The 71,262-nt window shown below is 48.7% G+C and overlaps 2 protein-coding genes across 2 annotated transcripts; both read right to left on the bottom strand.

The window, feature by feature from the left end:
• Nucleotides 1-16,475: 16,475 nt before the first annotated feature.
• Nucleotides 16,476-47,110, bottom strand: COPB1 (COPI coat complex subunit beta 1). The gene is made up of 22 exons (XM_001507606.6): nucleotides 47,009-47,110; nucleotides 43,911-44,052; nucleotides 41,887-42,116; nucleotides 41,084-41,253; nucleotides 37,305-37,419; nucleotides 36,936-37,028; nucleotides 35,262-35,399; nucleotides 33,758-33,877; nucleotides 33,102-33,209; nucleotides 32,853-32,999; nucleotides 31,258-31,403; nucleotides 28,903-28,999; nucleotides 27,474-27,634; nucleotides 26,250-26,370; nucleotides 25,902-26,129; nucleotides 25,556-25,735; nucleotides 23,284-23,428; nucleotides 20,962-21,081; nucleotides 20,141-20,286; nucleotides 18,889-18,978; nucleotides 17,324-17,479; nucleotides 16,476-16,883 (listed from the first exon to the last, which is right to left on the bottom strand). Exons 2-22 carry the CDS (start codon nucleotides 43,999-44,001, stop codon nucleotides 16,824-16,826), a joined length of 2,862 nt encoding a protein of 953 aa, XP_001507656.1. The 5' UTR covers nucleotides 44,002-44,052; nucleotides 47,009-47,110; the 3' UTR covers nucleotides 16,476-16,823.
• Nucleotides 47,111-53,841: 6,731 nt separating this feature from the next.
• On the bottom strand, nucleotides 53,842-66,845 carry PSMA1 (proteasome 20S subunit alpha 1). Its single transcript, XM_029061437.2, has 10 exons — nucleotides 66,668-66,845; nucleotides 63,047-63,091; nucleotides 61,294-61,395; nucleotides 60,647-60,750; nucleotides 59,616-59,704; nucleotides 58,280-58,350; nucleotides 57,831-57,960; nucleotides 56,616-56,695; nucleotides 55,606-55,716; nucleotides 53,842-54,217 (listed from the first exon to the last, which is right to left on the bottom strand). The coding sequence occupies exons 1-10, from the start codon at nucleotides 66,668-66,670 to the stop codon at nucleotides 54,161-54,163; spliced, it is 792 nt and encodes a 263-aa protein (XP_028917270.1). The 5' UTR covers nucleotides 66,671-66,845; the 3' UTR covers nucleotides 53,842-54,160.
• Between the last annotated feature and the right edge of the window lie 4,417 nt (nucleotides 66,846-71,262).

Genomic DNA, 71,262 nt, shown 5'->3' with positions numbered 1-71,262 from the left:
CACATTCCCTCACCACAATGAATTTACAGTCTAGAGGAGGAGAACTTGGAACAGAGCACTGTACTAAGTGTTTGGGAGATACACTACAATAGAGTTGAAGTCACAATCACTGCCTTCAAGGAGTTTACAGCCGAGCAGGGGAGACCGGCATTAAAATCAATTCTAAGATGAATAATAATGTTGGTACTTGTTAAGCGCTTACTATGTGCAATGCACTGTTCTAAGCGCTGGGGGGGATACAAAGTGATCAGATCGTCCCACGTGGGGCTCACAGTCTTCATCCCCATTTTACAGATGAGGTAACTGAGGCTCAGAGAAGTTGTGACTTGTCCAAAGTCACAGAGCTGACAAACGGCAGAGCCGGGATTAGAACCCATGACCTCTAACTCCCAAGCCCGGGCTCTTTCCTCTAAGTCATGCTGCTTCACAACCTAGTATAAGGATCTGGACCTAAGTGTGGTCTGGATGGAGACAGGGTTGTGACTAAGTGCTTGGGAGAGGTGAGAAGGAGGGGAAACAGGGTTAGAGGATGAGAATTTAAAGTAGGTGGCCAGCAAATGCCACTGCTGCTAATGACCCTCAAAAAAATGAGGGGCCAGACGGAGGCTAGGAAGCTCAGAATAAGAATAATAATCATGGTATTTGTCAATGCTTACTATGTACCAGGCACTGTACTAAGCACTGGGGTAGATACAATTGGGTTGGACACAGTCCCCGTCCCATGTGGGGTTCACAGTCTCAATCCCCAATTTCCAGATGAGGCAGTGGAGACCCAGAGAAGTGAAGTGACTTACCCAAGGTCATACAGCAGACAAGTGGCAGACCCATGATCTTCTGACTCCCAAGCCTGTGTTCTAGCCACACAGAAGGAGCTGGGGTTCTTCTTCTGGGCTGCAGTTGTGGTGGGGGAGGAGGAAGCCTGCTGTCATCTGCCCAGTTGCAGACCATCGAGGGAGAGGGACCTGGTGGTGGTCGGTGCAGAAGGCTCACATACGTGGTTATGGGCTTATAGATTTCAGTTTTATGCGGAAAGTATGGATAGGCAGAGGGTGGGGGCCTCCTGAACATCACACCATGGTGCCAAAATGTTTATTAGATGGCAGAGGGGAGGACACTGAGGGGCAAGGATGGGCATTCATTCATTCATTCATTCATTCATTCATTCAATAATGAATTGAATACTGATTGAAAAATGAATTCCATCATATTTATTGAGGGCATACTGTGTGCAGAGCACTGACTAAGCGCTTGGGAAAGTAAGGGCAGTGAGGAAGGGGGCACCACTGTGCTGCCCTGGGGGACCTCTGAAGGGAATGAACGAGCTTCTTTGTTTAACGGTTCAGAATGTGAATCTCTGGCTTGAAGCTGCTCTTGTTGGTCTTTCCTGCATAGATTGTGAACTCCTTGAAGGCAGGAACTTTCTCCCATTTATCCCCATCCCCACTCTCATTCATTCATTTATCCCTGCAAATTACAATAATACTAATTACAGTATTTGTTAAGTGCTTACTATGTCCTAAGAGCTGGGGTAGATACCAGGGATTCAGGCTGGACTCACGTGGGGCTTACAGTCTTAATCTCCATTTTACAGATGGGGTAACTGAGGCAGAGAAGTTAAGTGGCTTGCCCAAGGTCACACAACTGACAAGTGGTAGAGTCGGAATTAGAACCCACATCCTCTAATTCCACTAGGTCGTGCTGCTTCTCATATCTCATCTTCAGAGAGTATATACTGCTTCCATCTCCTGCCTCTAACTGGCTGTTCACAACCTTCCCCTCCTTGGGAACTCTCTCAATCAATCAATCGATCAATCGTATTTATTGAGCACTTACTGTGTGCAGAGCACTGTACTAAGTTCTTGGGAGCGTACACTATAACAGAGTCTGTAGCCACACTTCCTGCCCACAACAAACTTACAGTCTAGAGGAGGAGACAGACATTAATATAAATAAATAGATTATGGATATGGACCTAAGTGCTGTGGGGCTGCGGGAGGGGTGAAAAAAGGGTTGCAAATCCAAGCACCATGGCAAAATAGAAAGGAACGGAGAAAGAGAAATGAGGGCTTAGTAGGGGGAAGTCCTCTTGGAGGAGATGTACTTTTAATAAGGTTGGAAAGTGGGGAGAGTGATCATCTGTAGATTATGGAAAAGGAGGGGGCAGTCCAGGCCAGAGGCAGGACGTGGGCGAGGGGTCAGCGGTGAGATGGACGAGATCGAGGTACGGTGAGTACGTTAGCATTAGAGAAGCGAAATGTGTGGGCTGGGTTGTAGTACGAAAGCAGTGAGGTAAGGTAGGAGCGGGAAAGGTGATGTAGTGCTTCAAAACTGATGGTAAAGAGTTTCCGTTTAACGCGGAGGTGGATGGGCAACCACTGGAAGTTCTTGTGGAGTGGGGAAACACGGACTCGAACGTGTCTGTAGGAAAATGACCCGGGCAGCAGAGTGAAGTATAGACTGGAGACTGGGGAGAGAGGAGGCAGGGAAGTCAGTAAAGAGGCTGATGCGACAAACAAGATGGGATAGGATAAGTGACTGGATTAACCTGGAGGCAATTTGGATGGAGAAGAAAGGGCGGATTTTAGCGATGTCGTGAAGGTTGAACTGATGGGATTTGGTGACAGATTGACTTATGTGGGGTGAAAGCGAGAGATGAGCTGAAGATAATGTCAAGGCTACGGGCTTATGGGACAGGAAGGTGGTGGTGCTGTCTACAGTGACGGAGAGTCACGGGGAGGGCAGGGTTTAGGTGGGAAGATATGTATGGAGTTCTGTTTTAGACATGTCAAGTTTGAGGTGTCCAAATAGAGGTGTCCTGAAGACAGGAGGAAGTGTGAGGCCGCAGAGAAGGCGAGAGCTCAGGGCTGGAGATATTTATTTGGGAATCATCTGCACAGAGATGGCAGTGGAAGCCATGGGAGCAAATGAGTTCTCCAAGGGAATGGGTTTACATGGAGAATAGGAGGGGACCCAGAACTGACCCTTGAGGGACTCCCATTTTTAGGGGGTGGGAGGCAGAGGAGGAGCCTTCAAAGGAGACTGAGAATGAGCGACCAGAAAGATAGGAGGAGAACCAGGAGAGATCAATATCAGGGAAGCCAAGGTTGGATAATGTTTCTGGGAGAAGGTGTGGTCAGACTTTTCTTTTATGGTATTTGTTAAATTCTGACTATGTGTCAAACACTGTTCTAAGCACTGGGATAGGAACAAGTTAGATAGGACACAGTCCCTGTCCTGCATTGGAGGGAGGGGATTGAGGGGAGATGGGGAGGCCAGAGAAGTAAGTGTAAGAGATGAAGGTGAGGTTGACAACGGCAGTGACTGCTTAATCCAGTGGTTCTCCGAGTAAATTGCTGAATTGAAAGCAGGTCCTTGAGAGTGAAGAGGGGAATGTCTAGGAGTAAACAGAGGGCTTGGGTGATGGAAAGGCAGGCAGCTGTCGATATGTAAAAATCCTGGTGGTTGTCACCAGGGTGTCAGACGGTCACACCTGTTCTCCGGTCTCCACTGGGGAGCCAGGCCGAGCTGGGGGGGGGGGGGGGGAGGGAAGATATGGCCGGAATGGCCACTTCTCCACACCAGCAATTCCCAGAGAAAACGAATGTCCTGGTTGAGGGACCCGTAGGCGGTGGTTCCGATGGTCGAAGACCTGGGCCGGCTGAGGTGGCTGGGCAGGGAGTGACCTCAGCGCCTCGGGGCAGTTCTCCGGCCCGGGGGTGGGGGGGGGGGTGTTGGATGGTCTGGGCTGGCTGAGACAGCTCAGCAGAGAGAGATCTCTGTGTCTTCGGGCATCTCTCTATCCCACGCGATGTTTCATGTCCTGGGTCAGCTGAGCCACTTGGGCAGAGAGAGATCTCAGTGTCCTCAGGCAGTACCTGCCCCGGCTAATGTCCCTTCCCAGTCATTCGATCAATCAGTCATTGCTATTTATCGAACACTTACCGTGAGAGTACATTGTACTGACCACTTGAGGGAGGGCGATACAATAGAATTGGTAGACATAGTCCCTGCCCACAAGGAGTTTACAGTCTAGAAGGAGAGTCAGATCTTACGCTTCAAATCCTATGGACCACATTCTCTAGACCGTAAGACCGTCTCTCGACCGAAGCCCGTCGTGGGCAGGGAACTCGTCTGTCAATGCTGCTGTGCTGGATTCTCCCAAGTGCTTAGTACACGCAGGAAATGCTCAATAAATACCATCGATTGACGGAAAAAACTGTCTCATATGGGGCTCATAATTCTTATCCCCATTTTACAGACGAGGAAACGGACACAGAGAAGGCAAGCGACTTGCCCGAGGTCACGGCAGGCAGGATTAGAACCCAGGTCCTCTGGTTCCCAGGCCCGTGCTTTTTCCACTAGGCCACGCTGCTTCTCTTAGACTGTGCGTCCCACTTAGGATCTGATTTTCTTCTATCTACTCTCTTAGAGAAGCGGTGTGGCCTAGTGGATAGAGCATGGCCTGCGGGGTCAGAGGGACTTGGGTTCTATTTCCGGCTCCCCTACTCATCTGCTGTGTGACTCTGGGCAAGTTACTTCACTTCTCCGTGCCTCGGTTCCCTCATCTGTAAAATGGGGATTGAGACTGTGAGCCCCATGTGGGACAGGGACTGTGTCCAATCTGATTTGTTTGTCTCCACCCCAGCGCTTAGTATAGTGCCTGGCACATAGTAAGCCCTTAACAAATGCCACTGTTTTTACTATTATCATTACCCCAGTGCTTAGGACAGTGACTGATATGTAATAAGTGCTCAATAAATACCATCATTATCTTTGGGTTGGCATTAGAGAAGCAGTGTGGCTCAGGGGAAAGAGCATGGGTTTGGGAGTCGGAGGTCATGGGTTCGAATCCCAGCTCTGCCACTTGTCAGCTGTGTGACTGTGGGCAAGTCACTTAACTTCTCTGTGCCTCAGTTCCCTCATCTGTAAAATGGGGATGAAGACCGTGAACGTCACATAGAACAACCTGATTACCCTATATCTGCCCCAGTGCTTAGAACAGTGCTTTGCACATAGTAAGCGATGAACAAATATCAACATTATCATTATTATTATTATCATCCTCTCCTCGGCCTTAAACACTGCTTTTGGAAGAACGGGAACAGGAAGCAGGGCCCGTGTTCCAAAAAGCAAGATGAAAGTATCAGAAAATGAGCTTGATCAATCACTGGTATTTATTGAGCGCTTACCGTGTGCAGAGGATTGTACTAAGTGCTTGGGAGAGTACTCCACAACAAAGTTGGTAGACACTTTCTCTGCCCACAAGGAGCCAACTGACCTGAAGTGCTCTGGATCAGTATTAAGCACGTTTACATAAGGATCTCATCCCCTCAGCGTGCTGAGTTCTATATTCCGTAATGGTTAAAATGACTTAAATTCCATCTACATTCCTCGCTCATTAAATAATCAAGGATATCCTCCCTTGGCCAGATGGAGATTATTCAGAGGCAGCAAAGGGCAAGTTCGAACAATGTAACCCCTTGAGGAAAAGGTCAAACTCTTAAAACAGATGGTTAATATGATGCATGAGCCTAAATATTGTACTTTAGTTCAGCCCTGTCAAAACACACGGGACCTCGCTCCCCTTCCCCTTTCTCCCTCCTCGCGGCCCGCACCATCTGACCCAAATTATATCCACTCTTACTTACCCTCTCCATAGCCAATTAACCTACCAGTTCTACTAATGATTTGATTCTGGGCTCCTTGTTGTTTTTTTAAAACTCTAATTCAGCACACTGGCCGGTCTAACCACGCTTTTGCAAGACAGAGTAAGTTGGTGGGTAAGGCAACGAGCACCGCGGCCTAGTGGAAAGAGCGCGGACCTGGGAGTCAAAGGCCCTGGGTTCTAATCCTGGCTCTGCCCCTTACCTGCTGCGTGACCTTAGGCAAGCCACTTTATTTCTCTGTGTCTCGTTCAATAGTATTTATTGAGCGCTTACTATGTGCAGAGCACTGTACTAAGTGCTTGGAATGTATAATTCGGCAACAGAGTATTTGTTAAGCGCTTACTTTGTGCCAGGCACTGTACTAAGCACTGGGGTGGATCCAAAACAAATGAGGTTGTCCCACAAGGGGCTCACGATCTCAATCCCCATTTTACAGATGAGGTAACTGAGGTCCAGAGACGTTAAGCGAATCGTCCAAGGTCACACAGCTGACAAGTGGCAGAGTCGGGATTAGAACCCATGACCTTCTGACTTCCAGGCCTATGCTCTAACCACTACGTCAGGCAGCTTCTCAATTATAATAATAATAGCGGCATTTGTTAAGCGCTTCCTGTGTGTCAAGCACCGTTCTAAGTGCTGGGGTAGACAGAAGGTAATCAGCTGGTCCCGCAGGGGCTCACAATCTTAATTCCCATTGTACAGATGAGGTAACTGAGGCCTGAGAATGTTTGGTGTCTGTTAAGCGCCTACTATGTGCCGAGCACTGTTCTAAGCGCTGGGGTAGATACAGGGTAATCAGGTTGTCCCACATGAGACTCACAGTTAATCCCCACTTTCCAGATGAGGGAACTGAGGCACAGAGAAGTTAAGTGACTTGCCCACAGTCACCCAGCTGACAAGTGGCAGAGCCGGCATTCGAACCCATGACCTCTGGCTCCCAAGCCCGGCCTCTTTCCACTGAGCCATGCCTGAGAAGTGAAGCGACTTGCCCCAGACCACACAGCAGACAAGTGGCCGAGTGGGGATTAGAACCCATGACCTTCTCACTCCCGAGCCTGTGCCGCAGCCACTACGCCACGCTGTAAATGGAGACTCGGGTTTTTGAGTTCCATGTGGGACGGGGATTGTGTCCGACCTGGTTATCTTGCATCTACCCCAGCGCTTAGTACAGTGCCTGGCCCAGAGTAAGTAACACTTCAGGGGATTATGAGGGATGTTTTCCTTTTCTGACAGTGCCTTTAAATGCAAGAGCAAAGCAACCATAAATCCAGTGTCAAACTCCCTGCCAGAGAGCTCCCTCTAGCGTAATGCCTTTAACATTCATTCGAGCGCTAACTATGTGCAGAGCACTGTACTAAGCGCTTCGAATGGACAATTCGGCATCAGATAGAGACGATCCTTGCCCAACGACGGGCTCACGGTCTAAAAGGGGGAGACGGACAGCAGAACAAAACAAGTGGCTCAGTGGAAAAGAGCCTGGGCTTCGGAGTCAGAGGTCATGGGTTCGACTCCCAGCTCTGCCACTTGTCAGCTGTGTGACTGTGGGCGAGTCACTTCACTTCTCTGTGCCTCAGTTACCTCATCTGTAAAAGGGGAATTAACTGTGAGCCTCACGTGGGACGACCTGATCACCCTGTATCTCCCCCAGCGCTTAGAACAGTGCTCTGCACATAGTAAGCGCTTAACAAATACCAACATTATTATTATTATTAAGTAGACAGGCATCAAAACCATCAAAATAGATAGAATCATAGATATAGACACATCATTAATAGAGTAATAAATAATGTACGCAAATAATAATGTTGGTATTTGTTAAGGGCTTACTATGTGCAGAGCACTGTTCTAAGCGCCGGGGTGGACACAGGGGAATCAGGTTGTCCCACGTGGGGCTCACAGTCTTAATCTCCAGGTTTACAGATGAGGTAACTGAGGCACAGAGAAGTTAAGTGACTTGCCCAAGGTCACAAAGCAGACAAGCCTGGCTCAGTGGAAAGAGCCCGGACTTGGGAGTCAGAGGTCGTGGGTTCGAATTCCAGCTCTGCCACTTGTCAGCTGTGTGACCTTGGGCAAGTCACAACTTCTCTGGGCCTCAGTGACCTCATCTGTAAAATGGGGATGAAGACTGTGAGCCTCACGTGGGACAACCTGATGACCCTGTATCTACCCCAGCGATTAGAACAGTGCTCTGCACATAGTAAGCGCTTAACAAATACCAACATCATTATTATTATTACAAGGGGCAGAGCGAGGATTAGAAACCAAGACTTCTGACTCCTAAACCCGGGCTCTTTCCACTGAGCCACCGGGCCCCAAGCGTGACACCTCAGGTTGCCTGAGTGGGTTGCCTGCCATCACCTCTCACTCCCTCCAGTGAATTCTGGCCCCGTCACCCGACTCAGGTCCTGGAACAGTTGACAGAGGTGGCACGCTTTTAATATCATCCTTATTATTGTTACTATTCATAGCGATACTTAAGTTCCGTATTGGACAAGTCTCTTCGCTTCCCTGACCTCGGTTACCTCATCTGCAAATTGGGGATTGAGACTATGAGCCCCAGGTGGGACAGGGAACGTGTCCAACCCCATTTGCTTGTATCCACCCAGCGTGGATGTACAGCGCCTGGCACGTAGTAAGCGCTTAGCAAATATCATAATTAACAGCCAAGCCCTGTTCGAAGCGCTGGGGCAAATGCAAATTAAACAGGTCAGAAGATTTTGGCACCACTTTGTACATCGGTCTGGGAGCCAGGACTTGGGTTTGACCAGAGGTTAGAAATCCAGAAATAAAGGATGGGAGAAGGAAGGGGGAGAGCTGGGGGGGACACATAACAATAATAATAATAACGTTGGTATTTGTTAAGCGCTTACTATGTGCAGAGCACTGTTCTAAGCGCTGGGGGAGATACAGGGTCATCAGGTTGTCCCACGTGAGGCTCACAGTCTTCATCCCCATTTTACAGATGAGGTCACTGAGGCACAGAGAAGTCAAGTGACGTGCCCAAAGTCACACAGCTGACAGGTGGTGGAGCCGGGATTCGAACCCATGACCTCCGACTCCTAATAATAATAATAATGATAATGTCGGTATTTGTTAAGCGCTTACTATGTGCCGAGCATTGTTCTAAGCGTTGGGGTAGACACAGGGGAATCAGGTTGTCCCACGTGGGGCTCACAGTCATTCAATAGTATTTATTGAGCGCTTACTATGTGCAGAGCACTGTACTAAGCGCTTGGGATGAACAAGCCGGCAACAGATAGAGACGGTCCCTGCCGTTTGACGGGCTTACGGTCTAATCGGGGGAGACGGACAGACCAGAACGATGGCAATAAACAGAGTCGAGGGGAAGAACGTCTCGTAAAAACAATGGCGACTAAATAGAATCGAGGCGATGTACAATTCATTAACAAAAGGAATAGGGTAACGAAAATATATACAGTCGAGCGGATGAGTACAGTGCTGTGGGGATGGGAAGGGAGAGGTGGAGGAGCAGAGGGAAAAGGGGAAAATGAGGCTTTAGCTGCGGAGAGGTAAAGGGGGGATGGCAGAGGGAGTAGAGGGAGAAGAGGACCTCAGTCTGGGAAGGCCTCTTGGAGGAGGTGAGTTTTAAGTAGGGTTTTGAAGAGGGAAAGAGAATCAGTTTGGCGGAGGTGAGGAGGGAGGGCGTTCCGGGACCGCGGGAGGACGTGACCCGGGGGTCGGCGGCGGGATAGGCGAGACCGAGGGACGGCGAGGAGGTGGGCGGCGGAGGAGCGGAGCGTGCGGGGTGAGCGGTAGAAAGAGAGAAGGGAGGAGAGGTAGGAAGGGGCGAGGTGATGGAGAGCCTCGAAGCCTAGAGTGAGGAGTTTTTGTTTGGAGCGGAGGTCGATAGGCAACCACTGGAGTTGTTTAAGAAAGGGAGTGACATGCCCAGATTGTTTCTGCAGGAAGATGAGCCGGGCAGGGGAGTGAAGAATAGACCGGAGCGGGGCGAGAGAGGAGGAAGGGAGGTCAGAGAGAAGGCCGACACAGTAGTCTAGCCGGGATATAATGAGAGCCCGTAACAGTAAGGTAGCCGTCTGGGTGGAGAGGAAAGGGCGGATCTCGGCGATATCGTAGAGGTGAAACCGGCAGGTCTCGGTAACGGATAGGATGCGTGGGGTGAACGAGAGAGACGAGTCAAGGATGACACCGAGATCGCGGGCCCGAGAGACGGGAAGGACGGTCGTGCCCTCCACGGTGATAGAGAAGTCTGGGAGAGGACCGGGTTCGGGAGGGAAGATGAGGAGCTCAGTCTCGCTCTCGTTGAGTTTTAGGTGGCGGGCCGACATCCGGGTGGAGACGTCCCGGAGGCGGGAGGAGATGCGAGCCTGAAGGGAGGGGGAGAGGACAGGGGCGGAGATGTAGATCTGCGTGTCATCTGCGTAGAGATGGTAGTCAGAGCCGTGAGAGCGAATGAGTTCACCGAGGGAGTGAGTGTAAGTGGAGAACAGAAGAGGGCCAAGAACTGACCCTTGAGGAACTCCAACAGTTAAAGGATGGGAGGGGGAGGAGGCTCCGGCGAAGGAGACCGAGAATGACCGGCCAGAGAGGTAAGGGGAGAACCGGGAGAGGTCGGAGTCTGTGAAGCCGAGGTGAGATAAGGTATGGAGGAGGAGGGGATGGTCGACAGTGTCAAAGGCAGCAGAGAGGTCAAGGAGGATCAGAATGGAGTAGGAGCCATCGGATTTGGCAAGAAGGAGGTCACGGGTGACCTTAGAGTCTCGGTAGAGCGGAGGGGACGGAAGCCAGATCGGAGGGGGTCTAGGAGAGAATGGGAGTTAAGGAATTCTAAGCATCGATCGTAGACGACTCGTTCTAGGATTTTGGAAAGGAAGGGTAGTAGGGAGATAGGACGATAACTGGAGGGGGAAGTGGGGTCGAGAGCGGGTTTTTTTAGGATGGGGGAGATGTGGGCGTGTTTGAAGGCAGAGGGGAAGGAGCCCTTGGAGATTGAGTGGTTAAAAATAGAAGTTAAGGAAGGTAGGAGGGCAGGGGCGACGGTTTTAAGAAGGTGAGAGGGAACGGGGTCCGAGGCGCAGGTGGAGGGGGTGGCACTTGCGAGGAGGGAGGAGATCTCCTCTGAGGATACTGCAGGGAAGGATGGGAAAGTAAGGGAGGGGGTTGGTGGGGGGGAGGGGAGAGGCGGAGGGGTGACTTCATCCCCACAGTCTTCATCCTTCACAGTCTTCATCCCCATTTTACAGATGAGGGAACTGAGGCACCGAGAAGTTAAGTGACTTGCCCAAAGTGCCACATCTGACAAGTGGCCGAGCCGGGATTCACACCCATGACCTCTGACTCCTAAGCCCGGGCTCTTTCCACTGAGCCACGCTGCTTCTCTAATGCTTTAATGGACACACGCTTCCAGCATGCCATCTTAAAATGGATTTTAATCGATTTGGGGTAAGTAGCGTGGTCTAGTGATTAGAGCACGGGCCCGGGAGTCAGAAGGACCTGGGTTCTAATCCCAGCTCTGCCGCTCGTCTGCTGTGTGATCTTGGGCAAGTCGCTTTGCTTCTCTGTGCCTCAGTTACCTCATCTGTAAAATGGGGAATAAGACCGTGAGCTCTATGTGGGACAGGGAATGTGTCCAATCTAATAACAACAATAATAATGTTGGTATTTGTTAAGCGCTTACTATGTGCAGAGCACTGTTCTAAGCGCTGGGGGAGATACAGGGGAATCAGGTTGGCCCACGTGAGGCTCACAGTCTTAATCCCCATTTTCCAGATGAGGGAACTGAGGCACAGAGAAGTGAAGTGACTTGCCCAGAGTCGCACAGCTGACAAGTCTGATTACCTTGCATCTTCCCCAGCATTTAGAACAGTGCCGGGAATATAGTAAGCGCTTAAATTGGTGGGGTCAAAGGTCCCCTCCACCCAAACACAACCACCCTGGTTCAAGCTCTGCCGTGGCAAGGGCTTGATTATTAACATCCTCACCTATTTCCCAGGATCCAGGCTCTCTCTTTTCCAATCTCCATCCCTGGCTGCCGCCCAGATCACCTTTCAGAAGTGCCGCTCGACCCACCTCTCTCCCTCTCCTCAAAACCCTCCGCCGACTCCGCGTCTCTTCATCTCAACCAGAACTCTTCCCAGTCGACTTCAAGGTTAGTTTCCACCTGGCCGAGTCCACTCCTCTTTAGCCAACCCGGTAGCTGTACCTCCTCACCCTCGGCCTTCCCCACCTCCTGTCCCTAACTCACGTTCTCTCCTTCCGAAAATCGGACCCCGGCTCTCCCCGCCTTCAAATCCTTCCTAATAATAATAATGTTGGTATTTGTTAAGCGCTTACTATGTGCAGAGCACTGTTCTAAGCGCTGGGGTAAACACAGGGGAATCAGGTTGTCCCACGTGGGGCTCACAGTCTTCATCCCCCTTTTACAGATGAGGGAACTGAGGCACAGAGAAGTTAAGTGACTTGCCCACAGTCACACAGCTGACAAGTGGCAGAGCTGGGATTCGAACTCATGAGCCCTGACTCCAAAGCCCATGCTCTTTCCACTGCGCCACGCTGCTTCTCTACTTTTCTACTCTTCTACTTTTCTACTTTTCTACTTTTACTCTACTTTTCTACTTCGCTCTTCTCTACTTCTCTACTTTTCTACAATAATGAAGTTCATTCATTCGATAGTATTTATTGAGCGCTTATTTTGTGCTGAGCACTGTACTAAGCGCTTGGAATGTACATTTTGGCAACAGAGAGAGACCATCCCTGCCCAGTGACGTCGGCTTACGGTCTGATCAGGGGAGAAAGACGGCAGAGCAAAACAGAACGAAATAAAAACAAGACATTATCACGATAAATAGAATGAAGGGGATGGACACCTCCTTAATAAAATAAATAGGGTAATAAAAATAGATACAAATGAGCACAGTGCCGAGGGGAGGGCAAGGGGGAGGAGCAGAGGAAAAGGGGGCTCAGCTGGGGGGAGGTGAAGGGGGTGGGGAGGGGAGCAGAGGGAAAAGGGGGGAGCTCAGTCTGGGAAGGCCTCTTGGAGGAGGTGAGCTCTCAGTCCTTTCAGCTCTTCCTTAGTGTGTGCGCTCAGCACGCGTTTTGGATAGAACCTTGTTATGGAACTAGGGCGTGGGCCAGAGAGTCAGAAAGACTTGGGTTCTAATCCCGGCTCTGCCACGTGTGTGCTGTGTCACCTTGGACAAGTCACTTCATTTCTCTGGGCCTCAGTTACCTCATCGGTAAAATGGGGATTGACAGCGCGAGCCTCACGTGGGACAGGGACTGTGTGATTTAACTTGTGTCTGCTTAGAACAGCGCTTGGCACATAGTAAGTGCTTAAGTACCGTTATTATTAACTAGGGAACGTTCCTCTAAAAATGCGAGCCTTTTTGACCTCAGCGTGTCAGCGTGTTGGAAGAAATGATTTGTGCGACCTGGCACGATGTCAGAGAGGATAAGTTCGTGAGTTTTCCATAACACGGTGTTTTGCCAGAGCTTAAGCTTCTTCACGTTCTAGAACTGCGTGTAAATGGATAGGACTCTTTGATGTATTTTTAAAACTTTCTTTTCAGGCTTGAACTCTCAGAGAGTGCAACGAATTCTTTTCTTGGCAATTCAAGATCGATGCCTGGGGAAAGCAGCTTTGATTCTCAGCAACCAGCTAAAGTCTGATTAAAGCTAATCAGCATTATGCCACGCTTTGAATAAATGATAATAATCATAACGATGCTATTTCATTCATTCAATAGTATTTGAGCGCTTACTATGTGCAGAGCACTGTACTAAGTGCTTGGAATGTACAAATTGGCAACAGACAGAGACACTCCCTGCCCATTGACGGGCTTCAAGTCTAATCGGGGGAGACAGACAAAAACAATAGCAATAAAGAGAATCAAGGGGCTATTGGTTAAGCGCTTACTAGGTATCAAGCACTGTATTAAGCCCTGGGGTGATCACAAGCAAATCGGGCTGGACAGTCTCTGTCCCTTGTGGGGCTCCAATCTCAATCCCCATTTTACAAATGGGGTAAATGAGGCCCAGAGAAGCGAAGTGACTTGCCCAAGGTCACTCAGCGGACAAGTGGCGGAGGAGGGATTAGAACCCGTGACCTTCTGACTCCCAGGCCCAGGCTCTATCCACTACGCCGTGCTGCTTCTCGAATAAATGTAAACTTTACGAAACTCTACCGCCTAGCTTCAGTCCCTTCATCCGTTTGTTTACACTAATCCTTGCACTATCCTCTCACGCAAAGTGTAGCAGGCTGCAGCGTGCAAGATCTGAAACCCAAAAAAACGCTTCCGCGTGACCTTTTGCTCCCCCTCTTCCCTTTGTCGAGAACCGTTCCACGATGGGTTGGCACATTTTGCTCTACGAAACGTTACTCGGGAAAACTCTGCTGTGTGATCCTGGGCAAGTCATTCCAACTTCTCGGTGCCTCAATTACCTCATCTGGAAGATGGGGATTAAGACCGTGAGCCTTAAGTGAGTCCCTGTGTCCAACCAGTCTATCAAGCCTATCTGGAGGGCGAGTGCATCGAGTGGCTCCAGAGATACCTAGGGTTCGGGGGGCCCAGCCTCACCCGGGCAGGTAGCGCCCGCTCGACCGCCCCCGCCCCTCCCCTCTCCTCCGCGGAGCCCCCGAGGCAGGAGCGGCGGGGTCTGCCGGGCAGGGGGGCCTCCGTCAGCCCTTCGGTCGGATTTCCCCAGCGCTTCCTGCGCGCGGAGCGCCGTACCGACCGCCCGGGAGGGGACGGCGCCACGAGAGACGGGCCCGGTCCCGGCCCGTGGCCGGCCCTCGGTCCAGACCCCGTCCCCGCCCCGACGGGCGACCCCGGGCACGGTGGCCTCGGGACACGGGCCCCGGTCCCCACCTCCGTACGACGGGGACCCGACCGTCTGACCCCGCTCCGGCCCGGCCCTCGGGACGGGGTTCGGCGGAGAGGAGGCGTCCAACGGATGGGCCACGCTCATCTATCTTCTCGGCTCCGGGGAGCCGACCTCCTTCTTCTCGACGGCTCCCGGGGGATCCATTCTATTATCCTTATTATTATCATTATCATCATCATTAGCTGCTAACAGTATTATCATTATCATTAGCTCCACACGTGTTAATACTATTAGTATTGTTTTTGTCTGTCCGTCTCCCCCGATTAGACTGTAAGCCCATCAATGGGCAGGGACTGCCTCTATCTTTTGCAGATTTGAACATTCCAAGTGCTTAGTACAGTGCTCTGCATATAGTAAGTGCTCAATAAATACTATTGAATGAATGAACCAGATTAGCTTGCATCTATCTCAGCTCCTAGTATGGTACCTGGCACATACATAAGCGCTTAACAAGTACCCAACCTTATCACATCGACCTCACATTACCCAAACTGGTAAAAGGGTTTGTTGCTAGCTTCAGGATCATCCGTGCCACTGGTTTACTATGGTATTCATCCAGGGAAAATGGATGGGAAGCACTCTGTGGGCAGGGAGTGTGACTGTTACATTGTACTCTTCCAAGCGCTTAATACAGTGCTCTGCACACAGTAAGTGGTCAAATAAATGATGATTGGCTTCCAGGCTTGTAAGAGTATAAAAGTCTGTGCTGCTAATATTCACTCAAGTGACTGCTGGTTGTTGCTTCCCCCCGGGACTAAACTACAGTGCAAACTACATTCACATTTAGACTGTGAGCCCATTGTTGGGCGGGGATCGTCTCTTATCTTTTGCCCAATTGTACCTTCAAGCGCTCAGTACAGTGCTCTGCACATAGGAAATGCTCAATAAATACGACTGAATGAATTCACGTTCGGTGCTGAGACACGGAGACCCTAAGGCTGCCGGTCAAAGCAACGAAAGTGCACAACTGACCAGGCGAATCAAGATCTTTCTCAAGTACTGAGATGACTGCCCGTTCCCAGAATCAATCAACTAATCTACGCTATTTATTGAGTGCTTACTGTGTGTAGAGCACTATGCTAAGTGTGTGGGAGAGTCCAATACAAAAGAGTCGGTAGCCACGTTCCCCGTCCACAGCGAGCTTACAGTCTAGAGGGGCAAACAGACATTAATAATAATGATGGTATTTGTTAAGCGCTTACTATGTTACAAGCACTGTTCTAATCCCTGGGGGGGATGCAAAGTAATCGGGTTGTCCCACGGGAGGCTAACAGTCTTAATCCCCATTTTACAGATGAGGCCAAGAGAAGTTAAGTGACTTGCCCCAAGTCACACAGCTGACGCGTGGCAGAATCGGGATTAGAACCCGCGACCTCTGACTCCCGGGCCTGGGATCTTCCCACTGAGCCACGCTGCTTCTCACGCTGCTTTAAGATAAAAAATAATTTATATATAAGTACCGATGTGAGGCTGAGGGAGGGGTGAATACCACATGCCCAAAAGGGCCAGCTCCAAGAGCACCGACGAAATGTATGGAATGGAAGAATAAAGAAGCGGCGTGGCCTAGTGGAGGGAGTACAGCCTGGGAGTCGGAAGGACCTGGGTTCTAATCCACATGTCTGCTGGGTGACCTTGGGCGAGTCACTACCCTCCTCTGGGCCTTAGTTACCTCATCTGCCAAACAGGGGATTAAGACTGTAAACCCTGTGTGAGACAGGGACCGTGTCCAACTTGATTAGCTTGAATCAACCCCAGCACTTAGCACAGTGCCTGGCACGTAGTAAGCGCTTAACGAACACTAGAAAAAACAAAAACAAAAGTTGCCCAGCTGCATACACTGACTCTCCTCAAGGAATAAACCATAACCATGGTCATTTTGGGGAAATCAGCACTCCCGCTTTGTGAAAATAAACTACACAATTGCTGTTCAATGATCAATATAAATCAAATGAAGGATGCATTTATTTTTAAGATGATAAAAAAAACCCACTTACGAATCAATTCGTTTATTGTACTGAGACATTCTAGTACTCCGGAGAGACATTATATATGATAAACACGGTATAAGTGACTGCTAAGACAGAAAGGAAAATAAACAGTATTTTTTTTTAAAACTGAACTTTGATTTGGGGAAAGGTCTTTAAATTATCTGCCGGAATGCATTCAGCTCAAAAACTTTAGATCCTACGGTTACACGGAGCGTGGAAGAATACAAAAAGAAGGTTCAGAACTCAACAAGCAACATACCTAAGATTAATGGTAAAACAGAACCGTAAAGGCCTTTCTAGACTTTCAAATGCTAGTTTTCTTCTGAGACAGATTGATTTTATCCCCGAGACTAAGCGCCATCCCCTGAAAAGACAAAAAAAAAAGGACGTTCATCTCTCATGTTGCATAAAATGGAGTTTTCTCCACCTACAGCGATGCTGAAACCAAATCCTTAAAAATAGCAGTCGCCGCGTTTCAGTCATTTACTTGAAGCACGTTGCTTCCCAAGTGGGTCTGGTCTTAACCCGATGAAAGCAATCCTTGGGATAGTTTATTTCGGAGCCCCACGGGCAGCTGGGGACTTCAAGTGGGCCACCTTGAAGAGTCGTTCAAAATGGCGGCCACTTGGCTGAATGAACTCTGTCTGCCGCCCAAAATGACCGCCGACCACCGGCAAGCCATCATCTCTCCCCTCAGCCGGCCTCGGCCGGCAGAGCTCCTTTTCGAGGTCAAGCGCCGCCGCCTTCTCCTCCAACTAAAGAGGAGGGCTTCGAGAGGGGCGGGAAGAGAGAATCCGTCCTTACCTGACTCTTCGCTCGAATTCGGATGTGGCCGGTCACGGGGGCGTCTGGTCCAAGGTGAATCGGCTTTTCGATGCTGACGTTTGCCAGGGCGTCTTCTCCGAATATCGACCGGGCGTACAGATTGGCAGCCATAAAGCCACAGTAACCGGAGAGGGCCTGGAGGACAAAGTTGAGAGGCTGCCGCCCACCTCCTCACCGTCCCTCGGTCTCGCCTATCCCGCCGTCGACCCCCGGGTCACGTCCTCCCGCGGTCCCGGAACGCCCTCCCTCCTCACCTCCGCCAAACTGATTCTCTTCCCCTCTTCAAAACCCTACTTAAAAATCACCTCCTCCAAGAGGCCTTCCCAGACTGAGCTCCTCTTCCCCCTCTACTCCCTCTGCCATCCCCCCTTTACCTCTCCGCAGCTAAAGCCTCATTTTCCCCTTTTCCCTCTGCTCCTCCACCTCTCCCTTCCCATCCCCACAGCACTGTACTCGTCTGCTCAACTGTATATATATTTTCGTTACCCTATTTATTTTGTTAATGAATTGTACATCGCCTCGATTCTATTTAGTTGCCATTGGTTTTTACGAGACGTTCTTCCCCTCGACGCTGTTTATCGCCATCGTTCTTGTCTGTCCGTCTCCCCCGATTAGACCGTAAGCCCGTCAAACGGCAGGGACTGTCTCTATCTGTTGCCGACTTGTTCATCCCAAGCGCTTAGTACAGTGCTCTGCACATAGTAAGCGCTCAATAAATACTATTGAATGAAGAAGGCCGAAGCGCCCCAGTGAGAGGGAGATGTTATGGTACCCCCTGCGACACACCCACGGAAAGCGGCTTCCAGCCTGAGTGCGAACCACCCCGCTGACCAGCCTGCGCCATCTGAACTCTGATCAGTCTGAACAGATTTCTGTTCTGGGAAAAAGTTGAGGGTTTACTGGCCCAAATCAGCATCTGATCAACATCAGAGCCACTGGAATCGATCCTTGGTATTTATTGAGCTCTTATTGTGTGCAGAGCACTGTACAAAGCGCTTGGTCGACGACGAGTTGGGAAGGGGCATGGCCTACTGGATAAGGCATGGGCCTGGTAGAAGGATCTGGGTTCTAATCCTGGCTCTGCCACGTCTGCTGTGTGACCTTGGGCAAGTCACTCCACTTCTCTGTGTTTCTATTACCTCATCTGTAAAATGGGGTTTAAGACTGTGAGCCCCTCGCAGGACAAGGACTGTGTCCAACCTGACAAACCTGTATCTACCCCAATCCCCGCATGTGTGCAGTAGATGTTATCCGGAAGAACGACAAAAACAACTGTTGGACAGAAACTGGCCTTTGAAGAGGGCCACTAGCAGAAAGAGAAAGGACAGAATGACTATTTTTCCTGATTACAGGACGCACACCAATCGGGAAGATTTTCACACTCCACACACTAATTAATGGTTTGCATCCGAGACCCCAGTTTTCAACAGAAAGTGAAACCCCCAAAGGGGCCAGTAAACCCGCAACTTTTTTCCCAGAACAGAAATCTCTTCTGACTGAACGGGAGACTGCAAATCAAGGGGGGAAAAAAAAGGCCACCTTACCTTCTCTGGGGTGAGACATTTCATGTTCGTTGACTTTAGTATATGCTGAAGGTATTCATTTAGGTCAATTATATTTGTGTTAACAGTCACCTGGAGAAAGAGAAAAAGATCAGAATTCAGTCAAATCCCATCACTCCACTGTGATCTTCAAGCAGAACTGGATTTACCCTCTTGTCACGGGATCCCATTTTGACTCGTTTCCCATGAGAACTTCCCCTTCCCCCCATCTCGCCATCAAGAGGGGAGTTCCAATTTTCAAAGTGTCCACTCGGATTTGGGTTTATCCATTGGACGGGCACGTCACCGGGAAACAGATCAACCGTGCCCCTGGTTTGAGAATCCGGAACGGCGGTCCAAGCTAGGAGCAGCAAACTTCGTCCCAAACTCCCGAGGACAACACTCGGAAGCGGCGTGGCTCAGTGGAAAAGAGCCTGGGCTTCGGAGTCAGAGGTCGTGGGCTCGAATCCCGGCTCTGCCACTTGTCAGCTGGGTGACTGTGGGCAAGTCACTTAACTTCTCTGTGCCTCAGTTCCCTCGTCTGTAAAATGGGGATTAACTGTGAGCCTCACATGGGACAACCTGATTACTCTGTATCTCCCCCAGCGCTTAGAACAGTGCTCGGCACATAGTAAGCGCTTAACAAATACCAACATTATTATTATTATTATTATTATTAGCACTACTTATCCCTGGCTCCGACTGATTCACTTTTCCATTTTTCTGGCTTGGGATATTATCCAGAACGTTTCCATCAATCAGCATGCACAGGGCTGCTCTTTTCCTATACTGAGACTGCAAATGCCTCTCAGAAGCAAGCCATTTTCTTCATTAACACCCTCTGCCTGATTTTCATATGAGGTAAATCTGGAAGGCTTTTTTTAAAAAATACAAATAATGAATAATTGTAGCATTTAAGCTTAGTGTGTTCCAGGCACTGTACTAAACGCTGGGGTGTATACCTGCAAATCGGATCGGGCACAGTCCCATCCTGTCCCATGTGGGGCTCACAGTCTCTACCCCTATTTTACAGATGAGGTAACTGAGGTACAGAGAAGTGACTTGCCTAAGGCCACGCGGCAGACATGTAGCAGAGCCGGGATTAGAACCCATGACCTTCTGATTCCCGGGCCCATTTTCTAACCACTACGCCGTGTTGCTTCTTATTCATTCACTCGTATTTATTGTGCCCTACTGTACTAACCAATAGTCCTCAGTAGAATTAGGTAGACAAGAAAACCCCGCCAGTACTAACTTTGTTTTCCCATTCAAACTCTGCCCACATCTGGCGGAACTCAGCATCTGTGCAAGAAGCGGGCTGGATGTAATCCATGATATCAATGTGGATATCACTGAGGACGACACAATTTCTATCACTGGCTGCTCCGGACACGTCGTACACTGAAAATACACAAGGTTAGAAAGATACACGCGCACGAGTCAGTGGTGGGGGAAAGTTCAGATTTCCGCATGCACACAGAGTGGTTTCAAAACAACCCGAGAGTGCCAAAATCTAATGCTTTTAAGGGTGCTTCTTTGTCGGGCACTATCTTGGTTTTAATGAACAACTCCGGATGAGTGTGACAATTAAATTCACCCGGGAGGACGTATATGGCTGAAAGGCCCAAATGGGACCCAAAGTGGTAGCCTCATGTGTGCACACAAAAGCTGACCCTTGTGTCACTTGTGGCACCTACCCTTGTTTTTGTTTGCGTGTTCTTTTTAAACAGGATTTGTTAAGCACTTACTCTTTTCCAGGCACTATTCTAAGCGCTAGGTCACATACGAGCTAATCCATTTGGACACAGTTTACGTCCCACGTGAGGCTCGCTGTCTTAACTCCCATTTACAGATGAGGTAAATGAGGCACAGAGAAGCTGTGACTTGCCCGAGGTCACACAGCTGCCTAGTGGCTGAGCCAGGATTAGAACCCAGGTCCTTCTGACTCCCATGCCTGTGCTTTAACCACTAGGCCACACTGCTTCTCATAGTGGCTTACTTGTTTTTGTATCTAACACGTTGAGGAAAACCTTTCCGTGTCACTGCAAGGAAGTTTCAACAGACCAAGCAACTTACCTATATTACCAAAAATGATGCCATTTTCTGTTGAAGCTACTTTAACATTAGCTTTGATATTGGCAAAATCATGGGGAGCAAGTGTCAAGGGAGATGGCTTTTCCACAAGTTTCAGATCACCTGAAAAAAAAAGGGGGGAGGGGGCAACAGAAGAATACTTAGAAGTAGGTCAGGAGAAAAAAAAATCCAAGTTATCACACTTCAAGACGACAACAACCCCTGAAGAATTTCTAGTGAGCTGAACAGCAGGAAAAGGGTGAGGATCTGGATCCATGAGAAATGAAACTCGAGTCACTTAACAGCAGGGTCTTCTCCTTGCTGTAGCGTGGGTTTTGAAATCGTGACTTCGGAAAGCCTCGGCCGTGCTACGGGAATGAGTCCTAATCATTTCAATCAACATGGATCAATCAATCAACTGTATTTACTGAGCACTTACTATGTGCAGAGCACTGTACTAAGCACCGAGGAGTATACGCTACAACCGAATTAGCAGAAACGTTCCCTGCCCATAATTAGCTTACGATCTCGAGAGGATCAATAAAATGCATTTTTTGTGTGTTTGTTTGATGGTATTTGTTAAACACTTACCATGTTCCAAGCACTGTACTAAGTGCAGGGATAGATATAAGATAGGTTGGACAGAATCCCTGTCTCACATAGGGCTCCCGGTCTCATTTCCCATATAAAAGATGAGAGAAGGGAAGTGGCTCGCCCGGAGTCACAGCAGACAAGTGGCGGAGCCGGGATTAGAACCCAGGTCCTCTTACTCTGGGGCCCGTGCTCTTTCCACTAGGCCAGGCTGCTTCTCTGGACGAGCATCATTTTCAATTTTTAGAAACCCAGTGCTTCTCTCTCCCCAAACCAACCCTGAGGCTCAGTCCCTATCCACTCTCCTGAAATTCGCGGGGCACTAAAATGAACTCACTCACCATTCAGAACCAGTGAGCTAAGCTCATCGGTATCCGCCCGCCTCGAAGCCAGGTTTTCAGTCTATAATTGCTTTCCTCGTAACCCCCGGAATAAATCAACATAGCAAGGATTACCAAGTAATTGCTCATCTCATCACCCACTCGCCGGTGCCAAAACACACCCGGCGAAAGTTAAGGAAGCCCAGAAAAACCGGTGTTGCCAGGCTCAGAAAGTTATACGGAAAATTAAGCTCTTAATTTAGCGGACTCCCAACTAGGATTCTTGAAACCACTTCTACTGGCTTTCCTGCTGCCACCGTAGCTCAAATAAGGCTTTTAACCTTTGTGGTATTTTAAGATTAAGTCCGAGCTGAGTGAACGACACAATGTTCAAAAACAATCCCGGTCAGCAGCTTGTGTCAAGGACGTAGAATTTCAGTGCCGCTCCTTTTGCTCTTTTCGACGACGGCATCTGTACCTCTCTACCTCCCCCAAACCTCTATGATCCACCCCTTCCCTTCCATCCGAACGCTACCACCCCGATCTGAGCACCTGCCGCTCACTCAGCTCTCCGCCTCCTACCTCACCTCGCCCATCTCCTACCGCCACCCGGCCGGCACGCTCGGCTCCGCCAGCGTCGACCTACTCGTCGTACCTCAAACTTGTCTTCCTCCCCGCCGACCCCTTGTCCACATAATAATAATGTTGGTATTTGTTGAGCGCTTACTAGGTGCCGAGCACTGTTCTAAGAGCTGGGGGAGATGCAGGGTCATCAGGTCGTCCCACGTGTGGCTCACAGTTAATCCCCGTTTGACAGGTGAGGTAACTGAGGCACAGAGAAGTGAAGTGACTTGCCCACGGTCATACAGCTGACAAGTGGCAGAGCCGGGATTCAAACTCATGACCTCCCAAGCCCGTGCTCTTTCCACTGAGCCACGCTACATCCTCCCTGACCTGGAACCCCTTCTCCCTTCATATCTGACAGACCATCACTCTCCCCGTTCTCAAAGCCCTTCTAAAATCCTACCTGCTCCGAGGCCTTCCCTGACTAAACCCTTCCATTCCCCATCTGCCCTCCCTTCTCCGTCGCCTAAATACTTGGCCGTCCCCCTTGAAGACTTTGGAATTCACCCCTCTCCCATCCCCACACCACTTACGTACACCCCGTCTATAGTTTATGTTAGTGTTTGTCTCCCCTCTTAGGCTACCAAATCCTTGTGGGCAGGAATCACGTCTACGAACCTACCAACCCTGTTGAACTCTCTCACGCATAGCGTACAGTGCTCTGTGCACAGCGGGCGCTCAAAAATTGTCACTGATTGACTCGTTCCATGTAAAAGAAATATCTAGAGTTTTAATATGAGGCTGGACAACTTCACCTTAGTATCCTGCTAGAATCAGATACTTTTCTCACCCAGAGTGGCTAATTCAAGTGTGCAGTTCTGCAACGTGTCGCTGGTCTGGTTTACGACAAGCACATCCAGGACGATATCATACTGGTTGACGTGCACGTAAGCTTCTGCGTACACAGGATCTGAGAAGCCCGTCAACTGGGTGACCTGTTAAAATGAAAACAGAAAAAAAGGCAGATTGAGTGATTAGGCATCCCTAGGAATGCGACAGATGAATCCTGGGGGTCTGGAGACTAAGGGACCCCATCACCCAGGGGTCTGGGACATCGGTAACTAGGACGTTGAAGGTTTTCACCTGTCTCGCGGCAACGTGCTTTCAGCGAATCTCTCGGCGGAATTTTGACGGGGTTTCGACGGACCCTGGGCGGTTCTTCATTCATTCATTCGATCGTATTTATTGAGTGCTTACTGTGAGCGGAGCACTGTACTGAGTGCTCGGGAGAGTACGATATCTAAAGAGATACGTTCCCTGCCCATAATGAGTATACAGGCTACAGTTCTTGGAAGGAACTGGTAAACCGTGACAACAGAGAACATTGATGGCCCTTTTTCGGAGCAGACTGTCGGGCAGCCGGGAAAAACTCCGCCTCGGGCGCTCTCTCTGAAGAGCTTCGGAGCCCTCTCGCTGTCTGCTACAGAGTCGACTCTCGATTTCCCGGGTCAGCTTTTGCCTCCAGGGAAGTGGAAAACTGGAGAGATGAAAAATGCATCCTGTGGGCTTAATTGGGAGGTTTAACCCTCTAAATTGTAAACTTGTTATGGGCAGGGAATGTGTGCATCAACTCTGTTGTCCTTTATTCTCCCAAACACTTAGCACAGTGCTTTGCAAACACTAAGCGGTCAATAAGTACGATTGCGACTGTAAGCTCGCTGTGAGCAGGGAATGTGTCTGTTTATTACATGTGGGTTCTAATCCTGTTTCCGCCTTTATATTAACGTCCGTCTCCCCCTCTAGGCTGTAAACTCGCTGTGGGCGGGGACTATTTCTGTTTATTGTTATAGTGGACCCTCCCAAGCACTTAAGCGCTCAGTAAAGACGATCGAGTAATCATTATGGCATTTGTTAAGCGCTATGTGCCGAGCACTAAATGAATGAATCTGCTGTGTGAGCTGGGACAAGTCGCTGCACTTCTCTGTGCTTCAGGTCCCTCATTTGTAAAACGGAGATTAAGATTCTGAGCCTCCTGTGGTAGGGAGACTGTGTCCAACCCGATTTGTTTATATCTACCCCAGCACTTAGCAAACAGTAAGTACTTTTAACAAATACCACAATTATTATTTCTAGCACCAAACAGTCTAGGCACTGGACCTGCCCACTCCAAAGACGGGAAAACCAGTTGAAGCCAATACTTGGTTTTGAAGACCTGCAGACCTAAGTGCAATATGGGGCTCAACCTATTCAGAGTGGCTTAGTGGAAAGAGCCCGGGCTTGGGAGTCAGAGGTCACGGGTTCTAATCCCGGCTCCGTCATTTATTATTATTATTATTATTATTATTATGTTGGTATTTGGGAAGCGCTTACTGTGTGCAGAGCACTGTTCTAAGCGCTGGGGTAGACACAGGGGAATTAGGTTGTCCCGCGTGAGGCTCACAGTTAATGCCCATTTTACAGATGAGGTAACTGAGGCTCAGAGAAGTGACTTGCCCACAGTCACACAGCTGACACGTGGCAGAGCCGGGAGTCGAACCCATGACCTCTGACTCCGAAGCCCAGGCTCTTTCCACTGAGCCACGCTGCTTCCCAATCAGCTGTGTGACTTTGGGCAAGTCACTTCTCTGTGCTTCAGTTACCTCATCTGGAAAACGGGGATTAAGACTGTGAGCTCCACGCGGGACAACCTGATAACCTTGTATCTATCCCAGTGCTCAGAGCAGTGCTTGGCACTTATTAAGCGCTTTATAAATACCATCATTATTATTATTATTATTATTATTGACAGGAAGCAGCTAAGCTGGGGGCCTGGCATCAAGCTGAATAAAGGTGGAGCAATCCCGTTTTGCCTTATAACTACGCTGACGGGGTGAGCGGGTTCAGAGTCACCGCTCCGTGCATATATCAATCAATACAAATCATACAGAAAACACTCCCCAGGGCCCAGTGAGGTGTTTTTGACACTCCAGTTCTTCGTTCGAAGCAGACCGAGACGACCCGTCCACTTTAAACCGAGGACTACTTGCTTTTTACACAGCCATTTCAGAGACCTTGCGGAGGAACCCCGCTCGAGTGACGGGTCAGAGAAATCCTGACTCGATCCGCAGGGCACCTTCCGTTACCTTGTTGAGTTTTGACGCTAAAGGATCGGCCGCCTCTTTCCTCTGGGTAGTGCCCATCGCTGCCAGCAGGCTCAGCTGAAACTGATCTTCCTTACAGCTCGTTTCATTTTTAGCCGTGAGCTGCATGAAGGAAATGGGGTCGTCCGGCTGGACCGTCACGTTCCTCTTTTCCGATTCTTTCTGAGGAGAGACAGTGAGAGGGAGAGTTCTTCACTGTGAACAGAAACTCCCCCTCGGGTGTGCCCGAGCCGACGGATACCCTCCCCCTCCGCCTTCCCCCTCACCGGCCCCGGGGAGACGACTTGGGAAAAACCTCGAAGCAACCCGGAGCGCGTTGGGGCCTCACCTTCTGAGACAGTTTCTCTTCTTCCAGCTTGGCAGACAGCATGTGAGAGAGGGACTGTCTGCATTCTTTATTAAAGATGTCATTCATTAGGGGCGAACACTCCGACAAGACCTTCAGGCACAGGGAGATGCGGTCCACGTCGTCGTCGGTAATTGGCTTTTTGGGAAGAGAGGACTTTCCCAGGTGAAGAATGGTGGCCATCAGCAGCATGGACTCGGCAATGAAGGACTGCGGGGAGGGACGGACGGACAGACGCCTTCTAACGCGCTGAATTCCGACAGACGGCCCCTCACTCCCACCCCAGCGGGCCAACGAGCTCTGAGCAGGCGGAGGAAGACCCTCACTTACATTTTGCTTCTTCTTTTCCTGAACAAGAGCCACGTAGCGCAAGGCGATCTTTGTCAGCGTGGTGGCAAGGGACGCGGCCACGAAGAAATCCCCGTCGAGCAGAAATCCTCTCAGGGGTGGCCTGCGGCAGAATCAGGGAAAAATGACGGCTCGACGTGGAGCTCGCGGACTTTGCGGCCAACCGGTCGAGCGATCAGTGGTGTGGATTGAGCTCTTACTATGTGCAGAACACTCTACTACGCGCTTGGGGGAGTACAACGTGACAGAAGTCGATAATGACGGAACCCGACATCACAGAGGCTTGGGTGGCACCTCCCCCTCCCAAGCTGGGCTACCCGGGATCAACCCACGTCCTTTTTTTTGGGTTCAGAGCCGAAGGTGGAGATTCAAGCCGCCTTTCCAGAGCTTTCCAGAGCACCGTGCCACTGGGCTCAACGGCCCGCCTCCCACCCGCTACAAGAAACAAATTCAGGGAGAAGACGGGAGCGCGGAGGTAGACGCCAGCCGCTCCGATCGATGAAGACGGAGCCTCGGTCCGGTCAAAAAACCTTCGGGCCTGAAGAACGGTGCAGAGGAACCGGTTCTAGTGCTCGTGGTTTGCGTGGGGTTACTCACGCTCTCATCCCTCTGGGGCTCTGAAGGCACCTTGCTTCGCACCCTCCCTCAAAAAGGCATGGAAATCTCTTCTGATAATGTGGAGGGCGGCCCTGGAGTCCCTGGGAGCTCCACCAACGCGAAGTGATGCTGACTAGACCGAACCCTTGTCTATCTGACTGCCGAATGCCCGCCCGCATCCCGCCTCTGGCCTGGAACGCCTTCCCTCTTCATATCCGACAGATCATCGCTCTCCCCATCTTCAGAGCCTTATGAAAAGCACACCTGCTCCAAGGGGCCTTCCCTGAGTAAGCCTTAGTTCCTCTTCATCCATTCCCTCCTGTTTCACCCTCACAGGTGGATTTGCACCCCTCATTCACCCTGCCTTCAGGCCCACAGCACTTATGTATATATCCACAATTAATTTACTTATACTAATGTCTGTCTGTAAGCTCACCGTGGGCAGGGACTCTGTTCTACCGGATGCTCCTAAGAGCTCAGTACAGTGCTTTCCCCACAGTAAGTGCTCAATAAATCCCATTGATTGATTAATGAGGGGAGAGACGCAGTTTTCCCTCGTCACAGTTTTCCACCCAGCTCGTGCCCGCGCAACCCGGACGCTGGCGGTACCTGTCTTCCTCTTTTTTGGCAGGTCTGGAACTACTGAGAGCGCTCTGAGTGGCATAGGTACCCATCTCCGTCACCAGCTTCTGAGCCGGCCCCGCCGTCACTTCTTCTTCGGCTTTTAATTCGCCGGCTTCTTTCTTTATCTCCGATTCGACAATCGGGACCTAAGAGATACAAATTGACACTCGTGGGGGCCACCTTCCACCGCCGGCCAATTCGTAGCTAAATTCCATCTGAAATCACTAGGTGGGATTTACTAGCCTATTTGTGGCATTCGGTGTATGAGGCCTCTACGGTGCAACGCAGAGGAGAGGAGAAAATCGGAGAAATCGTCCCAACAAATGTTTTTCTTGCTAGTAGCCTACTAGTTTCCACCTCTACACGTTGTTTTAATCTCACAACTTTCACTTATTTTCTTTCCTTAGATAAAATCCTACCCGGATACTCACCATTTTCAAAAGATCCGGTAGGTTTACACTAGGAAACTTTATGCACATTACCTTCTGTACCGTCAACGCTTATTTACCTTATGTAAAAACTAAAGGGTCACTAAACAAATAGAATTTCTTGCCTGCTTATTCTACTGAACCGTCCTACACTCAATACCATTGATTATTGATTATTTACACGGAGGAGCAGCGGGTCACCAGATTTAACCGTCCTACACTCAATACCATTGATTATTGATTATTTACAGGGAGGAGCAGCGGGTCACCAGATTTACCAAGAGAAACCTACTCTTTACCTTTTGCTCTCAGAAAACCCGTAACTCTTCTCACTCAAAATAACCGCACTATTTGTAAGTGCAAAACTACCACATGAAATGGCAAGCTGTTTGGCTTGGGGCAAGAGCCGGGGCCCGGATGTCAGGGACGCTGGCTCTGTCACTGGTCCTATCGTGTGACCTCGGGAGAGCCATTTAACTTCTCTGGGCCTCCGTTTCCTCGTGGCTCAGTGGAAAGAGTCAGAGGAGTCAGAGAGGTCCTGGGTTCGACTCTCGGCTCTGCCACTTGTCAGCTGCGTGACTGTGGGCAAGTCACTTCACTTCTCTGGGCCTCAGTTCCCTCATCTGTAAAATGCGGATGAAGACTGTGAGCCCCATGTCGGACAGCCTGATTCCCCTGTATCTCCCCCAGCGCTTAGAACAGCGCCGTGCACAAAGTAAGCGCTTAACAAATACCAACACTATTATTATTATTAAAAGGAAAATCTGCTCCCTCTCCTAACTAGACTGTGAGCCACTGGAGGAGAGGGACCGTGGCTGACCAGGTAATCTCGAATCGACCCCCCAGCCCTCAGTACAGGGCTCGGCCCCTTGTGAGTACTTAACAAATCCCACAGTTGTTATTCTGAAATGGATGGCAGACGGAAAGACTGGGCTTACAGCGTATAACCTTCTTTCTAATTCAGCGGGCCGGTTCAGCAGACCTACCTCTCCTAGGGACCTGCGGACTTCGGTCATCACACTCTGTATGTCTTCCTTTGTGCTGCAGTACTCTCCCAGGATCCACAAAGCTCCCCGGTAAATCCTGAGACAGAGAGAGAGAGAAAACTTGGCTGCGTGCCGAGGTGGGAGGTCCACTGTATTCTGGAGCCCGAACCCAGAGACTCAACAGTTTCAAAGGACTCTCAATGAAATGTACACAGAATGTGAGCCGCGGGGCGATTTCCTTCGGTTTCTCAGGGAACGGGGAAAGTAAAAACATGAACGACACTTTCGCTCATCCCACTTAAGACTGAAAGCCACCACCCAATCCAAAAAACTCATCCAGGGACACATGTGAGTAAAAGTCAAATGCATAAAAACAAGTGTTTCTAGAAAGCACTCGCTCCTGTTCAAGAAAGCATTTAGCTTGTGTTCTATGGAACTTTTTTTTTTTTTAAAGGTATTTGTTTAACGTTTACTATGTGTCAAGCACCGTTCTAAGGTCTGGGGTAAATACAAGTTTAAAATAATAATAATAATGATGGTATCTGTTAAGCGCTTACTATGCGCAAAGCACCGTCCCACTTAGGGCTCACAGTCAAAGCAGGAGGGAGTAGAGAAGCAGCGTGGCTCAGTGGAAAGAGCATGGGCTTGGGAGTCAGAGGTCAAGGGTTTGAAACCTGGCTCCGCCACTTGCCAGCTGTGTGACTGTGGGCAAGTCACTTAACTTCTCTGTGCCTCAGTGACCTCATCTGGAAAATGGGGATTAAGACTGTGAGCCTCACGAAGGACAACCTGATTCCCCTGTGTCTACCCCAGCGCTTAGGACAGTGCTCTGCACATAGTAAGCGCTTAACAAATACCAACATTGTTATTAACTTCTCTGTGCCTCAGTTACCTCATCTGTAAAATGGGGATTAAGGCTGTGAGCTCCATGGGGGACAGGGACTGTGTCCAACCTGATTATTTTGTATCTACCCCAGGGCTTACTGCAATGTCTGGAATGTAAGTGCTTAAGGACCATAGTAAATAAGAGATGAGAATGGTTGGTCCTTAAAACAGTTATTCAAAAAAAAAAAAAAAAACAAACAAAGACAGGAGCTGGACAACTCTAGACTCTACTCCCAACAGCCTAATCTGGAAAAAAAAACCAGAACACTTTAACTCTCCAATGAAGTTTCCATTACACCTGATTGGGAGAAACACAAAAATCAATGAAAGTGAATAATGCAAGAGTTTAGTGATAGGAACTGACACTTTGCCATGCTTTCTTTTCCCCTCACAACAGAAGCTACACTTATCCATCAGAACAAATATTAATATATTTTTAAATGTCCTTAAGTGGGACGGTGGCCATTTTGCAGCTGCTACACGTGTCGGACCAACTGAAATCCTATTAATAATAATGATAATAATAATAATGATGGCATTTTTTAAGCACTTACTATGTGCCAAGCACTATTCTAAGCGCTGGGGGGTACAAGGTAATCAGGTTGTCCCACACGGGGCTCACAGTCTTAATTCCCATTTTACAGATGAGGTAAGCGAGGTATAGAGAAGTTAAGCGACTTGCCCACCGTCACACGGCTGACAAGTGGCGGAGCAGGGATCAGAACCCATGACCTCTGACTCCCAAGCCCAGGCTCATTCCACTGAGCCACGCACTTCGTTCTGCCAACGGGTCTAAATGGAGCTCAGTTCAGCTGTAGGGATTCTCTGGCAGCCCTAGGTAACGCTGAAGGCTACATGACTTTAGATTAAGCAGCGTGGCTTAGTGGAAAGAGCACGGGCTTGGGAGTCAGAGGTCGTGGATTCTAATCCCGACTCTGCCACTTGTCTGCTGTGCAACCTTGGGAAAGTCACTTAACTTCTCTGTGCCTCAGTTACCTCACCTGTAAACATGGGAATTAAAAAATGTGACCCCTACGCGGGACAATCTGATTACCCTGTATCTATCCCAGCGCTTAAAACAGTGCTCTGCCCATAGTAAGCGCTTAACAAATACCATAATCATTAAGCTTTCATTAGAAATTGTGCTCTCCGACAGGTGTAAAGGACACCCAATTAACAATCGCGTCAAAAAGGGGTGTGATTTTAAATTATATCCCTGAATCACTGTGGCAGCCACCACACCGCTGAGGTCCGGAATGGAGACAGGGGAGCTGAAGGACTCACTATGGAAATAATTATTTAGTCCAAGTAATGGATTGATTTAAACAGTGGCTGATTGAGTCTCTGAGTCCGGAACCTTTAACCTCCTCTGTGTGGTCCCATTGGCTAACCTCAACTTCGAAATCTTCCGGAAATAGGAATGGGTAGAAGTGTTCATCTGAAGAGCTTTTGAAACTCTTTAAGACCTACTTGACGGATTTAATGGCATGGAAGACTTCCAGCATCTTCTCGACGATAAGCAATCGGAGATTATCAAATCGCTGAATCGCCTCTCGCACAAACTCTAAGACGTCAGCAGCTGCCGCTTCATTATTGTCACTGAGAAACTCCATTAGCTAGAACCAAAAACAAAAAAACACAAACGGTAGCAATTTTGCATCTTCTGAAAAAGTCCAAGCCCTTGCAAGAAAAAATGACCCAAAGGGAACCTATTTAATGCTCTGATTCTGAAATTCAGGGAATATGCACTGACACACACTGAGAAGCAGTGTGGCTTAGTGTATAGAGCACTGACCTGGGAGTCGGAAGGACCTGGGTTCTAATCCCGGTTCCACCATATGTCTGCTGGATCCACCCCAGCGTTAAGTACAGTGCCTGGCACAAAATAAGTGCTTAACAAATACCATTATGATTATTGCTGTGTGACCCTGGGCAAGTCACTTCATTTCTCTGTGCCTCAGTTGCCTCATCTGTAAAATGGGGATTAGGACTGTGAGCCCCACGTGGGACAACAATCTCACTCCCACCCTTCAAAGCCCTACTGAAGGCTCGCCTCCTCCAGGAGGCCTTCCCAGACTAAGCCCACCTTTTCCTCAGCTCCCCCACGCCCCGGCCTCGCCCGACTCGCTCCCTTTGCTCTACCCTCCCCGCCCCACAGCACTTGTGCATATTTGTACATACCTAAAATTCTATTTGTTTATATTAATGCCTCTCCCTACTTGTTCTGATATGTACATATATTTCTATTTATTTGCATTGATGCTATTGATACCTATTTACTTGTATTGATGTCTGTCACCCCCCTTCTAGACTGTGAGCCCGTTGTGGGCAGGGATGGTCTCTCTCTGTTGCTGGACTGTACTTTCCAAGCGCTCAGTACAGTGCTCTGCACACATAAGCACTCAATAAATACGACCGAATGAATGAATGACAAGGACTGTGTCCAACATGATTAACTTATATCTACCACTCCAGGGCTTAGACAAGTGCTTGGCACATAGTAAGTAATAATAATAATAATGATGGCATTTGTTAAGCGCTTACTAAGTGCCAAACATTCTCAGCACTGGGGTAGATAAAAGGTAATCAGGTTGTCCCACATGGGGCTCAGTCTTAATCCCCTTTTACAGATGAGGTAACTGAGGCACAGAGAAGTGACTTGCCCAAAGTCACACAGCTGATAAGTGGCAGATCCGGGATTAGAACCCACAAACTCTGACTTTCAAGCCCGGGCTCTTTCCACTTAGTCACACTTCTTAACAAGTACAGTTATTATTATTAGTAGTACAAGGCTGCGTAGGCTCCAGTCGATAAATTGCCCTTTCACTGTAACCTCAAGCAAGGACAAGTGTCTAGTATGTGTTCACTGGGGCAGGTCAAGGGTTGCCTCCCTTTTTGGAGTTGTTTTTTTTTTAAAATTATCCGGATCACCAAAAAGCTCCAGAAAATCAAATCACTCCTTGGGAAATCGTGCCAGAAACTGAACGCCGGTATATGCGGGGGCCCGATAATTTGGCATTTCTGAATGACACCGTGATCGCCAAGCCGGCAGAGCCCAGACGTACCACGGGAATGACGTTTGCGGCCATCTCCGGGAAACGGACGCTACAGGAGTGGAGCGTGCGCACGAGCAGCTGCCTGTACTTGTCCGTGTCTTCGTGCTCCGACACGTTGTTCGTCTTAATCACTTCCTTCTTCAGAACGATCACCAGCTGCGACGCCGAGGGGAGAGAGAGAAAAATGAGTTCCTGTGGAAGCGGATGCCTCCGCGAAAAGGGTTACCCGGGCCCAGAGCAAAAAGACGACGACATTACCTCTTCGACGTTTCTGGAGGACACGAGATCCAGCGCCAGCTGGAGGGTTTTCTTACGCACTTCTAAGTCCGGGGTAGTCAATACTCTTAATATGTCCATAACCAGATCCTGGAATTCAGGGAGATCACTTCTTAACCCACTTTCATTTCACATCATTAATGGGGAATACATTAACTATTCTCTCCCAAGCACACAGTACAGTCTCCGCACGCAGCGAGAGCTCAATAAATACCACTGATCGATTCATCCACCGGATTTTCATAGACCAAATGGAAAATCGGAACTTTTTGAATTCAATCGATCAATGAGTGGTATTTATTGAGCACTTGCTGTGTGCAGAGAACTGTATTAAATGCTTAGGAGAGTACAATACAACAGAATTGGCAGGCACGTCCCCTGCCCACGACGAGCTTGCAGTTCAGAGGGGGATTCTCCCACCTGACCTGTGGAACCTGGCCGTATTATAATTAAGGACTTCAAAAGATAACTAACAACATTATCTTCAAAAGGGAAACGGAGCTGACCAAGTAAAACTGTGCTTAGGTGAATGAGGATAATTATCCACGAGGAAACTCTTAACTTTGCAAAACGGGAATTACGAGGGAGTTGAATCTATTTCACCAAAACAATTAGCAAAAATTTCGGGCAAGGCCTACCTGAAGCACTCTCTCATGGGAGGGATGATCCTTCAGTTCGATCAGGCGATCCAGAACTATGAGTTTCACATTATTGTCACTCTCCTTAATGATCAAGTCAATGTAACACTGAGCAGCAGCCTAGTTCACAAGAGAATCGTTTTTATCAACCGAACATTTCAAGTAGAGGTTAGAGAAAAAGATGTAAAGAAGCAGTGTGGCCTAAAGATAGGTCCTGGGAGTCGGAAGGACCTGGGTTCTAATTCTGACCCCCACCATTTATCCGCTGTGTGACCTCGGGCAAGTAGCTTCGCTTCTCTACACCTCGGTTCCCTCTTCTGTAAAATGACGGTTAAGACTTTGAGCCCCACGTGGGACAACCAGATTACCTTGTAGCGACGCTAGTGCTTAGCTTGGCACATGGTGAGTGCTTAAGAAATACTACAAGAAAATTTCCACCTCAGGAAAGACGGCCTGTTAGCCGAGGTCTTCATCCATGACCCTGACCATTTTCTGGTTACACGGAAACCAGTTTTGTTCCTCCAAGCCAGTATTCTGCAGGAGCAAAGATGGTGTGGGGAGGGCACAGTAGGAGCAGCAGCGTGGCTCGGTGGAAAGAGCACAGGCTTGGGAGTCAGAGGTCACGGGTTCAAATTCCGCCTCCGCCACTTGTCAGCTATTGGACTTTGGGCAAGATGCTTAACTTCTCTGGGCCTCAGTCACCCCATCTGTAAAATGGGGATAAAGACCGGGAGCCCCATGTGGGACAACCTGATCCCCTGGTATCTTCCCCAGCGCTTAGTGCTTTACATAGTAAGCGCTTAACAAATGCCATTATTATTAAAAGGCAGCAGCGTGACATAGTGGAAAGAGCATGGGCTTGGGAGTCAGAGGTCGTGGGTTCTAATCCCAGCTCTGCCTCTTGCCGCTGTGTGACCTTAGGTGAGTCACTTCATTTCTCTGTGACTCAGATCCCTCATCTCTGAAATGGGCATTAAGACTGTGAGCCCCACGTGGGACAACCTGTTTACCTTGTAACTACCCCAGTGCTTGGCACATAGTCAGTGCTTAAGAAATACCATCATTATTATCGCTGCTAAAAATACAGACACTTGAAAAATGTTGCAACATGAGTCTCGATTCCCATGAGGACTTCCTTTTTTTAATGGTTATTTATTAAGTGCTTACTACATGCTAGGCTCTGAACTAAGCCCATGTGTCCCAGATGGGGTTCACAATCCTAATCCCCATTTTACGGATGAGGCAACCGAGGCACAGAGAAGTGAAGTGACTCGACCAAAGTCTCACAGCAGGCAAGCGGCGGAGCCGGGATTAGAACACAGGAGGTCCTTGGGCCTCCTAGGCTTGCGCCCTATCCACTAGGCCACACAGAGAGTTCAAGTCAGTAAGGAGGCTACAGAAGGATTCCGGGCATTCCACTCCAGAGCAAGGGACCCCAAAGCGCCCACTGAGGACCCCAGTGCCGGCCTCTTCGTCCCTCCCAAGTCCCTCGCGACTTCAATACCTTGATGGCCGTGGGCGCGCTGCTGAGCGTCACTAACGTTCCGGCGGCTTCGTATTTGACGGCGGGACTGGAAGACTGCAGCAAGTTGTAGATGCAGCGAATAAAGCGAGCCCTCTCCGAAGGATTGGCGTGGCAGACCTGCAGGAGGAGAAAACACCAAGGGCTTGTCTGCCTGGGATGGGCTCCGCTGAGCACAAGGGAGAGCCCCGGTCCCGCGGTAACCCGGCTCGACTGTCTTCTGGACAATTTGGAGGATTTAGCAGAATGGCCGGGTTGTCTGACAGATAATATCCGACAATGACTCTCCCCTGCCTTCAGAGCTTTATTGAAGGCCCATCTCCTCCAAGAGGCCTTCCCTGACTAAGCCTCTTCTCCCACTCCCTTCTGCGTCACCCTGACTCGCTCCCTTTATTCATCCCCCCCTTCCAGCCGCGCAGCACTTAAGTCCATATCTGTCATTTCTTTATTTCTATTCATGTCTGTCTCCCCCTCCAGACTATAGAGAAGCCGCGTGGCATAGTGGAAAGGGCACGGGCTTGGGAGTCGGAGGTCGTGGGTTTTAATCCGGGCTCCAGCACTGATCAGCTGTGTGACCGTGGGCAAGTCACTTCACTTCTCTGGGTCTCAGTTCCCTCATCTGTAAAATGGGGATTAAGACTGTGAGCCCCATGTGGGACAACCTGATGAGCCTGTATCTTACCCCAGCGCTTAGAACAGCGCTCGGCACATAGTAAGCCGTTAATAATAATGTTGGTATTTGTTAAGCGCTTACTATGTGCAGAGCACTGTTCTAAGCACTGGGTAGATACAGGGTAATCAGGTTGTCCCACGTGGGGCTCACAGTCTTCATCCCCATTTTACAGATGAGGTAACGGAGGCCCAGAGAAGTTAAGTGACTTGCCCACAGTCACACAGCTGACAAGTGGCAGAGCCGGGATTCGAACTCGTGACCTCCGACTCCCAAGTCCGGGCTCTTTCCAATGAGCCACGCTGTTAACAAATGCCATCATTATTATTATTATTATTGTAAGCTTGTTGTGGGCAAGGTATGTGTCTGTTGTATTGTTATAGTGTACTCTCCCAAGCGCTTACTAAAGTGCTCTGCACACAGTAAGCGTTCAATAAATCCGACCGACTGGCGGTGTGATTGGCCTCAGTCTTGAGACTTCAGAAGGGTGCCCATCTCCCTTTAAAATGCCTCGGGGACAGTGACGTGACCCAGGCCTTGATCAGATTTGTCACCGCCCCAAAGGTATTGCCTGAATTGTGAAGTAAGGTGTAGTCGATATCCGGAGTTAAATACGTTACACATTGAAATGGGGTCAATTCAATACTAAAAGATGTCAGCTTCTTAGTAGTGTTCTCGCTTAACAATCGAACCACTTTCACCCCTTCAATGCTAGCTAATAGAGGGCCTTAGATTAAATCAACAATAGAGTCTTACCGGCAAATGCTGCTTTTATTTCACAAATACTGCATCGAAGGACAGAGCTGACAAGGGTGCAAGTACGTTAGGGCCAGAATCCAGAACGCGTACCAAGCTTCAAGCCCACGTCACCAGCAAACGTACTTTATTATTTATTATTCCAGCGATTAGAATTTTCTCATTTAAACGACTGTTCTCCAAAGCGAATTTTAATAGCTCATCTTAACCGGGTAGATCAGCTACTTTACCTTATAGATCAGTTCCACAATAACCAACTGCAGAATGTCTCCAAATGTTTGCACTTGATCGATACACGTGCTTAGGTAATCCAAAGCTCGATCCTTAAAGATAAAAGTGACATCACGCCACGTCAGAAAATTCTTTTCCACTAATTGGCTCCCCAAGCATTCATCTACAAAAGTCAGTGAAACCACGGAAAACGCTTCAAGACGATTTTACTGGTGAAATGTTTAACAGTTCACCTTTGCCAGTGCTCAGTACAGTGTCCAGCACACAGTAAGCACTTAGCAAAGATGGAAACAAATACAGAAAACGATTATTTGTTCCAAATCACATTTGGGACACACCCGTGAAAAACGTTCTGGAAAAGCATTCACCTGATCTGCATGGATTAGCATCATAAATGCATTTCTTTTGCAACTTGCATCTTTCTCATTCACCAGGAAGTCATGGATGAGCTCAGGAGCATCGGGTATGAGGTGTTCAAAATTCCTTAAATAAAATAGGGAAACACACCACACTTAAATCACTTTGGTTAGAGAAGCTGCCCAACTGGACAAGTGTCGTAAAAATGCATTAGGGTTTCTGTGAGAGCCATTATCGTCATCGACACAAGAGCAGTTACTGAGGATCTACTGCTTGCAGTGCCCTGCCCCAGTCATTTGCGGACTTATTATAGAGGTAAAGCTCACTGTCCTCGCTTTCAACGGAGGACACGAGCCGACACAAACTACCCAAGGGCAAGGATGTTGACTGCAAATGGCAAAACCCGAATGATACGGGTAATCTACACACACTGACACAAGGGCTTAGGGGCTGATGGCCTTCGCCCTGATTCCCTCAAAGTCTCCAACGACATTCACAGGCAGGTGTCAAAAGAAAACGATCATCATCAATGTATCTACTGAGCGCTTACCTTGTGCCGATAATTTTACTAAGTGCTTGAGAGAGTATAATACGACGATTATCAGACATGTTCCCTGCCCCCAATGAGCAAAATCATATTATTATTCATAAGGACTTAGTACAGTGTTCTGCACCCAGTAAGTGCTCAATAAATACTAGTGAATGAATCGCTCAAATTTTTGGACATTTTCCGGTATATTCACAGTAGGAAGTTTACCTCTTCATCTCACAGGCACAGAGATACCCATGCCAAAATGGCTTCCTACCCAGCAGCAGCAGTAAACTGGGACCAACTCTCACAATGGCGAATGATATTTTTTATTTTTTTAATCAGCATGGGCTGCTTTATTACTGAATAGGACTAACATCGATCTGACCCCGGAAAGGTTTGCTGCCTCTGGGGAGGGCATTTCCACGGAAATGGGGTGGTTCAGAATTATTAATATATTGCTTCGGCTGCACTCTTTTCTCATCTTCCTTCGACCTAAGCCCTCATTTCCTTTTCTTCCACTTCTTTCTGTGTCACCTTGATTTGCCCCCTTTATTCATCGCCAACTCCCAGCCCCACAGCGCTTATGTACATACCTGTCATTTATTTATTTCTATTAAGGTCTCTCTCCCTCTAGTCTTTAAAGCTCATTGTGGGAGGGGAATGTGTATGTAATATTGTCTCATTGTATTCTCCCAAGCGCTTAGTAGAGTGTTCTGCACACATGAAGCACTCAATAAATACGACTGATCGACCACCAGAGGCTTTAGGATGCATTACGTCGCAAGTAGTCATCCTTGCTCCAGGTGTCAGAAGATGCCACGTGAATTTTGCATTTTAAAAAGGACATCCTAGATGTCTTTTCTGCTCTCCTATTTGGGAATTAGCCACTTGCTTCTGGAGCCTAGAATCTGATCTGATTATACCCCCGGCCAAGTAAGTTGGCACCTAATAATAATAATGGTGGTATTTGTTGAGCGCTTACTATGTGCAAAGCACTGTTCTAAGCGCTGGGGGGCGGGGGGATACAAGGTGATCAGGTTGTCTCACTGGGGCTCCCAGTTTTAATCCCCATTTTACAGATGAGGTAACTGAGGCACAGAGAAGTGAAGTGACTTGTCCAAAGCCACCCAGCTGGCAAGCGGCAGAACCGGGATTCAAACTCATGACCTCTGACTCCCAAGCCCGGGGTCTTTCCACTGAGCTACGCTGCTTCTCCGTCAACCACTTGCGAACCATGACCATGACTCTTATTAGGGCATTCTTCTAGACTGTAAGCTCGTCGTGGGCAGGGAATGTGTCTATCACCTCCGTTACACTGTACCCTCCCAGGCTCTTAGTACAGCGCTCTGCACACAGTACGCGCTCAACGAATACTGACTGACTGACTGAATGATTCTTGCAAGAGAAACCTCTTGCTGGTGAATCTGTTTTCCAAACTGACTCTCAGCAAGCATCACTGAAGGCTTTTTACCAGCCCCTATATGTTGAGAGGCTGCTTTCCTGCCCGTGTCTCAGCTCCATAGAGCAAGGTGAGAGATCTCAACTGTCCAGACAATAGCAGCATGGGTTAGTGGAAAGAGCCCTGGCTTGGGAGTCAAAGGTCATGGGTTCTAATCTCGGCTCCGCCACTTATCAGCTGTGTGACTCTGGGCAAGTCACTTCACTTCTCTGTGCCTCACTTACCTCATCTGTAACATGGGGATGAAGACCGTGAGCTCCACGTGGGACAACCTGATTACCCTGTATCTACCCCAGCGCTTAGAACAGTGCTTGGCAGATAGCAAGTGCTTAACAAATACTATTACTAATGTTGTGTTTTCTTCTAGACTGTGAGCCCGTTGTGAGCGAGGATTGACTCTATTTATGGCTGAATTGTATTTTCCAAGTGGTCAGTATAGTGCTCGGCACACAGTTAGTGCTCAATAAATATGACTGAATGAATGACTCAGCTTCCTACTCTCAAAAACCTGTTCTTTCAGGCCTCGGAAGACTGCTTTCACACTGCACCTGAGGCTGTGGTGAATTTTGTACATCGAAGTCAGTCTTCCACGAGAGAAGCCTTCCTAAATAACGGCGACGGGCCACCTTCTCCCGGGTCTCACTGTGACTCTGAAATGGCTGGGACTGGGATTTGCCCACGAGGCGCATTTGGTGAGGCACCTTTACTCTTCTGGCTGCTAAGCAACGATGGCATTTCTTGATATTTCTCTGTCGTTTCATCTGACCAAAACGACCACAACAGAAATCGATGATCGATCGGATGGAAATCTGTTCCGTCCCGGCCGGCTTCGAACTGAAACGACACCTCTTCGAACACAATCTCTGACGGTGCGGTAGCCGGGGTTCGTGCCCTCACGCGCAGACCACAGAGCCACCTTTGCCATCCTTAACCTCTAGACTGTAAGTTCCTCGCGGGCAGAGATTGTGTCTACCGACTTTATTGCACTGTACTGTCCCAAGTGATTAGGATAGTGCTCTGCACATAGATATCTCTCAGTCATTTACCAAGTCACAAAAAGAGATAGGATTGTGGCTTATTATCCTACAGACCTCCCATCTATCCCACCAATTATAAAAACGCTCAAAGTCCTAAAAATCCCAAGCTCGGACACCCCTGGATCGCCCTCTCCCGGAACATCTGAACTACAAGGTGAAATCTATAAACTCTTGCAGCTGATGAGAACCGAAAGGAAATTATTTATTTATATTAATGTCTGTCTCCCACTCTAGACTGTAAGCTCATTTTTTAAATGGTAGTTGTGAAGGCCTTACTTCGCAGCAGGCACCGCACTAAGCGCTGGGCTAGATAGAGGGGGTCCCTGTCCCACATGGGGCTCACAGTCTTCATCCCCATTTTTCAGATGAGGTACCTGAGGCCCCGAGTAGCAAAGTCGCTTGTCCAAGGTCACGGGGCGGAGCCAGGATTAGAACCCAGGTCCTCTGACTCCGTGCTCTGTCCCGTCGGCCAGGCCGTCGCATCGCGGGCAAGGAACGTGTCCGCGAACTCTGGCGTGCTGTACTTTCCCGAGCGCTCAGTACAGTGCTCTGCGCGTAAATGCCATTGGTTGATGAAGAGGTAGGGGAACGGTAGGCCCCAAAAGCTGGCCCCACCAGGCTCCCGAGTTAGAAGCCCAGTTTCCCCTGGTGCGATGCCAACGCACCAGCCGATGAGGGCTGCGGCTTTCCCCTCCACCCGGAGCGCTGGAGAAGAGCAGCGTTTTCAAGGCCAGTAGTCGCCCCCCCGGCCTCGTCATTTACCTGTAGATGGTGTAGATGGCCAGGACGGCATTTCGGCGCACGTAGCTGTGCCGGTGCTCTAGGCAGGCCCGGATGGCCGGCATTAAAGGCTCCAGCAGTTCCGCCTCTTTCAGCTTGCAGAGGAAACGCAGCGTGGACCCTCGGATGAATTCATTAGGATGCTGAAGGTCCTGCAGTGCAAGTATGCCACTTAGTCATTTTGTTTTGTTTTGGTTTTTTTCCTGGACATTTCTACATGAAGGAGACTTTCTGCGTTCTTTCTTCTTAGCATTTAAGATCTGACGACCCTTATCAAGCGGACTAAGAAAAAAAGAGGCAAGTCCAGAATATTTCTGGACTCTTTTTACTGTTGATTGGAAACAACTTTTTCACTTTAAAACCCCAGGCTGACCACTGAGAATTAAGAAATTTTGGGAGCCAGCCCTGCCTGATAAGTTGGGGGAGGAAGGGGCGGCAAAGACTGACATTCAGCGAGAAGCCTGCACCTACGATAAAATCAATTCTCTGCAAACCTGGGAATCATTCTTCCCTCTCCTCTAAAATGTCTTCAGCTTTCACACCTCCTATACTGCTCCCTCCCAAGTGGCTTGTACAGTGCTCGATACCCAAGAAGCACTCATATGCCATTCACTCATTGATTTCATGAATTCCAACAGGTGCAATTATCCAGAATCAAAACAAAAAACCACCCCTGAATTTTCCAACTGTAACGAATAAATGCGCCACTCCAAAAGTACGGCGGGAACACCGACCTCCCCTTGATCTTAGGAATTAAGATCCTAAGAATTAAGATCACCGCTTACCTTTCTATAGGCATCACACACAAGGATCATCTCATGTAAGAGCCTGCCATCTGGAGTTGTTTTGGGAACAATCTCCCAAAATACCAGGAGGAGTTTTTTGATGGTGTGATCTTGAAGGGGCAGCACAAAGCGGATGATGGTCATAAGAAGTCCGGGCAGCTTCTCCCCATTGAGAATCATAATGATTACTTTCTTCAGGGCTTCCGTTTTTGACTTCACGTCTCCCTTTTCTAGAACAGAGAGGTCTCGTGAAAATGACGTGGAATGGTAACATGAAGAGAATTAGGGGTGTCACCTGAGCCACTGATCTTCCCACCGCTCGTTAGGAAGGTGGTTCAGGCAGAGGAGAGTGCTAGAGGATGACGATTATTATACCCTTCATGAAGCACGTACTACGTGCTAAACGCTATGGCAGACACAAGGTGATTAACCTGAACATCGTGTCTGTCCCACCCAGGGCTCCCACTCTACCTTATCCCCATTTTACAGAGGAGGAAAGAAGCCCTAATAGGTGAAGTGACCTGCCCAAGGCACACAGCAAGTGGGGCAGTCACGACTAGAACCTGGGACCTCCTAACTCCCAACCCTATGTGCTTTAACTAGGGAGTCTCTGGAACCTCCGAGATCCACAGGGCTTCCAAAACTCAAGGAAAAACCTGAAAAAAAAAAAACCCTGATTTTTTTTGAACAGTAAACCTGGGGGTTAAAATTGGTTTTGGTCAAAAGAAAAATTAAGAACCCTTATGAATAAAGTGACCCTAATGATGCTTTGAGAAGTACTAAGTGACATGAATTCTTCATTCCTAGATATACTGACCTACTCCAATTTTTTGTCTCATTTTTGGTCAACGTCATCAGTCTCCGGGATAAGAATCCACGCCCAAACGCCTCACGAATGCATGGCAGTGTGCCAGAGACCGTGCAGCTGGCCCTCCCCTTGCCACCCGTAACCCCAATCTTAAAGGGGAGGCAGAGAGGAAACAGGACGGAAAGGATGGAGAAGGAGGAGAGGTGAGGGTCGCGTTAATCCGAGTTTAGGCCAAATCCGTACGGGATTTTGTTGGACGTTCAAGCCCGTGTAGAATTCTCATTTACAATACCAAAGGTCAAGAAACATTCACACTGGTATTTCCTGATTGGGAAGGTTTTTGATTACTGATAGAACGTATGCCTCTAGTAGTAAAAGCAAAGGTAAGAATCAAGAACTGCTTTACATTCTGCACTGTTCGCAAGTTTAAGAACTAATCATTCCGCTCTGCTTTTAAAAACCGCTGAAACTTTTCAACTCCAAACAGATATTGCACTGCTTCCTTTGCAATCTGCATTGGATTTTTTTTTCCACGACTGTGTCCCAAAAAAGGGGTTGGTTTCATGTTTGTACTGAGAAAACCCAGATCTGCATAGCATTACTTTTTCATCGGTGTCCAAATGTCAAAGAAATTCAAAAGCCACGCTAAGTCTTAGAGCCTTTTAATAAATTACATTTTGATTTTACTGCTGATTGGACTTGGTGGCCAGTGAGCAGTCCAAAGGAACAAAGTCCCCTTGGTATTTACAACCCAAGTGACTATCTTCACACAGGGCAAGGCATTTGCGATCCCTTCTGGGACCAGACCGGCTGCCTATCTAAGTTACGCAGATTTAAATTCTTAAGCTAAGAACTTTTTTTTTTTTTTTTTTTTTACGGAACGTGGTGAAGCGCTTACTATTTGTCAGAGACCGTTCTAAGTGTTGGGGAAGGTACAAGGTAATTAGGCCAGACGCAGAAATATCTACCAGTTTAACTCTACTTGGCTAAAACACTTCTTTATTTTCAAGTTGACACTGAGAAATAGAAGTATAAGGGTACAATGGATTCCGACCCATTATTCGATTGTTTTTTTGGGGGGCTCAGGAGATGACTTGAAGTTTACGAAAGGGTAGAATTCCTTATGCCGATCTTCCGACTGTCGTTTTATCACGGGAATAAATCCAGTGGTTTATCCATTTTAAGCCTCCTCCCCAGATTCCATCCTCTCATTTACCTAGGTCGTTCTTCAAGCTGATTTCCGACGGCGGTTCTGAATCCATTGGGACGTTAATCAAGGTGTAACATACATTTTCGGCGGCCGTCATGGTTCCTCTTTAAGCGGAGTCCTCCCTGAAGAGGACGGCGATGGGGAAAACCTAGAGGGGTCAATGCATGGGATCATTACATTTAACTTCTCAAGGATCGGTTGATCATTGGTATTTACTGACTTCTTAGTGCGTTCAAAGCCCCGCACTACGTGCTTGGGAAAGTAACAGCGCTTTGCGCCTAGTAAGCGCTCAACAAATGCCATCACTTATACAATACAAAAGAGTTTACAATCTACAGGGGCAGGTAGGCATTAAAATAGATTAGGGATGAGGAAACAGTGAAGTGTAAGAATATTTACATAACTGTATGGGGCCTTGGGTGTATATCAAGGCACTCCAACTTCTGTAACGGTGATCAGGTCGGATTATGATCAATTACTGTCAAATGAAACACGATTTGGCAAACACGTCCAACTCTTCAAGTAAGATTCCAAAGAGATAGTTCAATGAAAACAAAAGAGCCCTGTTTCATTTTTCTTATTCATGGGGGGGGGGGGGGGGGGGGAGGGCAGATAGTTTTCTGCACGTAAGTGCTCAATAAATACTACCGACTGGTTAGAGCAAAAAAAGGTCTCATCACAACAAATTAATTTGGGGCCTGATGATGCTAAAAATGAAAGCTCAATTTAGGCTTTACCTTCAAAAGCCAAAAGACAACCCTCCCACTGAGAGGCATTTCACTCCCTCTAGACTATAAGCTCATTAAGAGCAGGGAATGTGCCTACTATATTGTTTTAATGCACTCTCCCAAGCGCTTAATACAATGCTCTGCACATACTAAGCACTCAATAAATTATGACTGGCTGACAGGCTGACCCCCCGACCATCAATATCGTTGTGGGCAGGGAATGTTACTATTTATAGTTGCATTGTATTTTCCCAAGTGATCTCCCAACCACTTAATAGAGTGCTCTGCACACGGTAAGCGCTCAATAAATACTCCTGACTGGCTGACTCCCCTGACCATCAACATCGTTGAAGGCAGGAAATGTCACTACTTATTGTTGTAGTGTACTTTCACAAGCGCTTAGTACAGTGCTCTGCACACAGTAAGCACTCAATAAATGACTGACTGGCTGACTCCCCCAATTCTTCCAAGAGCTTAGCACAATGCTCTGTACCCAGTAAACGCTCAATAAACATGATCGACTGACCGGCTGCCTCCCCTGACCCTTCCAAGTGCTTATTACAGTGCTCCACGTCAGGGAAGCGCTCAATAATAATAATAATAATGTTGGCATTTGTTAAGCGCTTACTATGTGCAGAGCACCATTCTAAGCGCTGGGGCAGATACAGGGTACTCAGGTTGTCCCATGTGAGGCTCACGGTCAATCCCCATTTTACAGATGAGGCAACTGAGGCACAGAGAAGTCAAATGACTTGCTCACAGTCACACAGCTGAGAAGTGGCAGAGCCGGGATTCGAATCCAATAAACGCGATCGACTGACCGGCTGCCTCTCCTGACCCTTCAAAGCGCTTACTACAGTGCTCAGCACCCAGGAAGCGCTCAATCCGTACGACTGTGGGAGCGAATCAACGTGCTCTACCCGTTGTCGGGCAGGGAGATTGTCCCTGTTGTTCTAGAGAAGCAGGGTGGCTCAGTGGAAAGAGCCCAGGCTTGGGAGTCAGAGGTCATGGGTTCGAAACCCGGCTCTGCCACTTGTCAGCTGTGGGACTGTGGGCAAGTCACTTCACTTCTCTGGGCCTCAGTTACCTCATCTGTAAAACGGGGATTAAGACTGTGAGCCCCACGTGCGACAACCTGATGACCCTGTATCTACCCCAGCGCTTTGAACAGAGCTCTGCACCTAGTAAGCGCTTAACAAATGGCAACATTATTACTGTTTTCTCCCCTGCTCTTAGTTCAGTGCTCTGTGCACAGTAAGTGCTCAATAATAATAATGATGTTGATATCTGTTAAGCGCTTCCTATGTGCAGAGCACTGTTCTAAGCGCTGGGGTAGAGACGGGGGAATCAGGTTGTCCCACGTGGGGCTCACCGCCTTCATCCCCATTTTCCAGATGAGGGAACTGAGGCCCCGGGAAGTGAAGTGACTTGCCCACAGTCACACAGCTGACAAGGGGCGGAGCCGGGATTCGAACTCATGATCTCTGACTCCCAAGCCCGGGCTCTTTCCACTGAGCCACGAAATACGACTGAGTGAATGAATGAATGAATGAGTGGGGTGGCCGCTCCCATTCATTCTATCGTATTTATTGAGCGCTTACTACGTGCAGAGCACTGGACTACGCTTTTGGAATGAACAGTTGGGCCACAGACAGAGACAATCCCTGCCCAATGACGGGCTCACGGTCTAAAAGGGGGAGACGGGCAGCAAAGCAAAAGAGAGTCAGTGCAGCTCTCAGTAGGGCTCTGTGCGGGGCACTGTACTAAGCGCTTGGAATTGGGCAACAGATAGGGACCATCCCTGCCCACCGACGGGCTCACGGTCTAATCGGGGGAGACAGGGAGCAAAGCAAGACAGAACGAAACAAAACAAGCCAGCATCATTACGATAAATTCATCCACTCATTCAGACAGTATTTAGTGAGCGCTTACTATGTGCAGAGCACCGGACTAAGCGCTTGGAATGGACAACTGGGCCACAGAGACAGTCCCTGCCCAATGACGGGCTCACAGTCTGAACAGGGGGAGACCGACGGACAAAAACAAGACAACATAGTCACGATCAATAGAATCCAGGGGGTGGACACCTCATTAGCAGAATAAATAGGGGAATAAAATATATAGATGAGCAGAGTGCTGAGGGGAAGGGAGAGGGGAAGGAGCAGAGGGCAAGGGGGGCTCAGTGTGGGAAGGCCTCTGGGAGGAGGTGAGCTCTCAGTCGGGCTCTGAAGAGGGTTATTTTGCGTGAGGTGAGGAGGGCGGGCGTTCCGGGACGGCGGGAGGCCTGGCCCGGGGGGGGGATGTGAAAGGCCCAAGAGGGTCCCGGCCGGGGGTCAGGGGTCAGAGGTCAGGGGTCGGGCCTTCGGGCCCGCTCACCTGTTGCGGGGGGCGGCGGACGGGCGGGTCCCGCCTGCTCCGGTCCTCCCGGCTCCGGCCCCGCTCCCGGTCCCGCTCCCGCTCCCGGTCCCGGTCCGTCTGGGTCCCGGGCGGCGGCGGCGGCTCCGTGTCGGAGCTGACGTGGAAGGGTCGGGCGGCCGCTGGAGCCACCTCGCCCCTACGGCGGCCGCCAGCGGACACGCCTCCTCCGTTCCGCGGCGACGGCGGCCGCCCGGAGACACACTTCTTCCGGCTCCGCTGCTACGGCGGCCGCCAGAGACCACGCTTCCTCCGTCCTCGCCCCTTCGGCGGCCGCCAACGGCCACGCCCCCTCCGCTCTGCGCCTGCGCGCCCGCCTCTTCGGCCGCCGCTGCCGAGGCGGGCGGGAGCCAGTGGGAGGCCGAAGCGGCGGGATTCCGCTTCATTCATTCATTCAGTCCTATCGATTAAGCGCTTGAAACGGACCATTCGGCCACAAAGACCATCCCTGCCTAACAGCGGGCTCACAGTCTAATCCCCCCTCCACCACTTATAATAATAATAATGTTGGTATTTATTAAGCGCTTACTCTGTGCAGAGCCCTGTAATAAGCACTGGGGGAGATCCAGGGGGATCAGGTTGTCCCACGTGGGGCTCACAGTCTTCCTCCCCATTTTACAGATGAGGTCACTGAGGCCCACAGAAGTGAAGTGACTTGCCCACAGTCACACAGCCGACAAGTGGCAGAGCCGGAATTAGAACCCAAGACCTCTGACACCCAAGCCCAGGCTCTTTCCACTGTCATCCCGCTTCTTGTATCTACCCCAGCATTTAGTACAATGCCTGACACATAGTAAGCACTTAATAATACTAATGTTGGTATTTGTTAAGCACTTACTATGTGCCAAGCACTGTTCTAAGGACTGGAGGGGAAACAAGGTAATCAGGTTGTCCCATCTGGGGCTCACAGTCTTCATTCCCATTTTACAGATGAGGTAACTGAGGCACGGAGAAGTGAAGTGACTTGCCCAAGGTCAGACAGCTGACAAGCAGCGGAGCGGGGATTAGAACCCGTGACCTCTGACTCCCAAGCCCGGGCTCTTTCCACTGAGCCATGCTACATCGCTTCACTTAACAAAAAGCACAATTATTATTACTATTATTACTGAAAGGTAAGGTTGGCTATATCTTCTCCTAAATTACTGAAGCCGCCACCACCGGCTCCCACCCCTCTGAGAGCAGGAATAATAATGTTGGTATTTGTTAAGCGCTTACTATGTGCGGTGCAATGTTCTAAGCGCTGGGGTAGATACAGGATACTCAGGTTGTCCCACGTGAGGCTCACAGTCTTCACCCCCATTTTATAGATAAAGGAACCGAGGCACAGAGAAGTTAAGTGACTTGTCCACAGTCACACAGCTGACAAGTGGCAGATCCAGGATTCGAACCCATGACCTCTGACTCCCAAGCCCAGGCTCTTTCCACTGAGTCACGCTGCTTCATCTTCAGCTTTTGTCCACAATACGTGCTAATAATTGCCTACTTTAGTTACCCTTCTATGCTGATACAAAGAAGGAGCATCGCCTAGTGAAAGAGCTGGGAGTCAGGAGATCAGAGTTCTAATTTTGACTCTGCTACTTGCCTGCTGTTTGACTATAGGCAAGTCACTTAGCTTCCCTATGCCTCGGTTTTATCATCCGTAAATATATTCTCCCTCCCTTAATCTGTGAGCTCTATGTTTAGACTGTGAGCCCGTCATTGGGCAGGGATTGTCTCTATCTGTTGCCGAATTGTACATTCCAAGCGCTTAGTACAGTGCTCTGCACACAGTAAGCACTCAATAAATACTATTGAATGAATGTGGGAAGGGACTGTGTCTGATCTTCTCCATCCATCCATTCACTTATTCATATTTATTGAGTGCTTACTGTGTGCCGAGCACAGTACTGAGCATTCAGGAGAGCACAATAAAGCACTCAATAAATAGTATTGAATGAATGAATGAACAATAACAAGCAGCGTGGTTCAGTGGGAGTCAGAGGTCATGGGTTCGAATCCCGGCTCTGCCGCTTGTCAGCTGTGTGACTGTGGGCAGGTCTCGGTGCCTCAGTTACCTCGTCTGTAAAATGGGGATGAAGACTGTGAGCCTCACGTGGGACAACCTGATGACCCTGTATCTCCCCCAGCGCTTAGAACAGTGCTCTGCATATAGTAAGCGCTTAAATTCCAACATCATTATTATTAGTAGTACAATAATAGTCACATTCCTTGCCCACAAGGAGCTTACAGTCCAGAGATGGGGAGACAGACATCAATCCAAATAAAATGTACATACGCGTGGTGGGGCTGGGAGGGGGGAAGAGCAAAGGGAGCAAGTCAGGGCGACGCAGAAGGGAGTGGGAGATGAGGAAAAGCGGGGCTTAGTCAGGGAAGGCCTCTTGGAGGAGAGGGGGCTTCCATAAGGCTTTAAGGGGGGGCGGGGGTGAGGCATCGTCTGGAGGATTGGCGTTCCAGGCCAGAGGCAGGACTTGGTGGGCGAGGGGTCGGCGGTGAGACAGGTGAGATCTTCTTATATCTAGTCTAGTCTACGAAGTCTAGCACTTGGCCTCGACACATAGTAAGCACTTGACAAATACCACTATTATCATTAATAGTTATTATCATTAACTGCTGCGTCTTCACATCCGAAGGGACACAGTTTGGGTACAGTTTCATTCTAGAAACTCCTTACCCCTGACTTTAAAGCACTTAATCAGCTCACCCCCTCCTATCTCACCCCAGTGATCTACCCCAGCCCGGCCGGCACACTCTGCTCCACTAGCACCAGTTTGCTCACTGTGCCCCAATCTCACTCCAGACAACCACACTCCCCACCTTCAAAGCATTATTAAGGTCTCTTAATAATCACCGTCCCTCTAGACTGTAAGCTTGCTGGGGGCAGGGAACACGTCCACCAACTCTGTCGCACTGTACTCGCGCAAGCGCTCAGTACAGTGCTCCGCACGACTGATTGAAGCCCCATCTCCTCCAAGAGGACTCCCCCGATTAAACTCTCTTTTCCCCCGCTCCCTCTCCCTTCTGAGGCGTCTCTGCACTTGGATCTGTGACCTTCGCACATTTGATATTAGCCCCACCCTCAACCCCCACAGCACTTACGGTGAGTAACTTTAAATTATTAACTAAAAACAAGAAACTTCTAATTTGCTAATTTAATTTTTTGTCAGTCTCCAACGGTGAGTCAACCAAAACTCATTTATAGCAGTGCTCCTATGGCACCATTTCTTGGGATTCCTATTCTTAAAATTTGTGAGGCAGCGTGAACGAAGCGTAATTTATTGATTTCTATTAATGTCTTCTCCCCCTCTAGACTGTAAACTGTTGTGGGCAGGGAATGTGTCTATTATATTCTCCTATTGCATGTTCCCAAGTGCCTCGTGTATTGCACTGCATACAGTAAATGCTCAATAAATATGACTGGCAAGTGGAAAGAACATAGAATAGGGTGTCAGGAGATCTGGCTTCTAGCTCCCATGGGCTCCACCACTTGCCTGCTGTGTGACCTTGGCCTAGTCACAACCTGCCTGGGCCTGTTTCCTCATCCATAAAACGGGGATAAATTCTTCCCTTTAAACCGTGGGCCTTGTGCGGAACAGGCGCTTTGTCCAATCTAATTAGGTTGTGTGGCTCCCGGTGCTCGTCACATCATTATTACTCAAAAAATCTGATTTGCTATAGGCAACTTTGCCCAAAGTTATCATTCATTCGATCGTGTTTATTGAGCCCTTACTGTATGCAAAGCACTGTACTAAGCGCTTGGGAGAGCACACTACAAAAACAAAGGGACACATTCCCCGCCCACAGTGAGCTCCCAATCTAGAGGAGACAGACATGCCGCTCATCAGCTATGTGACTTTGGACTTCTCTGTGCCTCAGTTACTTCATCTGTAAAATGGGGATTAAAACTGTGAACCCTACGTGGGACAACCTGATCACCTTGTATCCCCCCAGCGCTTAGAACACTGCTTTGCGCATAGTAAGCGCTTAACAAATGCCATCATTATTATTATGTCATGCAGATTATTTTGGGGAAGTCAGTCATCCATTCTCAGGTAGAGAGCTTCCTCCAGGAAGACCCTTGACTCCTCCATTGCCCCTAGAACCTCTCTCTTCCCAGGTGTCTGTGAACACAGATACTGCCACAGAAGCAGTGTGGCTCAGTGGAAAGAGCCCGGGCTGGGGAGTCAGAGGTCATGGGTTCTAATCCTGACTCCGCCGCTCGTCAGCTATGTGACTTTGGGCAAGTCGCTTCACTTCTCGGGGCCTCAGTTACCTCATCTGTAAAACGGGGATGAAGACTGTGAGCCCCACGTGGGATAGCCTGATGACCTTGTAACCCCCCCAGCGCTTAGAACAATGCTTGGCGCATAGTAAGCGCTCAATAAATGCCATCATTATTATTATAACTCAACAGGGACTGAGGTAGAGAGAGGTGGAGCATTTAAAGTAAAAACACTGGGGAAGAAGCGTTTCACTCTTATTATCCCATTAGAGAAGCAGCCTGGAATAGTGGACAGAGCACGGGCCCGGGAGTCGGAAGGTGGTGGGTTCTGATCCCGGCTCTGCCACATGTCTGCTGTGTGACCTTAGGCAAGTCACTTTACTTCTCAGTGCCTCAGTTACCTCAACTAATAATAATAATCATGGCATTTGTTAAGCGCTCACTACATGCAGAAGCACTGTTCTAAGCACTGGGGAAGATACAAAGTGATCGGGTTGTCCCATGTGGGGGGGGGGTTCACAGTTTTTCTCCCCTTTTTACAGATGAGGTAACTGAGGCACAGAGAAGCTAAGTAAAATGTAAATCTGTAAAATGGAGATTAAGATTCTGAGCCCCATGTGGGACAAGGCACTGCCTCCAACCTGATTTGCTTGTATCCATACCAGCAGTTAGTACAGTGCCTGGCACATAATAAGCGCTGAACAAATACCACTATTGTTATGATTATTATTATCCCATGCACCCTATTTGTTGTTTCTGTCTCCATTAGATTGAGCCCCTTGGGGGCAGGGAATGTGTCTTGGTTTTTTTAAAAGGGTATTTATTAAGTGCTTACAATGTGCCGGCCACTGTATTAAGTGCTGGGGAAGATACAAGCTAATCACATGGGACACACTCCATGTCCCACATGGGATGCACAGTCTCAATCCCTACTTTACAGATGAGGTATAACTGAGGCACAGAGAAGCAAAGTGACTTGCCCAAGGTCACTCAGCAGATAAATCCCAGAGCCAGGATTAGAATCCAAGTCCTTCTGACTTCTAGCCCTGTGCTCCGTCCACTAGACGACTCTCCTCCTAGCGTAGCTTCCCAAGGGTTTCCCAGGCTCAATGGATGCTACTGACGGATAAAGGCATCTGATGCTGTAGCTGTAGGGAGAGAAATGTTGATAAGATGGAAGAATGACCACTCTCGTTATGACAAATGAAGAGTAATGACCGTCATGCCCCTCATTTTGAGCACTTTAATGGCTTGTATTTTTATGACTGTCTCCCTTGGTGGAGTGTATCCTTCTTGAGGGCAGGGAATGTGGTACTTTTTTATTCCACGACAACCACTGGTACCTCCGTATCAAAGAAAAACTCCTCACCCTTGGCTTTAAAGCACTTAATCACCTCGCCCCCTCCTACCTCACCTCGCTACCGTCCTACTACAACCCAGGCCGCACACTTTGTTCCTCTAATGCTCACCTTCTCACTGTACCTCCATCTCGTCTATCTCGCCGCAGACCTCTGGTCCACATCCTACTTCCGGCCTGGAAAACTTCCCCCCCCCCCCCATATCAAATTGCTCTCCCCCACTTCAAAGCCTTATTGAAGGCACATCTCCTCCAAGAAGACTTCTCTGACTAAACCCTCCTCTCCTCTCATTCCCTTCTGCACCACTTTTACTCACTCCTTCATTCATCCTCCCTCCAATCCCCACAGCACAAATGAATATATCTGTAATTTATTTAATAATAATGTTGGTATTTGTTAAGCGCTTACTATGTGCAGAGCACTGTTCTAAGCGCTGGGGTAGATACAGGATAATCAGGTTGTCCCACGTGAGGCTCACAGTCTTCATCCCCATTTTACAGATGAGGGAACTGAGGCCCAGAGAAGGGAAGTGACTCGCCCACAGTCACACAGCTGGCAGGTGGCAGAGCCGGGATTAGAACCCACAACCTCTGACTCCCAAGCCCGGGCTCTTTCCACTGAGCCACGCTGCTTCTCGATTTATCTACTTATTTATATTAACGTCCACCTCTGCTTGTAGAGGCCCCCCGCTCCACTTAGAGGAGACCACACAGCACAAGGAGGAAACTGACAACCAGAAAAAAATCCAGTTCTCAAGAACTGTGTTCAGATTTTCTTCCTCATCAGCCAGTAGACGTCCGTCTCCGACGGTCTTTTCCGCGATACATGATATCCTCTCGGCTTGCACTTCAAATGAAGCCAGGTTTCCAAACGAATGGAAAAGTAGAATATGCATTCGTGCCTGACCTCGTCCACATGTGTCCCTCTTCTCTCAGCCCCGTCTCTGCCCTCTGGCTGGTGACATAATGGAGTGAATTCCCTTAGATACTGTTCCATTAGGCTTGATTAGAGTGACTAACCAATCAATGGTATTTAATGGCACTGACTCTGTGGAGGGAACTTTAAGTGCGATACCACTGGTAGCTTGTATGGGAGTGAGAATTGCATTTAAAACACACCTAATCAATTTTAAATAGAGTTAACATGAAAAATGATCAAATGCTAAATGGGTTATTTTATTTTAGACTGAAGCGGGAGAAAAATAATCAACCGGCATGTCGGGTGAAATAATTTTATTCCACAGTTGCCTTTAAAAATCATAAAGACAAAATGATCTTCATATAAAAATGGTAGCACTGTGCCCCCTAGACTTCCTAGAAAATGATTACACCTTTCCTTTCAAAGACAATGTACCCAATTACCGTGTCGACTCTTGTTTTGGATTTGGTTGCCTGGAACATCCCACTTCGGGGCTCATCCCCTCAGAATGTTTTCATCCCCAAGGCTAGAATAATCAGAAGACCGGCAGATGTGTTTTCGTGCTCATGCATTTGCTCTGTCTTGCTAAGGTGTGTTCTTAAAACCATTCAGACACGTTTAATGCTCCATCGGCTCTTCGGCCTTTTCGGCAGGTTCGTCACTCGGTTGAGCAGGCTGAAGGAGAAAACGATACGTTAAGTCACTAGGGAAAAAGGATACCACATTAGAAACCGATAGGTTTTATAGTTTTTTTACATGAGATATTTGTTTTAAAAACTACAATTTTCAGCAGCTCATAACAGAGTAACAGTGTTGATATGACTTTTAACCTCTGCAATACTGCAGTCCACTCGGGTCCTACTCGATCGACCTTTACTCTCCAATTCGAGAACACATTCACTGGCCCCCGCTTGGCCTATGTGAATATGAGACATTTGGAACATCATCTTTAAAAACCCACATCGTGCGGTTACGCGAAAATGCTCAGCCGTGAAGTGTCATCTAAGATCAAAGTAGCCCTCAGAGAACCGCAAGTGTTCAAACGACACCAGAGTGCAGATTTTTAGGATTACATTTGAGTAAGTCCCAAATAACTGATTTTCGGTCACAAAAATATACGCTGGTCTTATCAGGGGCACTATGAATTTACTCAGTGGACTGGATTCGCCGTTTATTAAGCCTTACTGCCTCAGATTTATGGCCCCCACATATTTTACCGACAAACTTGGGGCGAAAGCTTCCCTCTTGTCTCCGTGACTGTTTTCCCTCCCTTAAACCCTAGCCTAGCCTTGAGAGGCAGTGAGCCTAGTGGAACCAGTACAGGCCTAGAGTCAGAATCCAGGTCCTTTAACCCCGGCTCTACCGCTTGTTTTTAGGTGACCTTGGGCAAGTCACTTTACCTTTTCTGTGCCTCCATCTTCTCGCCTGTAAAACAGGGATTCAATTCCCTCTCCTATTTAGACTACGGGCTCCACGTGGGACCTGATTTGCTTATATCTATCCCACCACTTGGTAAGCAAGCAAGCACTTAACAAGTATCCCGATTATCATGATTCTCACCGGCTAACAAAAACAACTCTCCAAAGGCCACATCCTTTCCTACAAGCAGTGGAAGCAGGCTGCTACTCCAAAGCCGACTACCTGATCGACAAGGTATTTGGAAAAATCATCCCGAAGGGCAAAAAACACTGGATTTTGAAAAATATGGTATTTGTTAAGCACTTACTATATGCCAGGCACTGTACTAAGCACTGGGGTAGATACAAACTAGTCAGGTTGGACACAGTTCACATCCTATGTGGGCTGCTCAGTCTTAATCCCCATTTTACAGATAAGCGAGGCACAGAGAAGCTACGTGACCTGCCCAAGGTCACACAGCAGGCGAGTGGTAGAGCCAGGATTAGAACCCAGGTCCTCTGACTCCCAGGCCCGGGCTCTATCCACTAGGCCACACTGCTTCTCAATTGGTAGTACACTGAGTTTGTTTAAACAAGATCCCAATCTGAACTAGAGGAGGGGTGGCTTTATGAAGTCCCTAACACCCTCCGACTCATAGGACCTACCTGGACTTTTCTCTGCGGCCTTTCTTCGAGACCCTCCAGGAAGGGCGACACGTCATCATCATCGTAGATCGTGAACTCCAAGTCCTTTCCAACAATTCCAATGGACACATTCTGCGAAGCACAATTTAAAAACAAGCAAAGGCTAAGGGCGATCCATGGCTCAACTATTACCATGCATAACTTTCACGTGGGAAATACGCTAACTACTCTATCCAGAGGCAGTGACAAACAGGATGAACCGTGACAAGATTCATCGAGGGAGGGAGGAAGGGAGGGAGGATGGAAGGAAATTCTCTGTCAGGCTTTCTAGGTTATGTCTTTCGGAATAAGGAGGGGGTGTTGGAAAGAGGTATTACACACTGTGGTACAAAAACTGAAAACCTGACAATTTCATTTTTTAGCAAGCTCCATTAGCCTGAATGGCTATCGGTTTCCTCAACCTTCAAGTCTCAAAGACTGATTTAACCGATTAGGTGATGTGCCAATCAGGGGCTTGTGATACTGAAACGTTTAACCTTTGTTAACTGGAAAGAGAAATACAATGGCTGTTAGCAGGTGTAAAGCTTCCAAATCTCCCAAAAGCTCTGACAGTGTGATGCTAGGAAAACTCCTGCACAAAGAAGAAAATGAGAGGGAGTAGAAGAGAAAAATCAGCGACATTGTACCGAAAAAGGAGGACTCACCTGCCACCTTTGGCTGAGGGGCCCTAATCACTTGAGCCCCAGGAAAGCAAGGATCTGTGTTCTACCGTTCCAGGGCTTGGACCCAAACGTGGACGGGGTGGTGGCTTTCTGGGGTTTTTTTTGGATCAAGTTACAGAGTGGATTTCCAAGGCCCTTCGCCCTGGATTTTACCCGGGGTGGGGGTGCCACGAATGGGGTTTGCTGGTGCCCAGCTCCCCGGGGAGGCGGACGGAGGGCAGGCCGCCGTTCCCCGGGGGGCTCGGGGCAGCGCTCGTTTCAGGGGTCTGAGGATCGGCAGCGGCGGCGCTGGGGAATTGTGAGATTTACCTTGGTTGTGAGATCCTGTTCCGCAGGAAGTGTCTCTCTCAAAGCACGCAGACCGTGTTTGACCAACTCATTCAGATTGCCTGCTCGGGGAAAAACCCGAAGGATGACTTTTTCTCTTAAACATGCACAAGTTTTAAATCTTTTGTATCCACCTATTAGAGAAGCTATAGGAAAGGTAGTAATATATATATATATATATATTTTAAAAAGCTACCCAGGAGTAGCTATTCCAGAAACTAAAGCTTAGTGACAATGACTCTTACCATTTCACTGACAAGATAATCGAGACTTTCTCGGTTCACTATAATCTTTATATGAAAATGAGAGATTAACCCCAATTTTGGTCACCAAGTCAAGCATATTTATATGCAGAGCACTATAACTAAGCGCTTGGGAGAGCACAATAATACTAATGGTATTTGTTAAGGGCACAGTGCTGGGGTGGATATAAGCAAATCAGGTTGGACACATACAACGCAACGAGCTAACAGAAATCAGACAACTCATCCAGTTCTTAAAACACAGGGGCTGCTTTCTTGCAAAACCTCACGCTGCAGCTTTCACCCATTTAGTCCCCCAACTAATGCGGCCGTGCAATTTCTTCCGTCACCTTGGCATACCGCCAGCAAGATAGGAAAATTCCCTAGTGCTGGTGTAGCCAAAATGCGTTTTGAAAACGCATGTTATATATAGCATATAGCGTAGATTTGCTTTTCTTTAACTGTTTGAATATTTGGTAAGTTGGGAGGGAAAAAACTTTTCAAAACAGGATGAAAATCTGCATCAAGACAAGTCATGTCAACCTGGGGTAACACAGATGTCTGGCAAGAAAATATTTTTAAGAAGGTCGGCCAACCACATCCTCCTTCCTCACTGGGTCTCCCTTCTCTTGTTCCTTTCTCTCTCCAGTGAGGCACTCCATTCTGAAGCTGGTCTGGAATAAGGCCACATCTTCTTCTTTCTTCTTTCCCTTCCCATAGCTTCATTTTATTACCGTCTTACAAAAATTGGAGTTTGCAGGGCCCTTGAATGCTTTCACTGCAAGAGACTCTTGGAGGGAAGTGCGCCATGTGCCTCTAGCAACGGCAAGAAGGGTAAGGGAGTGCCGGGGCAGTAGAAAGACGGGAGACAATTGGATTTTGATTTTTAAAACTTTCGGTAAGGAGGGAATGCTCACTCGTCCCAGAAAGAAGAAAAAGAGCAGGCGGTACTCACAGTCGGCAAACTCCGACATCCGTCTCTCCAAGTAAGTGCGAGCTGATTGAGAACGAGCTCCGATGGACATGGCTCGACAGTCAAAATAGTTAGCAGATGGACAAGTCTGGAAGATATGAGGGCCCATGTCCTGCAAACAAACACAAAGAACACGCGGACGGTTTAAATTCAAATAAACCAGAGGAGCAGTTCCGCCCAACCCTGTTTTCACACACTTTAAAATTGTATTTAGGTACTTATTTGGGAAGGTCTACCATTCACAAACATCAATTTTATATTTAACATAAAAAATAAAGTCTCTCTTACACAAAAACAGAATCACTTAGGCACAGAATATCTTTTTAGGATAAAGCAAAATTTCAAAGTTATTACGATAGCGGCTGCACAGAATATTTCACCTAACTTTACTTTTCTTTGAGATGAAAAGGAGAAAGACATTTTCTACTTACATCGTAACCAGCAATGAGCAGTCCAACACCATATGGCCTCCTGCCATAACGCTGCGTCGGTATCTGGGTTTCTTCAAATAGTTAAAGAGGCTCTCTCAAAAATAAACAGATGCCTGCTGTGGTTCTCAAAATGCCACAAGCTCATAAGGGGAAGAGAACGTGTCTACTAATACTGTTCTACTCGCCCATGCGCTTAGTACAATGCTCTGCACACGGTAAGCGCTCAATAAATATCACTGATTGGTTGATAATCCAAGTAAAAGCTTTATTTATTTTCTTAGTATCACTGCTTCTCAGATAAGAGTCTGACTCTGTCTTGTTTCTGTCACCAAGGCAGGGATACCCTAAAAAACGTGCTTTGTCCAGACCCAGCTTTCCTGGGATCCAGAAATAAGGGAGTCTTTGTTCTTGCTTGCTGAACAGCTCAAACGGAGCCAGAAGCATGGAAGAAAACGCTCCAAACAGGAATAGCTGGAAAACGGAAAACCTCATGTACTCGAGGTTGAAAACAAAATCGTCTTGGGGGTGGGGTTTGAAAATCAAACATCTTGGAGTTTCTTCCAAACATTATACCCTCCACCTGCCCCCGACCCCAGAGAGAATCTTTTCTTCTGGTACTGTACTCCTTAATTACACCTCCACGACAGAGGGTCACTGTCTCCAGCAGTGAAGGAGAGAGAGCAGGGGGCAGCTGATGTTGTTCCCTGCCCCCACCCCAATTCAGGAGGGACTGTGCAAGGTTCAAAAGGCTCCACGAGCAGAGAGGCCACAACCTCCCTCACAGCCCAGGCCCCAGAAACAGGATTTGGGAAAGGGGAAGCTTGGGTACCCCTGTGGCAAGGGGCCTTTCATGGTTTTTTTGCTCATTTTTTCAGGTCAAAAACATATATATATCCTCTGCCAAGTCAGGTGACCGGGGTCCCCTTGAGTTGGGATCATTATGATTTTGGAGGACCTTACGGGGTCCCGCTTTGGGCCACGGCCCCCGCCGTCATCACCCTCTGGCTCCACGACTTTCCTGGCCTTCGGTACCACAGATGGAGGCCGCTGATGTGACCAGTCGACCCATTTTCAGAGATGCTGGGCACACCCGCTCGTGGCTCGAAGGCGCCAAGTGACAGCACTGCTCGGCTGGACGGGGGCAGATCTAAAATCTCTTCCCTACCTTTCCTGTCCTCTTTCTCCCTCCTCTCCTCCCCTCGCTTGGTCCCACTTTGGGCGCCCCCAAATCTTCAGCTCAAACCAGCTGTGTTTCCAACCAGAGGTCCACACCCAAATTTGGGATTAAAGGCTTCCACTGAATTCGAGCCAGCAAGGGCAAAACCAGAAAGGATACTGCTTCCAATGAGAGACACCAGACGCGACACTGGAAGTGGCCTGTCGAACACAAATCTGGAATCCAGACACTCTTGGCGCATAAAATTGCTTTGGAAAGAAACAACCAAATACGTATCTTACAAGTCGCTCACCACAAGATGGTCACCCCAATTTGGAACACTCCCCTCTCCCGCCCTCTGCTCGTCCCCCTTCCCCTCAGCACTGTGTTTATTTGTTATATTATTTATTACCCTATTTACTTTAATGAGGTGTATATCTCCATGATTCTATTTATTTGATGATGTTGTCTTGTTTTGTTTCGTTCTGTTTTGCTCTGCTGTCCCCCCATTTAGACTGTGAGCCCGTTACTGGGCAGGGATCGTCTCTGTTACCAAATTGTATATTCCAAGCACTTAGTACAGTGCTCTGCACATAGTAGGTGCTCAATAAATACTGTTGAATGAATTAATGAATATTGCCATAATTTCATTTTGCCTTTGGGCTTCTCTTCAGGTGATTAGATAAGGGTCCCCCCTGGCTTTAGGGGGAAAAGGAGAGTCACACTAATCACAATAGAAAATATGAACAATAGTTTCATTCAAACGACTCCCCATCTGCAAAGACAGAAAAAAATCCCAGCCACTGCCCAGCTTTGATGCATCACCATTACTTTACATTATTTTCCCTGTCTGGTTCCCCAGCTTTGTCCAATTTTCTCTTGCTGTTCCCTCTAGACCTTAAACTCTCTATGGGCAGGGATCACGTCTACCAACTTTTTGGCAATCATCTCTCCCAAGCGTTTAGTACAGTGCTCTGTACACAGCGAGTGCTCAACAAATCCCACTGACTGGCTGTAGTGCTCTGTCTCCAATGTTCAAGTGCCTGTGTCCTTCGATGTGCTCCAGCTTGAGATCTCTGTTTCTGTATGTAAGGGGGTTTCAATAGGTCTCTGAATTCAGTTCTTTTTTGTGTGTGTATACGTGTGGGTGTACACACATTTGTGCCTGGGTATTCCACTGTTTTGGGCACTAAGAAACATGTCAAACTCACCACAACAATCTAGCATCAGCTGTGAGTCCAGCAATCGAGATGCCAATATGGTTGTCAACATGGAGAATTTTTTTCTGGTGAGCTGCCAGTTCAGACTGCGCTCTCTATGACAAACACAAAAAAAGTTTAAAAAAAAAAAAATGAAAAAAATTAAGTCCTCATTTTTTCAAAAAGGCAGTTAGGGTCTACTAAAATGAAGAGTCCCAAATATAGACATCACCGTGTAAAACAAACAAGCCATAAAAATGAACTTGTCTACATTTTAAAAAATGTTCTGACAAGAAAGTTCTTAATTTTTACTGAAAGGCCAATATACCTCTCTAGATCAATAGCACTCAAATAAAAGGACTTCTCCCGATGAGTCACTGACATGGGTGGAAGAGAGATACACAAGGGAAACTAGGTGATAGAGAGACTGAAGAAAAAACTAAAATAGAAGGAAGCCAAAAGAGCAGAGTGTACGCCCACAAGACATTTTATGGGTTTCCACCTCTTGTCTGTTGCGTGACCTTGGGCAAGTCACTGTCTCGCTTTAACAGGCTAAAATGGTGCAGGGGGCTCCATACAGGATCCCTCCCAACCAATTCAAAATTCGAGCCAATCTTTTTCAGGAACTTTCAGAAAATCCAACGTTTTACTTTGCTTACCTTTAAAGCAACAAGAACCGCATGAGTTTTCGATTTCAGCCCTACGGTAGCTGATCCTTGCTTTACAGCTTCCATGGCATATTCGATTTGATGAATTCGCCCCTGCACAACCAAGAAAGAGAAGTGGATCATTCAAGATGGGAGAGGCAGCGTGGCCTAGTGGATAAAGCACGGGCTTGGGAGGCAGCAGGACTTGGGTTCTAATCCCAGCTACGCCACTTGTCTGCCGGGTGACCGACTTCACTTCTCTGGGCCTTCAGTGACCTCGTCTGTAAAATGGGGATTAAGACTGTGAGCCCCATGTGGGACAGGGACTGCGTCCAACCGCGTCTGTTTGCATCCACCCCGGGGCTTAGTACTGTGCCTGGCACATAGTAAGTGCTTAAATACTATAATTATTATTATTAAGATGGATTCACAGGAGTTTGCTGGGGTTCTTTCCTCCAGCACAAGTCCCAGATCTGCTGACTCTCAAGTCCATGCCTCGCTGAGAGATGGGTGGAGGGGAAGAGAGGGAAGGGCTTATGGCGGCTCAATAATGTCGGCCCTGGAGAACGGAGCTCTGCTCCGAGCAGCCTGACAGTGGGAGAGGTAGGGGGCCTTTTTAAAAACACCGCCTTCCACTTCTCTTATCCTAAAGTGCTTGCTTTCCTGCTATGAGCATGCATTACTTACTTTGCGCTTTCCCATTCACCTCATCTCCTCCGCCAGTAACAACTGCATGAATTCCAAGTGGGGGGCACTGTATCATGGATGGAAAGACATAGTCCCTGTCCTCTCGGAATTTATAACATCACGGGAGAGGTGAGGAAAACAAACTGGGTATCTATCAAGCAATCTATCAATAGCATTTATTCAGCGATTACTGTGTGCAGAACACTGTACTAAGCACTTGGGAGAGTACAACACATTCGAGTTGGTAGGTACAAGGAGCTTACAGACTGGGTGGGGGGTAGAAGTTGAAAATCAATTACAGATGGATACGTACCTAAGTGCTATGGGGGCGGGGAGAAGAGTAAGGTGCTTGAGAGATACGGACAAATGCACTCAGTAAACGCTCAATAGACATGACAGAACGAATGTGGGCTTAGTCTGGGAAGCCCTCTTGGAAAAGGAAGGATTTTACAAAAATAATAATTTCTCTGGTCTTCACTAAGAGCTCACTATTATGTCAAGCACCGTTCTAAGCACTGGGCTAAGATACAAGTTAATGAGAAGAAGAGTGAAAACAAAAGCACCACTACCGATCCTTTTGAGACGGTAAGTCCTTTGAAAGTTACTGGTCGAGTCTCCCAAGTGCTTAGAACAGTGATCAATAGCATTGATTGGGCAACTACTGTGTGTAGAGCGCTCAACTGAGTCTATGGGAGGGCTCAGGAGTTACTAGATATTATTCCTGCGCTCAAGGATTTTACTGTATAGCAGGGGTGACAGACGGCAAATACCCTGCAAACAGCAGATGCTCAAATAAATACCAGTCACTGATTAATTGATGCTTAAGGAAGAGAAGGGGATGGTGTCTTAATTTTTTTGTAGAGCTCCACCTCTGTAGTAGTAGAACATAATGTTGACACTTTTACAAGCTCTAGTACAATAATGTATGAGGGAGACCCGTTCACTGAATTCTGCTTTTTCCACTGAGATCTTACTGTCCCATTTCAGACCACGGGAAATGTTTTGCAAGTATAATGCTCGTAACGGCAGAGGAAATAATGGAAATTTTTTAATAGCATGAAATGAAGTGTTCTCTTACCTGAGGGCTCCAAACGGTGACATCATTGTCATACTGGTTACGAAACTAAAATGAAAAGAGATACAACCGTTGGACACCGCTTTTACTTTTACGCCTTTAAAAGGGTTCTGCTTATCTTAAGAATCGCTCAAATTGGTTTCCACAGTCTAGCTCAGTTTTTATCACTGGTCATTAAACATGTCATCCTGCTGTTACACTAGGATAGTAGTGGGGACAAATCCCCAGCACAGACCGAAGGGCTCACGGTGACCGCTGAGGTTCTGCAATTAAACTCCTCTCCCCTGACAGATCATCTTTTAAATTTTAATCCAACACTGAGAAATAACGTGGCCTGGTGTTAAATGCCCAGAACTGGGCACTGGGAGATCTGGGTTCTAATCCCAGCTCCGCTACTTGTCTGCTGTGTGACTTTGGGCGAGTCACTTAGCTCCTCTGGGAATCATTTTCTCATCCGCAACGTGAGGTTTAAATATCTCTTTTCCCTCCTTCTAAGACCTAGTTCCGGGTAGGACAGGGGCGGTTTCTGATCTGATGCTACTGAATCTACTTCAGTACACAGTAAACCCTTAACGAATACATCGATTATGATCGAGAACAACATTTCCGTGGATATTTGTTTGAATCTACCATACACTCTCCACAAAGCAGCATGGCCCAGTGGAACCAACTCGGGCCTGGAAGTCAGAGGACGTGGGCTTTAATCCCGGCTCTGCCACTTGTCTGCTGTGTGATTTTGGGCACGTCGCTTCCCTTCTCTGGGTCTCAGCTCATCGGCAAAATGGAGATTTAATACCTGTTCTCCCTCCTACAGTGTGAGTCCTGATTATCCTGTATTGAACCCGACGCTTGGCACAGTGCTTGGCATATAGTAAGCGCTTAACAGACATCACAATTACCTTATTACCTTATTATTACCTTATTATTATTTAACAGCCCAGGTAGAGGGCTCTATTCTACAAACGTTTTTCTGGGAAGGCGCAAATTCGAAAATAACGATGGGGAGGGCAAGGAGAGAACCCTGGAGGGGTTAGAGAAGTGTCAGTATTGAGGGGGCTTCAGTACACTGTCCTGAGTGTCCACTGGCAAGGCAAAAGAGAGGACGACATTAACGGGGAGGGAACCCTGAAGCAGCTCAACCGTCACCTGTTCACCGCCTGACTCGCTCAAGGATGCTAAGGAAATGACCTGCCCGCGGTCACCGAGCAGACGGTGGCAGAGCTGGGATTAAAACCCAGGTCCTTGACTCCCAGCCCAGGCTCTATCCACTAGACCACGCTGCTTCTTGTAAATAAGTGTCTCGGTCCCCATTTTACAGATGAGGTAAGTGAAGCCCGCAGCACTTCATGTATATATCTATACTTCTACTTATTTATATTGATGGCTGTTTACTCGTTTTGATGTCTCTCTCCATCCCTCGTAACTGCCAGCCCGCTGTGGGCAGGGATTGCCTCTCTCAGGGGAAAGAGCCCGGCTTGGGAGTCAGAGGTCACGGGTTCTAATCCCGGCTCGGCCACTTGTCAGCTGCGTGGCCTTGGGCAAATCATTTAACTTTTCTGTGCCTCAGTTACCTCACCTATACAATGGGGATTAAGACTATGAGCCCCAGTCGGGACAACCTGAATACAAGGTAGTCGAGGATTACCCGATAGCCTTGTATCTCCCCCCCCCGTCCCAATGCTTAGAACAGTGCTCGGCACATAGTAAGTGTTTAACAAATGCCATCATTATTATTATTGCCGTTTTGTACTTTCCAAGCACTTAGTACAGTGCTCTGCACAAAGTAAGCACTCAATAAATAAGACTGAATGAATGAATGAGGCCCAGAGAAGCGTTTCCTGGGAGGATGACGGTGCACATTGGGGACCGGGGGGGCGGGGAAGGGGGAGGTGCAGTGGGAGACCGGGGCCCTTTGTTCATTCAGTTGTATTTACTGAGCGCTTACTGTGTGCAGAGCACTGAACTAAGCACTTGGGAGAGTAGCAACATAGCTTAGTTGATAGAGCCCGGGCTTGGGACTCTGAGGTCGTGGGTTCTAATCCCAGCTCCGTCACCTGTCTGCTGTGTGACCTTGGGTGAGCCACTTCCACTTCTCTGTGCCTCAGTTACCTCATCTGTAAAATGGGGATTTAAGACTGAGCCCCACACGGGACAACCTGATTACCTCGTACCTCTCCCAGCGCTTACGACAGTGCTGCAGAAATACCGGCATCATCATCATTATTGTTACGATAGAGGAACAAAGAGGGACAATCCCTGCCTACAGTCCTGGGGGGATGGGAGGTGGACAGACATCAATTTAAATAAACGAGAAGCAGCGTGGCTCAGTGGAAAGAGCCCGGGCTTGGAAGTCAGAGGACGTGGGTTCTAATCCCGGCTCTGCCACGTGTCAGCCGTGTGACTCTGGGTAAGCCACTTCACTTCTCTGTGCCTCAGTTCCCTCATCTGCAAAATGGGGATGAAGACTGTGAGCCCCACGTGGGACAACCTGATCACCTTGTATCCCCCGAGTGCTTAGAACAGTGCTTTGCACATAGTAAGCACTTAACAAATGCCATCACCATGACTATTATTATTCTCTGCGCCTCGGTTTCCTCATCGGTAAAATGGGGATTGAGACTGGGAGTCCCCCGTGGGGCCGGGCCCGTGTCTAACCAGATTTGTCTTCATTCAGTTGTATTTACTGAGTGCTAACTGCGTGCGGAGAACTGGACTAAGCGCTTGAAAGGTACAATTTGGCAACAAATATCCACCCCAGCTAGTAGTACAACGCCTGGCACATAGTAAGCGGTTAAGAAATAGCACGATGATGATGATGATGATGATGACGACGATGATGATGATAAGCATTAGTGGGGGGAAGGGGGAAGGGTGCGGGCGGGACTGGCAGAGAGGGGGAAAAGGGTGCGGGTCCGGACGGCGGGGGCCTGGACATTGGGGGCCCAGAGGGCGGACACTGGGGGTCTGGACACTGGGGGTCGGGACACTGGGGGTCGGGACACTGGGGGCTCAGGGAAAGCGGACATCGGGGGTCCGGACACTGGGTCGGGGGCTCAAAGAAAGCGGACATCGGCGGGGGGGGGGGAGAGGACGACGACCTGGACATTGGGGACTCAGAGAGAGCGGACATCGGGGGTCCAGAGAGAACAGAGATTGGGGGCCTGGATATTGGGGGCCCAGGGAGGGCGGACACTGGGGGTCTGGACGGTGGGTTGGGGGTCCAAGGAAAGCGGACACGGGGGGCCTCAACAATGGGGGCCCGAACACTGGGGGCCCGGAGAGGACGGACATTGGGAGCCTGGATATTGGGGGTCCGGACAGGGCGGACATCGGGAGCCCGGACACTGGGATGGGGGCCCAAAGACAGCGGACAGTGGGGGCCCAGCGGGGCCCAGCCTGCAGGGGAAAGGGAAAGGGAAAGGGAAAGGGAAAGGAGCGGGCCGGGTCGGGGCGGAGGACGCAGGCCGGACCCCAAGGCCGCCCGCCCGCCCGACCCCCCTCTGACCTGTGACCTCTGACCCGTCAGCGGGGCCCAGGTCCCCATCCCCATCCCCCCCCCCCCCCCGACCTGCTGAATCACGGCCCGGCCCCCGCCCCGGCCCCCGCCCCCGTCCCCCGGCGCACCATGGTCGCGGAGCGGAGCTCGGTGCGGGGCGCGGTGCGGAGCGGCGTGCGGAGGTTGTGGCGCGGGCCCGGGGTCGGGGCGAGGCCTGCGAGCGAGGGCGGGGGCGGGGGCGGAGGCGGAAGCGGAGGAGGCCCGGCCTGATCGGCAAGCGACTGAGCGGGCCTGCGGGGCCGCCCCAGAGACACCGCGCAGACAGCAACGGCCAAAACAGAGCGCATCGATCGCGGCCCACCCCGCCCCCGCCCCGCCCTCAGCCCCCCATTCGTTCCCTCATTCGTCCATCCGTTCATTCATTCATCCATCCACTCATTCATTCATGCAGCGTGGCTCCGTGGAATAGAGCCTGGGCTTGGGAGTCCGAGGTCACGGGTTCGACTCCCGGCTCGGCCACTTGCCAGCTGTGGGACTTCGGGCGAGTCACTTCACTTCTCTGGGCCTCCGTTGCCTCATCTGGAAAATGGGGATGAAGACTGTTAGCCTCACGTGGGGCAACCTGATTCCCCTGTGTCTACCCCAGCGCTTAGAACAGTGCTCGGCACCTAGTAAGCGCTTAACAAACACCAACATTATTATTACAGTGCTCTGCAAACCATAAACACTAGCCCCCCCCCCCCTTTCCCCCTCTGCTCCTCCTCCCCTCCCCATTTCCCCCTTCTCCCATCCTCTGCTCTTCCCCCTTCCCCTCCCCTCAGCACGGTGCATATTTGAATATATTATTTATTACTCTATTTGTTAGAGAAGCAGCGTGGCTCAGTGGAAAGAGCCCGGGCTTGGGAGTCAGAGGTCATGGGTTTGAATCCCAGCTCGGCCACTTGTCAGCTGTGGGACTGTGGGCCAGTCACTTCACTTCTCTGGGCCTCAGTGACCTCATCTGGAAAATGGGGATGAAGACTGTGAGCCTCACGTGGGGCAACCTGATTCCCCTGTGTCTACCCCAGCGCTTAGAACAGAGCTCTGCACATAGTATGCACTTAACAAATGCCAACATTATTATTATTGTTATTACTCATTCATCCATTCATTCATCCATTCATGCATCCATTCATTCACCCATTCGTTCGTACGTTCATTCATTCATCCGTCTGTTCATTCATTCATCCGTTCGTCCGTTCATTCATTCATCCATTCATCCGTTCATTCATTGAGCCATTCGTTCATTCGTCTTCTCATTCATTCATTCATCCGCTCATTCACTCATGCGTTCGTTCGTTCGGTCATCGTTCATTCATACATACTTTCATTCATTCATCCGTTCATTCATTCATTCTACCATTCATTCATCCGTTCATTCATTCATTCTTCCATTCATTCATCCGTTCATTCATACATCCATTCATTCATCCGTTCGTTCATTTATCCATCCATTCATTCATCCATCCGTTCGTGCGTTCATTCATTCATCCGTTCATTCATACATCCATTCATTCATCCGTTCGTTCATTTATCCATCCATTCATTCATCCATCCGTTCGTGCGTTCATTCATTCATGCATTCATTCATTCATCGTTCATTCGTACATACTTTTATTCATTCATCCGTTCATTCATCCGTTCATCCATTCATTCATCCATTCATTCTTCCATTCATTCATCCATCCATCCATCCATCCATCCATCCATCCATCCATCCATCCATCCATCCATCCATCCATCCATCCGTTCATTCGTTCGTCCGTTCATTCATTCGTCCGTTCATTCATTCATCCGTCCGTTCATCCAGCCATTCATTCACTCGTTCATTTGTTCGTTCATTCATTCATTCGTTCGTTCATTCATCCATTCGTTTCTTCGTTCATTCATTCATTCATTCATTCAATTGTATTTATTGAGTGTTTACTGTGTGCAGAGCACTGTCCTAAGCCCTTGGGAAATAATAATAATAATAATGTTGGTATTTGTTAAGCGCTTACTATGTCTAGAACACTGTTCTAAGCACTGGGGTAGAGAGAGGGTAACCAGGTTGTCCCACATGAGGCTCACAGTCTTCATCCTCATTTTACAGATGAGGGAACTGAGGCCCAGAGAAGTGAAGTGACTTGCCCACAGTCACACAGCTGACAAGTGGCAGAGCTGGGAAAGCACAATGCAGCAACAGAGAGAGACCATCCCCCTGCCCAATAACGGGCTCACAGGCTAGAGGGTGGGGAGACAGCAAAGCAAAACAAGGAGTCAGGCGTCAATACCATCAAGATAAAATAGAATGATAGATACCGACACGTCATTAATAAAAATAAATAGAGCAATGAATATGTGCAAATATATACAAACGCTGTAGGGGGGAGAAGGGGGTAGAGCAGAGGGAGGGAGGAGGGGGGATGGGGAGGGGAGGAGGAGCAGAGGGGAAGGAAGGGCTCAGTCTGGGAAGGCCTCCTGGAGGAGGTGAGATCTCAGTAGGGCTTTGAAGAGGGGAAAAGAGTTAGTTTGGAAGATGTGAGGAGGGAGGGCATTTCAGGACAGAGGTGGGATGTGGGCCGGGGGTCGACGGCGGGACAGGCGAGAACGAGGCCCAGTGAGGAGATGAGAGGAGGCAGAGGAGCGGAGTGTGAGGGCTGGGCCGGAAAAGGAGAGAAGGAAGGTGAGGTAGGAGGGGGCCAGAGGATGAGAGCTTTGAAGCTGAGAGTGAGGAGTTTTCCCCATTTTACAGAGGAGGAAACAGGCCCCCTCTACACTGTCAGATCCTGGTGGGATGGGATCGTGTCTACCAGTTCTATTGTTCTGTAATCTCTCAGGTGCTTAGTACAAGGGCTCCGCACACAGCAAATGTTCAATAAATACCATTGATTGAGTCACATAGAAGTGCCTTGCCTAAAGTCACACAGCAGATAGGTAACGGAGGTGGGATTAGAACCCAGGTCTCCTGCTACCGTGGTCTGTGCTCTTATTACTAGGCCTTGCTGCCAAGGACATTGTCGGACCTCAATAAATAATTGCTCAGCTCGATGCCCAATCCATTAGAGAGAGGAGAATGAGTTTGTGTGGGGAGAGGGAGAAGGGAGAAGGATCAGCAGCACGGCAGAGCGGATAGAGCATGGGTCTGGGAGTCAGAAGGTCATGGATTCTAATCTATTGGAGTCTGACGCTTGTTTATTGAGAACTAGTGGGCATAAGGAGTTCCCTCCAACTCTCAGGTTTCTCTCAGTCCCAAGGGAGGCTACATCGCGCTGACTGACCTCCCCACCTGGTCTCTCAATTCATTCATCCATTCAATCGTATTTACTGAGTCCTTACAGAGCATTGCACTAAGCGCTTGGGAGAGTACTATATGACAATAAACAGACATATTCCCTGCCCACAAGGGAGACAGTCAAGGCGGGGAGACAGACGTTAATAGAAATAAATAAATTACAGACATGGGCATAAGTACTGTGGGGCTGGGAGGGGGGGACGAATAAAGGCAGTAAGTCAGGGCGATGCAGAAGGGAGTGGGAGAAGAGGAAAGGAGGGCTTAGTCAGGGAAGGCCTCTTGGAGGAGATGGGCCTTCAATAAGCCTTTGAATCGAGACAGAGAGTAATTGTCTGTCGGATTTGAGGAGGGAGGGTGTTCCAGACCAGAGGCAGGATGTGGGCGAGAGTTCAGTGGCGAGATAGATGAGATGGAGGTACAGACAGAAGGTTAAGCATTAGAGGAACCAAGAGTGCGGACTGGGTTGTAGTAGGAGAGTAGAGAGGTGAGGTAGGAGGGGTCACGGTGATGGACTGCTTTAAAGCCACTGGTGAGGAGTTTTTGCTTGTGAGAATGCCCACTCCAACTTGTGGTTTTTTCTCAGTTACAAGGGAGGCAATATCACACCGACTCACCTCCCCACCTGGCCTCTCTCAGTTCACAGCTAGCTCCTCACTCTTCCTACTGCAAGGGACCGGGGGAGATTCTAAACCTGCCACAAACAATACTGGATCTGGCTAGCTGAGGAAGAGAGGTCATTAAATTGTGAGCTCATTCAAAGGACTGAGGGGCAAATAATTTGCTTTTGCTGTAATAATAATAATAATGCTATTTATTAAATCAGCCAGTCAGTCAGCTGTATTTATTGAGCTCTTACTCTGTGCAGAGCACAGTACTAGGTGCTTGGGAAGTATAATATAACAGTAAACAGACACATTCCCTGCCCACATCAGTTTACAGTCTAGAAGGGGGACACACATATTACTATAAATAAATAATTTACAGATATGTACAAAAGTGAGGTGCCAGGCACATGTAAGATCTATCAATCAGTGGTATTTATTGGAGAGTTTACTTTGGGCAGAGCACTGTACAAAGCAATTGGGAAAATTCAGTACAGTTGATAATTCAATCATAATTCAATATGATAATTCAATCGTATTAGGAGCTTACTGTGTGCAGAGCACTCTACTAAGTGCTTGGGAAAGTACAGGACAACAATAAAGAGTGACAATCTCTAGCTCACAGTCTAGAGTGGAAGAGACAGACAGCAGTACAAATAAATAAAGTTACAGAGAGATACATAAGTGCTGTGGGGCTGGGAGAAGAGGGGAGAGCAAAGGAAGCGAGTCAGGGTGACACAGAAAGGAGTGGGAGAGGAAAAAAAATGGGGCTTATCTGGGAAGGCCTCTTGGAGGAGAAGGGCCTTGA

Source organism: Ornithorhynchus anatinus, chromosome 3 (assembly GCF_004115215.2).
Source record: "Ornithorhynchus anatinus isolate Pmale09 chromosome 3, mOrnAna1.pri.v4, whole genome shotgun sequence".
NCBI lineage: Eukaryota > Metazoa > Chordata > Mammalia > Monotremata > Ornithorhynchidae > Ornithorhynchus > Ornithorhynchus anatinus.
The sequence above is the reverse complement of the archived record's forward strand: the minus strand, read 5'-3'. Positions and strand labels throughout refer to the sequence as shown.

Bases quoted from the DNA above. Each gene is read 5' to 3' on its own strand.
- PSMA1 (XM_029061437.2), bottom strand. The intron at 56,696-57,830 runs GTGAGTACCGCC...TTCCCCGAGCAG, and splicing joins GATGTCGGAGTTTGCCGACT to GCAATCTGAATGAGTTGGTC. The intron at 55,717-56,615 runs GTAAATCTCACA...TGTGCTTCGCAG, and splicing joins AACAGGATCTCACAACCAAG to AATGTGTCCATTGGAATTGT.
- COPB1 (XM_001507606.6), bottom strand. From the start codon at position 44,001: ATGACGGCCGCCGAAAATGTATGTTACACCTTGATTAACGTCCCAATG. The intron at 27,635-28,902 runs GTAGGTCTGCTG...TGTATCTCTTAG, and splicing joins TCCGCAGGTCCCTAGGAGAG to GTCCCGATTGTCGAATCGGA. The intron at 25,736-25,901 runs GTGAGGCCCCAA...GTCTCTCCTCAG, and splicing joins AAGAGAAACTGTCTCAGAAG to AAAGAATCGGAAAAGAGGAA.